The following is a 72,089-nucleotide window of genomic DNA, read 5'->3' on the forward strand; positions in this document are numbered from 1 at the left end:
AAAACCTGCTGCTAGTAAATGGCAGCGTAATATGGCGGTGGAAGCGAAACCGGTAAAACCACAGGTCCGCAATACCGCACTAAAGAGTGCAAGCAAGGAGTCAGCGAACACAACCCCAAGACACAGGATTGAAGTCCGATTAGACCACTTGCTGACACAACACCGCAACAGGGTGTGTTAGGCAACTCTTATAATTAGAGCACTGAAGTGCGAACTGTGCCGTGCTGGCAGGCACCACTAAGCACCCAGACGTGGGTCAGGAAGCGCACTACTGGCGCGTGGCGCCGCACTGGCGGTCACAGCAATAGACGCTGATACGTGTGTGACACGTTGAGTGATTAGTCGGGCGCTAGATAGCAGCCATACTCCATACGCGAACAGTCATACAATAGGGTAGGGGTATTTAATGAACGACTTGCACTCACAACAAACACACGTATTCAATTGTAAGACAATACTAGCGCATGGCCGTGCGGTCATGCGCAGTTTATATAGCAGCAGCACAGGAAGTGGCTACAGTACCTTTGCCCTTCCAAGACCTGCCAAAAGGACCAATGGAATGTGCTGCAGAGCCTGAGCACCTGACCCTCGATCTCCAACGGGAGATCTTACCCTGGACATGCTCAGTACGTGCAGACAAGGACTTAGTCCCAGAGAAGTCCGCTCGCTGCTGACCAGCACTGACTTTAATGGCAGAGGCTGGAGAAGCAGCAGCAACTCTCAGAACAGAGTGAGAATGAGCAAGACGCTGGGACCGACGTCTCCGCTGAGCAGACTCCACTGCGGCTGGACAAGAATGGGAGACCGCAGCGGAGGTGGCTCGAGATTCCCCCTGTGCAGAAGCGGGAACTCAACCCCTAACATTACCCCCCCTCCTAGGGCCCCCCCTTCTTGAGCCTCGCTACGTTCGAAGGCAGCAATGAGCTGCGGAGCCTGAATGTGCTCAGCAGGCTCCCAGGATCTATCCTCAGGACCGTAACCCCTCCAATCCACCAAATAAAATTTTTTGCCACGAACCACCTTGTACCCCAAGATAGCGTTCACCTCGTAATCGTCCGTAGATGAACCCGACGTCCCAGTAGATGACTCAGAAAACCGGGACATGTAGACGGGCTTAAGGAGGGACACGTGAAAGGTGTCGGTGATACCTAGGCGTGGAGGAAGGGCCAGACGGTAAACCACAGGATTAACCTGTTCGAGGACCTTAAAAGGACCTAAGTAGCGAGGTGCAAACTTGGTAGACTCAACTCGCAGCCTGATGTTACGGGCGGAGAGCCACACTAAGTCGCCAGGAGCAAAGGTTGGAGCGGGGCGCCGATGTGCGTCGGCGGAGGACTTCATTCTCTCCTTGGAAGCCTGAATGGCATCCTGAGTGCGATCCCAAATGTCCCGTGCCTCCACAGCCCAGTCTGCCACCCTGGAATCGGCGGAAGACACGGGCATGGGCACAGGTACCCGCGGATGCTGACCATAGTTAAGGAGGAATGGAGTCTGTCCAGTGGAATCAGCGACGGCATTGTTAAGAGCAAACTCCGCCCACGGTATCAAAGATGCCCAGTCATCCTGCTTAGCCGAAACAAAATGTCGCAGATATGTGACCAAGGTCTGGTTGGCTCTCTCTACCAACCCATTCGTCTCGGGATGATAAGCCGAAGAGAGATTCAACTCAATACTGAGAAGACGACAAAGCTCTCTCCAGAACCGAGACGCAAACTGGGGACCTTGGTCACTGACAATTTTGTCTGGCATACCGTGAAGACGAAAGATGTGTTTGACAAACAACGCTGCCAAGGCCCGTGCAGAAGGTAACCGGGGAAGCGGCACCAAATGCACCATTTTAGAAAAATGGTCGGTGATTACCCAAATAATGGTACAGCCACGAGACTTGGGCAGACCCACAACAAAATCCATCCCGACCATCTCCCAGGGCCTGTCTGCCACCGGCAGAGGGTATAACAAACCAGCTGGCTGTTGTCGGGAAGACTTATCCTTGGCACAAGAGACACATGCCTGAACGTAGTCTTCGACATCACGAACCATATGTGGCCACCAGTACGTCCTCGCCAGTAGCTCAGATGTCCTTTTTGCCCCAAAGTGTCCACCCACTCTGGATGAATGAGCCCAAGCGAGAACCTCCGGACGCAAATTGATGGGAACAAAAGTCTTGCCCGGGGGCACAGACTCCAGCGAAACCGGAGCTACAGTTCTCAGACTCTCCGAAGGGACAATGAGCCAAGGCTCGTCCTCCTCCTCCTCAGCTGACACGAAGGAGCGAGAGAGAGCGTCAGCACGAATGTTCTTCTCCCCGGCGAGATAATGTAGGGTAAAGTGGAACCGGGAGAAAAACAAGGACCATCTGGCGTGACGAGAATTCAGCCGCTGAGCTGTTTGTAAATAGACCAAATTCTTGTGATCCGTGAAAACTTGGAATGGGAACCGAGCACCCTCCAAGAGATGTCTCCACTCCGAAAAGGCCAACTTCATTGCCAGCAACTCTCTATCCCCGATGGAGTAATTTCTCTCCGCTGGTGTGAAGGTCTTTGAGAAAAAGAAGCATGGGTGCTTCCGACCCTGAGCATCCTTTTGATAGAGGACTGTTCCAGCACCAACGGATGAGGCATCCACTTCCAAAAGGAATGGCTTACCCACATCGGGACGATGTAAGATAGGAGCACTGGCAAAATGGGACTTTATAGAAGAGAAGGCCTTGGAGACCCCTTCGGACCACGATTTGGGATTCGCTCCCTTCTTGGTGAGGGATACCAAGGGAGCTACCAAAGTTGAGAAGTGGGGAATGAACTGGCGATAGTAATTTATGAACCCCATAAAGCGCTGCACCGCTTTAAGAGAATGGGGTTCCTGCCAGTCCATCACTGCTTGTAGTTTGGCAGGATCCATAGCCAATCCCTGGCCCGAGATGATATAGCCCAGGAAAGGCAAGGACTCCTGTTCAAACACACACTTCTCCAACTTTGCATATAAGGAATTCGCCCGTAAGAGTTTGAAGACTCTGCCAACATCTCTCCGGTGGGAGTCAATATCTGGAGAGAAGATGGGAATATCATCCAGATAGACTACAACCGAGGTGGAAAGCATATCCCGGAAGATATCGTTGACAAAGTCCTGAAAAACGGCTGGGGCATTACAGAGCCCGAAGGGCATCACCAGGTACTCATAGTGCCCATCCCTGGTATTGAAAGCCGTTTTCCATTCGTCCCCCTCACGGATGCGAATTAAGTTGTAGGCACCCCGCAGATCTAGTTTGGTGAATATCTTTGCTCCCCTTAGCCTGTCAAAGAGCTCCGATATCAGGGGCAACGGGTACTTATTTTTAATGGTGATAGCATTGAGACCCCTGTAATCAATGCAAGGACGTAATTCCCCGTTCTTCTTCTGTACGAAGAATCCCGCCCCTGCAGGAGACACTGACTTCCTAATGAATCCTCTTGCCAAATTCTCCTGGATGTATTGAGACATAGCCTCCGTCTCAGGGAGAGAGAGGGGATATACCCTTCCCCGAGGAGGTTCAGCTCCAGGCAAGAGGTCAATAGGACAGTCATAGGGGCGATGAGGCGGTAGAGTCTCTGCTGCCTTTTTAGAGAATACATCTGCATAGCACCAATAGTACCTTGGAAGAGATGAAAGGTCTGCGGGTACCTCGGTAGTAGAGACCTGTGCACACTCACTCACACACCTGCCCATACAAGACTTACTCCAACCCAATATTCTCCCAGAGGACCACTCAATATGTGGGGAGTGTTAACGGAGCCAGGGTATTCCCAGTAAAATCTCATCCATTCCCTCGGGTAGGACTAGAAGGGAAATAATCTCCTGGTGGGAAGGGGACATGGACAACGAGAATGGAACAATCTGGTGTGTGATTTGTTGTGGAAGTGTCGACCCATTCACAACTCTAACAGTTACAGGTTTGGCGAGCATAACAAGTGGTACAGCGTGGCGCAGAGCAAAAGCAGAGGACATGAAATTTCCCTCTGCTCCTGAATCCACACAAAGCTCGACTGGTAGAGTGGAGGAGTCAAACAGGATTGTCCAGGACAGTTTGGAGGAAAAAGCCGCTGTGTCTAGTGAACCTCCCCCTAAGGTTACTAGACGCGATCGTTTTCCCGACCGCCGTGGACATTTATTAGTGTAATGTCCTCGTTGGTGACAATTATTACAAACCATGGGTACTCGAGCGGCCTGAGACTTAGGTCCTGCTCGAGAAACCTCCATGGGCTCATGGGAGTCGGACGCCAAAACGGAAGATTCAAGAGGTCTGGCGAAGGTGGGAGCCAGTTTAAACCTCTGCCAACACTGGGTCTGCTCTAACCTTCGTTCGTGAAAACGGAGGTCGATGCGGGTAGATAGAGAAATAAGCTCCTCCAGTGTGGCGGGTATCTCCCTGGTGGCTAAGGCGTCCTTCACGTGGTCTGCCAGTCCCCTCCAGAACTCCGGAATTAGAACTTTATCCGACCACTCTTAACTCCGAGGCTAGAGTCCGGAACTGGATGGCAAACTGACTGACCACGGACGAACCCTGAGTGATTGTCAATAACTGGAGCGCAGTATCGTGTGTAATACGGGGTCCCAAAAAGACCTGCTTCAGAGCGTCCAGAAAGAGCGGAGCACTCTGTACCACACGGTCATCACGCTCCCAAAGTGGCGTTGCCCACTCCAACGCCCTGCCCGACAAGAGAGATAAAATAAATCCCACTTTCGCCCGTTCCGTAGGGAAAAGCGCCGCCAGGAGCTCAAGGTGTATGGAGCACTGGCTTACGAATCCGCGACATTGTTTACTGTCACCAGCAAACTTGTCAGGAAGCGGGAGACGGGATAAAGTCGGGGCAGAGGTGGCAGCGGACAAACTGGCTGCGGCTACACTTGCAGCCTGAACAGTGACAGCAGTGACATCCACAGCTGAGGTTGAACGCTCTAGAGCCGCCAACCTTCCCTCCAGCTGCTGGATGTACCGCTGTAAACGCTGATCGTCTGCCATTTACTAGCCAGACCCTGGCGCTAGTATTCTGTTAGGACTGGTGGAACGCACCAAGAAAGATGTAATAGATGCGTTCGCAGTCCGGGGTCCACCGTGCAGGTAAAAACCTGCTGCTAGTAAATGGCAGCGTAATATGGCGGTGGAAGCGAACCTGGTAAAACCACAGGTCCGCAATACCGCACTAAAGAGTGCAAGCAAGGAGTCAGCGAACACAACCCCAAGACACAGGATTGAAGTCCGATTAGACCACTTGCTGACACAACACCGCAACAGGGTGTGTTAGGCAACTCTTATAATTAGAGCACCGAAGTACGAACTGTGCCGTGCTGGCAGGCACCACTAAGCACCCAGACGTGGGTCAGGAAGCGCACTACTGGCGCGTGGCGCCGCACTGGCGGTCACAGCAATAGACGCTGATACGTGTGTGACACGTTGAGTGATTAGTCGGGCGCTAGATAGCAGCCATACTCCATACGCGAACAGTCATACAATAGGGTAGGGGTATTTAATGAACGACTTGCACTCACAACAAACACACGTATTCAATTGTAAGACAATACTTGCGCATGGCCGTGCGGTCATGCGCAGTTTATATAGCAGCAGCACAGGAAGTGGCTACAGTACCTTTGCCCTTCCAAGACCTGCCAAAAGGACCAATGGAATGTGCTGCAGAGCCTGAGCACCTGACCCTCGATCTCCAACGGGAGATCTTACCCTGGACATGCTCAGTACGTGCAGACAAGGACTTAGTCCCAGAGAAGTCCGCTCGCTGCTGACCAGCACTGACTTTAATGGCAGAGGCTGGAGAAGCAGCAGCAACTCTCAGAACAGAGTGAGAATGAGCAAGACACTGGGACCGACGTCTCCGCTGAGCAGACTCCACTGCGGCTGGACAAGAATGGGAGACCGCAGCGGAGGTGGCTCGAGATTCCCCCTGTGCAGAAGCGGGAACTCGACCCCTAACACATACTATATACAGTAGGAGATGACATACAGGTATATACTACATACAAAAGGAGATGACACACAGGTATATACTATATACAGGAGCAGATAACCTACAGGTATATACTATATACAGGAGGAGATGACATACAGGTATATGCTATATATAGGAGGAGATGACATACAGGTATATACTATATACAGGAGGAGATTACACACAGATATATACTATATACAGGGGAGATGACATACAGGTATATACAATATACAGGAGGAGATGACATACAGGTTTATACTAGATATAGGAGGAGATGACATACAGGTATATACTATATACAGGTATATACTATATACAGGGGAGACAACACACAGCAGGTGTATACTATATACAAGGGAGATGACATACAGGTATATACTATATACAGGAGATGACATACAGGTGTATACTATATATAAGGGAGATGACAAACATGTATATACTGAGGTGAAAATGAAAAGGTGTGAGTGCAAAATGAGAGGACTGAGGGAAAATGGAGTGGAGTGATCGGAAAATGACAGATGTGAGGTCGAAATGACAAGTGTTAGGGGGAATGAGCGGTGTGAGGGAGAAAATGAGAGATGTGAGGGGGAAAATGAAAGATGTGATAGGGAAAATGAGAGGCGTGATGGGAAAATAAGAGAAGTGAGGTGCTATAACTAAACACAGATATTTACTATGCCCAGGCAACGCCGGGCTCTTCAGGTAGTCTAATATATAAAGCTGAATGTGTGTGTGTGTGTGTGTGTATCTCCGGGATTGGGATTGGCATCTGCACCATCGCAGCTACAGCCACAAAATTTTGCACAGTCACACGTCTGGACCCCAAGAGCGTCATAGGCTATGGTGTGAGGCGAAATTTTAACCCCGCGCTTTCCAATTCACCAAACAATTTTGCCCCTATCTACATAATGGGGAAAAAGTGAAATGAAAAGTGTTGGAGGCGTCGCAGCTACAGTCACAAAATATTGCACAGTCACACGTCTGGACCCCGAGAGCGTCATAGGCTATGTTGTGAGGTGAAATTTTAACCCCGCGCTTTCCAATTCACCAAACAATTTTGCCCCTATCTACATAATGGGGAAAAAGGGAAAGGAAAAGTGTTGGAGGCAAATTGACAGCTGCCAGATGTGAACAAGGGGGACTTAAAGAATGAGAGCGATGGCGCCAAAGAGTATATACCGTACAGTTGCTAAGGTGGGGCCCCGACATGGGATACTCACCACACACAGGGATATGAACACACACACAAAATGCGCCACACACTTCCACGTGCTTTAACACATATCACCCTCAGCACACATTTCACCACACATACACCAACCTCGCCACATAAAAGTCAAAACACAAGTCACCGCTCAAAACTCGCCACGCGCAAAACTCACCACATGCAAAACTAGGCTCATGCAAAACTCGCCACACGTGCAAAACTCAGCTTATGGGAAAACTCGCCACACGCAGAACTTGCACCCGCGGAAAAATTGCCACGTGCACAAAAGTTGCAACACATGCTAAAGTTGCCTCACACAAAACTTGCACATACTCAAAAGGCACCACACATAAAACTTCCCACACGCAAAACTCGCCATGCGCAAAACTTGCTGCACACAACTTGCTACACTAACCTGTCACATGCATCTCGACACACAAAAAGTTGCTACACGCATGTCGCCACACAAAACTCATCTCACAAAAGTCACCACATGCATGTCGCCACACGCAACTCAACACACACAACTTGACAAACGAAACTCGCCCTAAAACACACACAAGTCTGGTATTATCCTTCAAAAATAAAAATCTGATTAATAAGCAGACAAACTACAAGAGCAACAAATGTACCATATAGGAAATCCGGCAGCTGTCAGTCACATGACCTGTCTATTATGTGTATGTGTGAGCTAATATATACTGCCAGGGGGAGGGCTTCCTGTTGGCTGGGGATTTATCAGGCTGCCATTTTAGCTTACAAATACTAAGGTAAAAATATTGACCAAATAACGTGTGAACGATGTCTAATACAGGAGGAAATGACATACAGATATATACTATGTACAGGGGAGATAACACACAGGTATATACTATATACAGGAGAGATGACACACATGTATATACTATATAGAGGTGGAGATGACATACAGGTACATACTATATACAGGAGGAGATGACATACAGGTATATACTATATACAGGAGGAGATGACACACAGATATATACTATATACAGGGGAGATGACACACAGGTATATACTATATACAGGAGGAGATGACATACAGGTATATGCTATATATAGAAGATGATATACAGGTATATACTATATACAGGAGGAGATTACACACAGATATATACTATATACAGGGGAGATGACACACAGGTATATACTATATACAGGAGGAGATGACATACAGGTATATTCTATATATAGAAGGAGATGACATACAGGTATATACTATATACAGGGGAGATGACACACAGCAGGTATATACTATATACAGGGGAAATTACATACAGGTATATACTATATACAGGAGATGACATACAGGTGTATACTATATATAAGGGAGATGACAAACATGTATATACTGAGGTGAAAATGAGAGGTGTGAGGTGAAAATGAAAAGGTGTGAGTGCAAAATGAGAGGAGTGAGGGAAAATAGTGGAGTGATCGGAAAATGACAGATGTGAGGTCGAAATGACAAGTGTTAGGGGGGAATGAGAGGAGTGAGGGAGAAAATGAGAGGTGTGAGGGAGAAAATGAGAGATGTGAGGGGGAAAATGAAAGATGTGATTGGGAAAATGAGAGGTGTGATGGGAAAATAAGAGAAGTGAGGTGCTATAACTAACCACAGATATTTACTATGCCCAGGCAACGCCGGGCTCTTCAGCTAGTACTATATATAGGAGGAGATGACATACAGGTATATACTATATACAGGGGAGATGACACACAGCATGTATATACTATATACAGGGGAGATGACATACAGGTATATACTATATACAGGAGATGACATACAGGTGTATACTATATGTAAGGGAGATGACAAACATGTATATACTGATGTGAAAATGAAAAGGTGTGAGTGCAAAATGAGAGGAGTGAGGGAAAATAGTGGAGTGATCGGAAAATGACAGATGTGAGGTCGAAATGACAAGTGTTAGGGGGGAATGAGAGGAGTGAGGGGGAAAATAAGAGAAGTGATGGGGAAAATGAGAGGTGTGAGGGAGAAAATGAGAGATGTGAGAGGGAAAATGAAAGATGTGATGGGGAAAATGAGAGGCGTGATGGGAAAATAAGAGAAGTGAGGTGCTATAACTAACCACAGATATTTACTATGGGCAACGTGGGCAACGCCGGGCTCTTCAGCTAGTATATACAGGCTCGGACTGGCCCACCGGGAGACCGGAGGATCCCCCGGTGGGCCCCTGACTCCGACAGTCTCTCTCTTCTCAGTATCCCTGCCCTGCACGCACGAGTTAAGCCCCGCCCCTCCCCGCTGAGCTCCCGGCAGGAGCCTCCTGCATTGCCTGGTGTAACAGGGTGAGAACAGTGTGCGAGCAGGATCTCTACCTTCTCTCTCCCTCCCCCAGTCTCTGGCTAGGATGGGGGGAGGGAGGCTCAGCACACACAGCCATTTCCCTGAGCTACACAACCTAAGATGCTGCTGGAGCAGCTCACAGCAGTAAGCCCCGCCCACCAGCACGGCCGGGTCAGGCTGCTGGAGCGCGGGGCCAGGAGAGCTGTGCAGCCACTGCTGAAGACAGTTCTTAATGACCTGAATAGAAGATGGCCTCTCTCAGAGCCCCATACTGCTGCAGCCTGTCAGACAAGCTCTAAGCTCTGCTGTCGGCACGGTCAGGAGGGGGAGGGGAGCTCCAGAGGAACAGTGCTGACCTGAAGTGAGTACTGGAGCTTCCTGTTTATGTCTCTATCCTGACCTTGTTCTGTCCTCCACCCCAACAAAAGCTGTTTGTCCTGTTTGCCCCAAACATCTGCGCTCTCCCTGCCCCCTCTACCCTTTCTGCTTTCTAGTTGCTGATATCACAATGTCTTCCCCACTGCTGTGCTGTGATGGTGACAGCAGATCCCCATCTTCTTCACAGCGCTTGCTGCCCGAGATCCATCTATATTATTTTTGTGTGTGTATAAGGCTCTGTGCACACATTGCTGATTTTGATGCGTTTCCGCAGCGTTTTTCGATGCGCGGAATTGCCTCAAATCCGCAGTGCGTTGTGCACACATTGAGGGTATGTGCACACGTTGCGGTTTTTGCTGCAGATCCGCAGCGGTTTTGACGCAGCAGATCCGCAGCTGTCTTCCATGCGGTGTACAGTACAATGTAAACCTTTGGAAAACAAAAACCGCTGTGCACATGCTGCGGAAAAAAACGCGCGGAAACGCTGTGCGGAATCCGCAGCGGTTTGGCACCTGCTCCATATTAAAAATCCGCAGGTGTCTAAAACCGCAATGGAAACCGCACAAAAAACCGCAATAAATCCGCAGTACTTTATGCACTGCGGATTTAATCAAATCCGCAGCGGAAAATTCCACAACGGAATCCGCAGCGTGTGCACATGGCCTGACACATTGCTAATCAATGGGAAATACAAAACCGCAGTGCACATGCTGTGGAAAAAACGTGCAGAATCGCTGCAGGTTTTTTTCCGCAGCATGTCAATTCTTTGTGCAGAAACGCAATGTTTCTGCACCCCTTGACTATACACTGAGTAAAGCAAATCCGCACATCAAAAAACGCATGACAATCCGCAACAAATCCGCATCAATTCCGCATGAAATTCGCAAGCATTTTGGCCTGCATTTTCTGCCAAGAGATGCAGATTCTGTGTGGAAAATTCCACAGGCCAATCCGCAACGTGTGCACATACCCTAAGGCTAGGTTCACACTTGCGTTGTGCAGTCCGTTCAACAAATCCATTAAACGGACTGCACTAACGCAAGTGCCGACTTTGGCACTGGGCTAGCGCAGATGGAGCATCTGCTAGCTCTATCTGCGCTAGCAGTGCGCTACTAGTGACGGACCCGGAAACGCTGCAGCCCGCGTCTAGGGTCCGTCACTCAATGACAGCACATCCCTAGCGCACGCCCATTATGGGCGTGCGCTAGCGATGCGTTCGCCATTGCAAGTAATGGTGGCGTTAACGGACTGGGCTACACCGCGTTATGCCGCGGTGTAACGTAGTCCGTTAAATGGGTTCACACAACGCAGTGTGAACCCAGCCTAAATGTATACACAAACGCACACCTATACACTATATAAATAAGTACAGTGTGCATGTCTGCAATGCATTTATGTAAGTGAATTACAAAACATTTGCCATTTTTAGTGATGGAGTCAAACATAAAAAAGCATATATGCTTTAGTTAAACGCGCCACAAAAAATGCTCATGAACCTTTAAAAAAACCTTGCACTTTTAAATGCAGAATGAATAATATATCTATAATGTTATTTATAGCAAAAATATAATAGTAAAAAAAAAATTTCCAGCTCCACATGCCCAAATTTGTTCATAAAAGTAGATAATTAAAAGGGTTGTTCCATATTAAAAATTACTTCATAATCTCCGGGGTATTAAAAAAAAAAAAAGGTCAAAAGCAACTGAATTTTAGGCTGTGTGCCCACGTTGCGTTCTTTATACGTTTTTGCCACAGCGTAAACACTTAAAAACACATTCCCATGCAATCCTATGGGATTCCGCAGTTGTACCCATGCTGCGGATTTTCTCACTCTGGAATCGCATAGCGGTAAAATAAGCAGCATGTTCATTATTTCTGCAGAATCGTGGCGATTCTGCCACCATAGGAATGCATTGAAACGCTCACTTTACGCATGTGGCTATGCCCACCATGCGTAAAGTGAGCACTTCATGTGCGGATGGTACACAGGGTGGAGGAGAGGAGACTCTCCTTCAGGCCCTTGGGAACCATATTCATGTAAAAAATATATATACGTATCTTCTGATGGCCCCCCGGAGTCCTCCCACCTCTCAGCGGTGCACGTGGCGGCTTCCTTTCCCAGGGATGCATTGTGCAAATCACCTGGGATGACATTGCGGTCATGTGACCGTGAGGTCACAATGGTCCTTTGCGCAAAGCATCCTTGGGAACGGAACGTGCAGGGAGCGCCGCTGAGGAGATCGGCGGCCTTTGGAAGGTGAGAATAACGATACCTGTATTGAGTCCTGGAGGTATGTCTTCTCCCCGGTGTCAACCGCCTCCTAAACGTCAATTATCCCCTCTTGCATCTGTGCGACGCCTCCTGTGTTCAAAATACATGCCCAGCGCCTGCGCTCTGCCAACATTACTCGCCTGATGTAAGTTCACGGGCAGCGTGCATGGTGCATGCCCGAGAAATGTTGGCAGAGCGCAGGCGCTGGGCATGTATTTTGAACACAGGAGGCGGCGCACAGACACAAGAGGGAGATGATTGACGTCTCAGAGGCGGTTGACACCGGGGTAGAAGACATACCTCCAGGACTCAATACAGGTATGGCGCGAAATTTATAAAAGTGATTATTTCAGCATTCCTAGGGATACTAGACATAAGCGCCACCTTCACAGAATGCAGCCTTGGTGCTGCTGAAGGTGGCTCTTTTATTTAAAAACGCCATGGGGGGGTGACAGGTTCCCTTTAAATTCAGTGATCAGGTCTTTGTTGTTTCCGTTAGTGTCTATCTTTTTAGCGGAAAAAAAAATGTGCAGCATGTTGTACCTGTTCTTCTAATGACTATAATGAAACTTACTACTGAGCCTCCTAACAAATACTACAAAACAAAGGTGTACCTAGCCTGAGCATTGAAATTTAGAGTGGGCCCCTGGAGTCAGTTCCATTGGTGGGCCCTAGGCACCCCAGTCCGACACTGAGTATATATATATATATATATAGAGAGAGAGAGAGCGAGATTGTGTATATGTTTTCACAAATATTTGAGCCCATGGATACATTATATGTCTATTTTGCAAGAAAGCGAGAAAATCTCGCCATACGGATGTCATATGGATGTCACACCGATGCTTACATGTGAGAAAATCGCATCTTTGCACTGCACACTGATGACAGGCGGATCACTGTTAAGGGAACATTTCTGCGATTCTCGTCCTTGTAAAATGGACCTTTTTTATACTCTGTGTGTGACTCCAGCCCAACACTCAGGTTGGGCATCTGGCAAAATTTGGTCTTATAATGTGGATCTAACAGAGTGGCATCCCAGTAGTCAGCAATATTTTGAATAATAACTATATGGGCATCATGTTGTAGATAGTTCAGCAAGAAGGTACTCATGTGTCAGGCTTTTCCATGAGATCCAAGCCCATGCTGTGTTAGTGGCTAGGTAACACTGATGCTTGCTTCCTCCATCCCCTCCCGCCAACCATGAACAATAGAGAGGGGAGGATTATCCTCATCATCTCCTGATAGTTGCTTGACCAATACCTCTTCCTCCTCCATTTGTTCGTTGTCTCTTGCACCTTCACTAAGGGTACCGTCACACTATAACATTTCGATCGCTACGACGGTACGATTCGTGACGTTCCAGCGATATCGTTACGATATCGCTGTGTCTGACACGCAGCAGCGATCAGGGATCCTGCTGAGAATCGTACGTCGTAGCAGATCGTTTAGAACTTTCTTTCATCGCTGGATCTCCCGCTGTCATCGCTAGATCGGTGTGTGTGACACCGATCTAGCGATCTAGCGATGCGATCCAGCGATGCGTTCGCTTGTAACCAGGGTAAACATCGGGTAACTAAGCGCAGGGCCGCGCTTAGTTACCCGATGTTTACCCTGGTTACAAGCGTTAAACTAAAAAAAAACAAACAGCACATACTTACATTCTGGTGTCCGTCAGGTCCCTTGCAGTCTGCTTCCAGCACTGTGACTGCCGGCCGTAAAGTGAAAGCAGAGCACAGCGGCTGTGCTTTCACTTTCACTTTACGGCCGGCAGTCACTGAGTGCGGGAAGCAGAGACTGCAAGGGACCTGACGGACACCAGAATGTAAGTATGTGTTGTTTGGTTTTTTTTAGTATAACGCTTGTAACCAGGGTAAACATCGGGTAACTAAGCGCGGTCCTGCGCTTAATTACCCGATGTTTACCCTGGTTACCCAGGGACCTCGGCATCTTGGTCGCTGGAGAGCGGTCTGTGTGACAGCTCCCCAGCGACCACACTACGATTTACCTACGATCACGGCCAGGTCATATCGCTGGTCGTGATCGTAGGTAAATCGTATAGTGTGACGGTACCCTAACAGTTTGTCTCATGTCCAATGGGTACTCAGGTGTTTGATATATGGTTAATTGACATGTATTGTGATTGGCTGTAGCCTTTTATTATGTGCCTTTATATACTGTATTGTGTTGCAATATATTTTTACCATGCTATGATTAAGGTCATTATTGTCTGAAACGCATCAGCTTGTTTTTATGATGCACTAATAAAGGACAAGATTTTTATTCTATTTTCATCTCCTCCATTCAAAATTTGCATGAGCTGGACAAGTGAGTGATTTGCATTTTCACCTGGGAGTCCGCCGGCAGGAACTTGGTGGTGATCCGTGCTCTGCACATGTCTACTGAGAAATGGACTTTAATACGTCTGGTTGGGTGAGCTGATGAAATCCTAGTATTTGCAAGTTTTGGAGATCCATGACTTGCTCATCTTGAGAAAAGTTAGGTGGTCTACATTTTCAGGGACAGCCGGCTGCACCTATCAGTCAGGATATCACCATCAGCACTGAAGACACGTTCTAAGAGAACGCTGGATGGCAAGCATGATAAAACCTCAAAGGTGTATGTGCCGTACTCAGGCCATTCAGCCATTTTGGAAGATCAAAATGTGAGAAGGTCCAAACCCTCCTTTGATGGCATTGATATTTAGTTCTAGATACTCCTGCACCATCCTCTCCATTCGTTCAACACGTGTAAGACTTAGACTCTGTTGTGCTGGTGCATGAGGTGGTCTAAAAATAGTGTCAAAGGACTCATGGAAATTGCTTCATCCACTTACACTGCTTCAGCTTCTGCTGCAGCTAATGTTTTGACATTGATAAACTGACGCGCTGGAGGTTGGAAGTCTGAGTTTCGATGCTGTCTTGGGGAAAAACCTCTCTTAAGGTTGTGTACGCGTATTTGGATACTCCAGCATTCCTCGCTCCCTTCAAGGGTGGGAAGTGAGTCACCTGCCAGGGCCGTGGGGTACTCGGTACTGGGTCCAGTACTTAAAGGGGATGTCACGGTGGCTGCAACCCAGTCCATGGCCCTAGTCGCCCAAGTAGAAGGGAAAAGTCTTTTAAAGGAGATGTAATACAGTTTGTGTTTGTTACTCCACCTGTGGTATTCGGTCAGTGGGGACCAACACTGCTTAAAGGGGTCCTCTGGGGTAATGTTATGGCAGCTAAGATGGTATAACTTCCCACAGGTGAAGTTGGGTCCCCAGGGCTCCCGGTGTGTAAGTGAAGATGGTGGGTGGTGCGGTAAGAAACGGAGGACACAGGTTTGCAGTCTCTTTACCTGGTTTACTGAAAGCTTGGATGTAGTCCCTTGCTGCGTGTGGCTTCTATCAAGGTCCTTACAGTACTCTCTCTGTCCTCCTTAAAGGTGGGACATAAACCTGTTTGACAGGTAACTCGAGCCATTTTATAGGGTCTCTATCATGACCCGGGCTCTATGCACCACTGTGCCTCCTGGGTATTAGGGTGGACAGGTGATGTGTAGTCCATCTGTCCTGCCTCTTAGAGTCCAACACAACCTTGGTCTTCCGGCTACCGGAATCTGTGCTCAGCAAGGAGATAGCCAAATCACAGCTGTCCTCCCCAGTTGTCACTCTCCTGTGCTTTACTCTCCTGCACGCTCTCTACAATATATTCTTCCCTCTCTGTCCAGGAGCTGCAGTACCTCTGGCTGCATGACCCCTCACGCATATCTGTGCCTCAGACTGCTCCAGTCTGATATCTGGCACCAACTAACTTACTCTCCAGATCAGAATTAGTATATATAGGGAAGTTCCCCTTAAACCAAGTTTAGAGCTCCCCCTTCTGGCCTGGAGTGTGAACATGTTATATGCTTGTGTTGCCTGATAGAAGAGATCTTCCCTTGCTTCCAAGCGTGACATCACTCTCCCCGTGAGGACAGGAATGCCACTGTAACAACCAGAACCCTGGGGTGTTACAAAAGCATCTGGCAAAATTTGGTCTTATAATGTGGATCTAACAGAGTGGCATCCCAGCAATATTTTGAATAATAACTATATGGGCATCATGTTGTAGATAGTTCAGCAAGAAGGTACTCATGTGTCAGGCTTTTCCATGAGATCCAAGCCCATGCTGTGTTAGTGGCTAGGTAACACTGATGCTTGCTTCCTCCATCCCCTCCCGCCAACCATGAACAATAGAGAGGGGAGGATTATCCTCATCATCTCCTGATAGTTGCTTGACCAATACCTCTTCCTCCTCCATTTGTTCGTTGTCTCTTGCACCTTCACTAACAGTTTGTCTGTAATCTCCAGCCCCTGACCTGAATAGTGATGCTGATGATGGCGTTGTCAGCGCTAACCATCTTAGTAGCCATTTCAAAACTCTGCAGAAGGGGGCAGAGGTACTTAATCTGTGCTCACTCCATATACGTGATATGTACCACATCCGTATTACTTTAGCCCAGGCTATACAGCATAACATACTGGGTCAGGACTCATTGCTGCTGCCACAGTCACTGCAACATGTGCAGAGTGGGATTCCACCGTGTCTGCAAATCGCATATCAACCTGTTACCTATGTATACATGCAGGTCGATGACCTGAGGGGTGCAAATGGCGGAAATGAGCACACAGCTTCTGTGCTTTCTGTTGCAGCTCACTCAGGCAAGGAGAGTGGCAGAGAAAACTCTGTACTACCAAATTGACGATGTGAGCCATGCAAGGCACATGTGTGAGCTTGTCTCACTGTAGCGCTGCCACCATGTGCGCACCCTTATCGGACACTGCCTTCTCTGTAAGTAGGTTCAGCGGAGACAGCCATTGCTCAAACTCGGCCTGGAGAGCTGTATACAACTCTTCTGCTGCATGGCTGTGATCTCCAAGGCATATCAGTTTTAACACTGCCTGATTGCGGTGAGCCCTGGCTGTGCAGTATGGAGGTGGTGGAAATTCGCTCTCCACTGTTGGAACGCATGTCTCATTAAGGCAGAGGTTGAAAGTGCAGGTGGAGGCCCTAGAGGAGGTGGAGGAGGCAGAAGCCATGGAGGAAGTGTGAAATATAGAGGTTTGTCCTGCAAGCCTTGAGGATTTCAAGACTTGTGAAGCATTACCTGCCCCCACAGCCACTAGAGTCACCCAGTGCCCAGTTAGCGAGATGTAATGCCCTTGGCCATGCTTACTCGTCCATGTGTCTGTGGTGAAATGCACCCCTGGCACTAATAAATTTAGTCAAGGAATGGGTGATGTTGTCTGTGACATTCTGATATAGCACAGGCGCAGCTTTCTTACAAAAGTAATGGCGTCTGGGCAACTGGTACTGGGGTACTGTGATGGCTATGACTTCCAGGTGGAAAGGCAGCATTTCAGTGGCAAGCAGATCAGAGATGGTGGAGTTCAACCTTTTAGCTTTGTCATGAGTAGGAGGAAACAATCTTTTATATAACCACAACTGTGGGACAGTGGGCTGGCTACAGTGCTGAGAGAGGGCGGAGTATGATGAACCAGACACACTGCTGGATTGAAGGGGAGGTGCAGATAGAGATGTGGATTGAGAAAGTTGTGCTGTGCTCATTCTCTGAGATTGATCAAAAACAGCAGGCAAGTCGACTTCCGTTACAGCTGATGGTAGGTTCACCGTCAGCGTGACTGGAGCGGGTAAAGAACCTATGTTTCTGTGTTTGGAAACCTGCGTCACAATATTTGGCACGGTAACAGAGGAGGAGGAAGAAGCAGGAGATTTGATTGATTGGCATCTGATGGTTGTTAAAGGGAACCTGTCACCCCCCCAGGAGTTTGTAACTAAAAGAGCCACCTTGTGCAGCACTAATGCTGCATTCTGACAAGGTGTCTCTTTTAGTTCTTGGTGCTGTAATTGCAGAAATTATCGATTTTGCAATTTGTCCAAAATACCTTGAAACAGTCATGGGGGCAGGTCTTTCCCCCCTAATGCAGACACAGCACCGCCATTACTAATGCCCTCTTGGCACCTGGCGCCGCCTCCTCCGCATTGTTTTCAACTGTCCCGGCACCTGCGCTGTTATCTTATGCCTTGGGCATGTGCAGTTAGTGCTGCCCATCTTTTGACATCATGTGATGTCTTGCTGACTGCGCCTGTGCGGCCGCGCTGGCCGAGATGCCGCCCTGCAGTGTGAATAAATCAGAAGACACTACGGGGCGGGATCTCTGCATTGTGTCCTGCTGTCTTTGTCTGTGGACCTCAGTAAAAAACAAAACAAAATATTGCTGGAAGTTCGATTTCACAGCCACACAAGTCACTACAAGCAGTCCCAGCATCAGGAGCAGTCTCTCTGTGCTATTACAGTGTAAAAATACCACTAAAACAAGATGTTTGCTCTTTATGTTGAGAGGGACATGTGATCTAAGCAGCCAATGACACACAAGCCATTGTGTCAGGATATTGTGGATGGGTCCTGCACCCTGATTGGCTAGTCGCAATGTGCACGCATAAAGTTAGGAAAATAAATATTTCAGTTTACAAGTACACCGCACCTCTGAGCTCTGCAAACCCCCTCGCCTCGTGAAAGACATGCTCCATGCTCATAATGCACCACCATTATTGTAGCCAAAGTGCTGAAAATACTTTAATGACAATGCAAATATTTTCCCGTGCTTTTTACCGATTTTATAAAATTTTGCTGGTTTTTTCAATCATGAATCCGAATGTGCCATATTTGTGCTAATTTTGTTTGGTGATCATTTTTTGAACAAATTCGCTCATCACTAGTGCTGAATACAACTCCCATCATTGTCACCTGGTCGCATTGATTTCAGAAAGACCCAGCGACAATGTTGAGAGCTGCATTCAGCAGCCAGAGCTTGGGATCAGCTCGAACTGTACCACTTCTTCCCAGGTGCCGGTATGTGTCACTCTGATGACAGATGGTTGTTATCTGTGTTATCTTTGTGTCATCCTTGTGCCACACACATTTTATCTGTGCTCTGCAAAAAAACTTGACATGTCTGCAGGTTTTTCACATAGACACACAATCCGTGTGAAAAACCTCACTTGTACGCACCACCATTGAATACAATTGGCGTGCATATGTCTATATTTGCGATCATTAAAAAATCGACAGCATACAGACATAAAAAACGGACACATGAAAGAGGCTTGAGACGGCTTTATTTTCATTTTATGTCCCGATTTTTCAGGTGGACTGTGATCTAAAAATCACCTGAAACAGTGCTAAATGAATGCTCAAAAGCAAGAACATATTTAATTCTATGTAAAATATCGTGCTGTTCAATTGTTCAGTTTTGTGCATACCTCTTAACTAGTGTTGAGCGATACCTTCCGATATCGGAAAGTATCGGTATCGGTTGGGATCGGCCGATATTCAAAAAATATCGGATATCGCCGATACCGATACCCGATCCCAATGCAAGTCAATGGGACCAAAATATCGGAATTAAAATAAACCCTTTCTTTCCTTGTAGTTTCATTCTACATCAAGGAAAACAACTAAGAATAATGTAGGATGTATTGTGGGAGGTGGCGGAGACATTAAAGGCAATGAGGTTTAGCCCAATCAAATAGAATAGCATGTTTTTTTTTTTTTTAAAGACGTTCGGAGTGAAAAAGATATTGAGTATGTAAATTTTTTTTTATTTTGTCAGATATTGATGTTTCACTATTCCACGCCCTTCCCCTTCTTTTTTTTCTTTTTTTTTTTTTACTTTTCCCACACTTTCATCTTCATCATCATCAGCATCTTTGACATCAACTTCTTCTTCACCTTATTCATCTTCTTCTTCATCTTCTACCTATTTTTTTTTTTTATTACATTCTTCATATTCATTTTATTCAACTATTATTATTCTTCCTATTCTACATATTCATTTTATTCCACTGTTATTATTCTTCCTATTCTACTTCTTCATCATATTCTCATTTGTGACAGGCATTCCCGTAGTTGTTATCTATAAAAGTTGGAAGATTACACCTTCCGTTCTGCCAGTCACAAAAGTTACATTTGTCCGCGTTCAGTTTGGCCTGCAGCATCAGGCTTTATCCAGGGGCACCACGAGGAGGAACGGACTCACCCCCATACACTGCTTAGTCTTCTTCTGCATATAATTTAGATAATATCTTTTGCTCTGATATTAAGTCTTATGCTTAATGTTCTTCTGCTCTTTGTTCTGCAGCCTCTTGTTCTTCTGCTTCTCGGTCTTCCATGTCGTCGTCTCCAGGGTCGTCGTCTCCAGTGTCGTCATCTCCGCCGTCGTCGTCTCAGCCGTCGTCGTCTCCGCCGTCGTCGTCTCCGCCGTCGTCATCGGGGTGGTCTTCCGGGTCGTCGTCGTCGTCATCGGGGTGGTCTTCCGGGTCGTCGTCATCGGGGTGGTCTTCCGGGTCGTCGACTTTAGGGTCTTAAACTTGGAAATGTAGCAAAAGGTACAAGAAGGCTGAGAAAATGCCAAGAACCAGCTGATGGAACTGGAACTCGGATGGCTACCCGAAGGTTCAAGAGCCTATGGAACTACCGAGGACCAGCTGACGTTACTGGAACCCGGTTACTAAGCAGGAGGTACCCGTGCTAAAAAGCACTACCAAGGACCGCCTGGCGTTGGCGGAACTCGGATACCCAGAAGGAGGCACCTAAGCCAAAGGCTCTGCCCGGAACCAGCTGACGTTACTGGAACCAGGATGGGGGCAGAAGGTACAAGAGCAAAAGACACTGCCGAGAACCAGCTGACGGTACTGGAACCCGGATGGGTAGCCGAAGGTCCAAGAGCCAATGGAACTACCGAGGACCAGCTGACGTTACTGGAACCCGGTTACTAAGCAGGAGGTACCCGTGCCTGAAAGCACTACCAAGGACCACCTGACGTTGGTGGAACTTGGATACCCAGAAGGAGGCACCTAAGCCAAAGGCTCTGCCCGGAACCAGCTGATGGTACTGGAACCAGGACGGGGAGCAGAAGGTACAAGAGCAAAAGACACTGCCGAGAACCAGCTGACGGTGCTGGAACCAGGTGGTGGACCCGAAGGCCCACAGGAGAGGAGAGAACAGCTAGGCCGCGAGGCAGCCGCAGTTACCGAACCCCAACAGTCCTACAGGGGGAGCTGGGCCTACTGGCACTACAGAACCAGCCTTGACTACCAGATCACGCAGCCCACATAGGAAGCTTCTAAACTGGAGGCACCCTGGAGTTGGCTAACCCGACTGCAACACGACGGGGCAAACATAGGCGTCTCAGCGAGTTTGACACACCCCGGAAACAGCTGACGGTGCTGAAACCAGGTTTGGCACGAGGGAGTACCTGTGACAAAAACACTGCCGAGAACCAGCTGGCGGTGCTGGAACCCAGATGCGTTGCCCCAGTGTGCAAGAGCCAATGGCACGACCGAGGACCAGCTGACGGTGCTGGAACCCGGTTACTAAGCTGTAGGTGCCCGCGCTTAAAAGCACTACCAAGGACCGCCTGACGTTGGCGGAACTCGGATACCCAGGAGGAGGCACCTAAGCCAAAGGCTCGGCCCGGAACCAGCTGACGGTGCTGGAACCAGGTGGTGGACCCCAAGGCCCACAGGAGAGGAGAGAACAGCTAGGCCGCGAGGCAGCCGCAGTTACCGAACCCCAACAGTCCTACAGGGGGAGCTGGGCCTACTGGCACTACAGAACCAGCCTTGACTACCAGTTCACGCAGCCCACATAGGAAGCTCCTAAACTGGAGGCACCCTGGAGTTGGCTAACCCGACCGCACCACGACGGGGCAAGCATAGGCGTCTCAGTGAGTTTGACACACCCCGGAAACAGCTGACGGTGCTGAAACCAGGTTTGGCACGAGGGAGTACCTGTGACAAAAACACTGCCGAGAACCAGCTGGCGGTGCTGGAACCCAGATGCGTTGCCCCAGTGTGCAAGAGCCAATGGCACGACCGAGGACCAGCTGACGGTGCTGGAACCCGGTTACTAAGCTGTAGGTGCCCGCGCTTAAAAGCACTACCAAGGACCGCCTGACGTTGGCGGAACTCGGATACCCAGGAGGAGGCACCTAAGCCAAAGGCTCGGCCCGGAACCAGCTGACGGTGCTGGAACCAGGTGGTGGACCCCAAGGCCCACAGGAGAGGAGAGAACAGCTAGGCCGCGAGGCAGCCGCAGTTACCGAACCCCAACAGTCCTACAGGGGGAGCTGGGCCTACTGACACTACAGAACCAGCCTTGACTACCAGTTCACGCAGCCCACATAGGAAGCTCCTAAACTGGAGGCACCCTGGAGTTGGCTAACCCGACCGCACCACGACGGGGCAAGCATAGGCGTCTCAGTGAGCTTGACACAACCCGGAAACAGCTGACGGTGCTGAAACCAGGCTTGGCACGAGGGAGTACCTGTGACAAGAACACTGCCGAGAACCAGCTGGCGGTGTTGGAACCCAGATGCGTTGCCCCAGTGTGCAAGAGCCAATGGCACGACCGAGGACCAGCTGGCGGTGCTGGAACCCGGTTACTAAGCTGTAGGTGCCCGCGCTTAAAAGCACTACCAAGGACCGCCTGACGTTGGCGGAACTCGGATACCCAGGAGGAGGCACCTAAGCCAAAGGCTCAGTCCGGAACCAGCTGACGGTGCTGGAACCAGGTGGTGGACCCCAAGGCCCACAGGAGAGGAGAGAACAGCTAGGCCGCGAGGCAGCCGCAGTTACCGAACCCCAACAGTCCTACAGGGGGAGCTGGGCCTACTGGCACTACAGAACCAGCCTTGACTACCAGTTCACGCAGCCCACATAGGAAGCTCCTAAACTGGAGGCACCCTGGAGTTGGCTAACCCGACCGCACCACGTCGGGGCAAGCATAGGCGTCTCAGTGAGCTTGACACAACCCGGAAACAGCTGACGGTGCTGAAACCAGGCTTGGCACGAGGGAGTACCTGTGACAAGAACACTGCCGAGAAACAGCTGGCGGTGCTGGAACCCAGATGCGTTGCCTATTAAAGATTGTCTTCCTAGAGCCCCAACTAGCGGTGTTGGAGCTAAGGGTAAGCAGGGGGAGCAGAGTGTAGGCCGAAGCCTGCACTGGAGGCAGCTTTGTGTCTGCGTTGTGTTTGCAGGACACTTTGCCGGCTACACAGTGGGGGAACAGCTGGCGTTGCTGAACCCCACTAACACATTGGCTGGTGTTTTTGGCTCACACACGTCCTTACACCTGCTTCAGACTGGGCGGCCTCTGCTGATCCCTTCTCGCATGCCGCGGCCATGAGGCTGCATAGTCTGAAGAAGGCGGAAGGAGATGAGTTAAGACAGGTGAAGATATGCACTGCTCGTGCCCATCAATCACACCCTCGCAGTCAAAATAAGACAACGAGGAGCATTGTTTCAGGCAGGGCGGACGCACAGGCGCAACAAGCCAACCAATGATGTCAGAAGACGGGAAGCGCTACCAAGGGGGATGCTGCGTATCATTAGAAAGGAAAGTCACACCTCAGGGACAGTGGAATGGTCTCAATGAGACACATTTTGTACGTTTTGAGTTCCACGTGGGCAAGGACAAAAAGTCAGGCACCTTGTACAAATGCAGCAGTACTGCTGTACAAGGTGGCTGTTATACATAGAAACACCTGGGGGTGGGGGGCAGGCTCCCTTCAATTTCAGTTCATGTGCCTGCGTGGCGTTTGCAGGACACGTTGCCAGCTACACAGCAGGGGAACAGCTGGCGGTGCTGAACCCCACTAACACATTGGCTGGTGTTTTTCTCTGTGCAGCTAGCATGTCCGGGCAGAAACTGGCGTTGTTTGAGCCCAGGGTCAGCAGGAGGAGGAGAGGAGCAAAGTGTAGGCCGAAGCCTGCACTGGTGGCAGCTTTTGGTCGGTTGTGCCAGCGTGGCTTGTGCTGGACACGTTGCCGACTACACAGCAGGGGAACAGCTGGCGGTGCTGAACCCCACTAACACATTGGCTGGTGTTTTTCTCTGTGCAGCTAGCATGTCCGGGCAGAAACAGGCGTTGTTTGAGCCCAGGGTCAGCAGGAGGAGGAGAGGAGCAAAGTGTAGGCCGAAGCCTGCACTGGTGGCAGCTTTTGTTCTGTTGTGCCAGCGTGGCTTGTGCTGGACACGTTGCCGACTACACAGCAGGGGAACAGCTGGCGTTGCTGAACCCCACTAACACATTGACTGGTGTTTTTCTCTGTGCAGCTAGCAGTTCCGGGCAAAAACTAGCGGTGTTTGAGCCCAGGGTCAGCAGGAGGAGGAGAGGAGCAGAGTGTAGGCCGAAGCCTAGTTGAACCAATTTCAAAGGTTACCTTTAACCCCCCCCTCAGGTGTTGCAAGGTACAAGAGCCACACCTTGAACAGCATTAATGATGCACAAGTCAAAGGTTGCTCTATTTAATTTTGCTCCTTGCACACGCTGAATTAAACACGTACACTATTTAGCCCATTATACTGTCAAACAGTAGTGGAGGCGTGACTACTAGTCTTTTTAAGGAGACGCAGCACAGGTGTACAAATTTACACCTAGGTGCTGGGCGCAGATTCCTTACCGTTATTTGCAGTACAGGAAACTGCGCTCTTGTGTTATCCCTTGGCAATACCCTGTTAGTGCAGGCCGTCTCATGACCTCATTTCATGTTGGCCGGTGCGGTTAACGATGGCCATAAATCCCAGGGATTCGTGGCCTTGTGCAGTAAATATGTTCGCCGCTCACACATGTCCTTACACCTGCTTCAGACTGGGCGGCCTCAGCTGATCCCTTCAATTTCAGTTCATGTGCCTGCGTGGCGTTTGCAGGACACGTTGCCAGCTACACAGCAGGGGAACAGCTGGCGGTGCTGAACCCCACTAACACATTGGCTGGTGTTTTTCTCTGTGCAGCTAGCATGTCCGGGCAGAAACTGGGGTTGTTTGAGCCCAGGTTCAGCAGGAGAAGGAGAGGAGCAAAGTGTAGGCCGAAGCCTGCACTGGTGGCAGCTTTTGATCAGTTGTGCCAGCGTGGCTTGTGCTGGACACGATGCCGACTACACAGCAGGGGAACAGCTGGCGGTGCTGAACCCCACTAACACATTGGCTGGTGTTTTTCTCTGTGCAGCTCGCATGTCCGGGCAAAAACTGGCGGTGTTAGAGCCCAGGGTCAGCAGGAGGAGGAGAGGAGCAATGTGTAGGCCGAAGCCTGCACTGGTGGCAGCTTTTGGTCAGTTGTGCCAGCGTGGCTTGTGCTGGACACGATGCCGGCTACACAGCGGGGGAACAGCTGGCGGTGCTGAACCCCACTAACACATTGGCTGGTGTTTTTCTCTGTGCAGCTAGCACTTCCAGGCAGAAACTGGCGGTGTTTGAGCCCAGGGTCAGCAGGAGAGGAGCAGAGTGTAGGCCGAAGCCTAGTTGAACCAATTTCAAAGGTTACCTTTAACCCCCCTCAGGTGTTGCAAGGTACAAGAGCCACACCTTGTGCAGCATTAATGCTGCACAAGTAAAAGGTTGCTCTATTTGGTTTGCTCCTTGCACATGCTGAATAAAACACGTACACTATTTAGCCCATTATACTGTCAAACAGTTGTGGAGGCGTGACTTGTCTTTTTAAGGAGACGCAGCACAGGTGTCAAAATTTGCACCTAGGTACTGGGCGCAGATTCCTGAGCGTTGTTATTTGCTGTACAGGAGTCTGCGCTATTGTGATCCCTTGGCCATGCGCTGTGAGCGCTTCCTGTCTTCTGACCTCATTTCATGTCGGCCGTTGCGGTTAGCGATGGACATGAATCCCAGACCCACAGTGTGTTTTCAAAAAATCACACTGCGTGGCTGGGATTCGTGGCCTTGTGCAGTAAATAGGTTTGCCGCTTACACATGTCCTTACACCTGCTCCAGACTGGGCGGCCTCAGCTGATCCCTTATCGCCTACCACGGCCAGGAGGCCGCACAGTCTGAAGAAGGCGGAAGGAGATGAGTTAAGACAGGCGAACATATGCACTGCTCGTGCCCATAAACCACACCCTCGCTGACAAAATAAATATGACAACGAGGGGCGTTGTTTCTAGCAGGGCGGATGCACAGGCGCAGCCAGCTAACCATGATGACAAAAGACGGGAAACGCTACCAAGGGGGGTGCTGCGTATCATTAGAAAGGAAAGTCACACCTCAGGGACAGTGGAATGGTCTCAATGAGACACATTTTGTACATGTTGAGTTCCACGTGGGCAAGGAGAAAAAGTCAGCCACCTTGTACAAATGCAGCAGTACTGCTGTACTAGGTGGCTGTTATACATAGAAACACCTGGGGGGGTGGGGCCAGGTTCCCTTTAATTTCAGTTCATGTGCCTGCGTGGCGTTTGCAGGTCACGTTGCCGGCTACACAGCAGGGGAACAGCTGGCGTTGCTGAACCCCACTAACACATTGGCTGGTGTTTTTCTCTGTGCAGCTAGCACTTCCGGGCAAAAACTAGCGGTGTTTGAGCCCAGGGTCAGCAGGAGGAGGAGAGGAGCAGAGTGTAGGCCGAAGCCTGCACTGGTGGCAGCTTTTGTTCTGTTGTGCCAGCGTGGCTTGTGCTGGACACGTTGCCGACTACACAGCAGGGGAACAGCTGGCGGTGCTGAACCCCACTGACACATCACCTAGTGTTTTTTCTGTGTAGACAACACTTCCAGGTGGCAACTGACAGTGTTGAAACCCAGGGAATCAAAGAGGAGCAGAGTGTAGGCCGAAGCCTGCAGTGGAGCAAGTTGAAAGGGAACCTTTAACCCCCCCCCCCCAGGCATTTGTTGCTGAAAGAGCCATCTTGTACAGCAGTAATACTGCACATGGAAAATGGTGGCTCCGAAAATTATGCTCCTTGCAAACGCTGAAGTACACACTCATATAATGTGTCCCCTCACACCGTCAAACCATCCCGGAAGTGGGACTTTCCTTTGTAATGTGACACAGCACAGCCGTCATTCCAACCCCCTTGGTGCCGGGCGCCACCTCCTCAACGTTGTTTGGTTCTGTCACGGAGCCCGCGCTGTAATGTTATCCCTTGGCCATGCACAGTTAGCGGTGCCCGTCTTCTGACATCATGTAGGTGTCAGGCTGGCAGTGCCTGTGCGTCCAAGCTGCCCGAGATCCAACCTTGCAGTGTCATCTAATGTAGTCCCACTGCGGGCCAGGGATCCATGGGCATGCGCAGTGCATATCATCGCCTCTCACTCACCTCCTTCCTGCTTCTTCAGACTGTGCGGCGTCACGGCCGTGGCATGCTATTAGGGATCAGCTGACGCCGCCTAGTCTGAAGAAGCATGAAGAAGGGGAGTGAGAGGCTAGTATATGCACTGCGCATGGCCATGGATACCAGGCCCACTGTGGGATCACATTAGACGACACTGTGAGGTGTGATTTCGGGCAGCGTGGACGCACAGGCGCAGCCAGGACGACAACAAATGATGTCAGAGGACGGGCAGCGCAAACTGTGCATGGCCAAGGGATAACATAACAGCGCAGGGTCCATGACGGAATCAAACAACGCTAAGGAGGCAGCGCACGGTGCCAAGGGGGTAGCAATGACGGCTGTGCTGCGTCACATTACAAAGGAAAGTCCCACCTCCGGGACGGTTGGACGGTGTGAGGGGACACATTACATAAGTGTGTAGTTCAGCGTTTGCAAGGAGCATAATTTCAAGAGCGACCTTTCCCTTGTGCAGTATTAGTGCTGCACATGGTGGCTCTTTCAGTAACAAACGCCTAGGGGGGGGGGGGGGACAGGTCCCCTTACATTTTAGTTGTGCCAGCGTGGTGGTCGCATGACACGTTGCCGGATACACAGCTGGGGATCAGCTGACGTTACTGAACCCCAATAACAGAGGAGCGACTGTTGACTGTGCACACAGCACTTCCAGGCACCAACTGGCGGTGTTAGAGCCCAGGGACAGCAGGAGGAGCAGATTGGAGGTATTGCCGCACACACAGCTGGGGATCAGCTGACGTTACTGAACCCCAATAACAGAGGAGCGACTGTTGACTGTGCACACAGCACTTCCAGGCACCAACTGGCGGTGTTAGAGCCCAGGGACAGCAGGAGGAGCAGAGGAACAAAGTGTAGGCCGAAGCCTGATTGGAGCAAGTTGAAAGGGAACCTTTAACCCCCCCCCCAAGACGTTTGTAGCTGAAAGAGCCATCTTGTGCAGCACTAAGGATGCAAAAGGAAAAGGTTGCTCTTTTAATTATGCTCCTTGCAAACACCGAAGTAAACACTAAAAATGTGTCCCTTTATACCGTTAAACCGTTCCGGAGGTGCGAATTTCCTTCGTAATGGGACACAGCACAGCTGTCATTCCTATCCCCTTGATGCCGTGCGCTGCCTCCTCAGCGTTGTTTTAAGCTGTCACGGAGCCTGCGCTGTTCTGTTAGCCCTTGGCCATGCCCAATTAGCGCTGCCTGTCTTCTGACATAATTTGGTGTCAGGCTGTCAGTGCCTGTGCGTCCACGCTGCTCCAGATCCCACCTCGCAGTCTCGTCTAACGTAATCCCACTGCGGGCCTTGGAACCATGGGCATGCACAGTGCATAACCTCGACTCTCACTCCCCTCCTTCCCTCTTCTTCAGACTGTGCGGTGTCACGGCCGTGGCATGCTAGGGATCAGCTGACGGCGCACAGTCTAAAGAAGGCGGAGGGAAATGAGCGAGAGCCCGAGGGGAAGATATGCACTGCGCATGCCCATGGATCCCAGGCCCGCAGTGTGACTCAATCAGAAGACACTGCGAGGCGGGATCTCGGGCAGCGCGGCCGCACAGGCGCAGCCAGCCTGACACCAAATTATGTCAGAAGACAGGCAGCGCAAATAGGGCATGCCCAAGGGATAACAGAACAGCGCAGGCTCTGTGACAGCTTAAAACAACGCTGAGGAGGCAGCGCATGGCACCAAGGGGGTAGGAATGACGGCTGTGCTGCGTCACATTACGAAGGAAAGTCCCAGCTCCGGGACGGTATAACGGTATCAGTGAACACATTTTATAAGTGTTAAGTTCTGCGTGTGCAAAGAGCTGAAAAAAAAGAGCTACCTTTTCCTTGTGCAGCATTACTGCTGCACAAGATGGCTCTTTCAGTAACAAACGACGGGGGGGGGGGGGACAGGTTCCCTTACATTCAGGTTGTTGTGCCAGCGTGGCGGTCGCAGGACACATTGCCGGCTACACAGCTGGGGATCAGCTGACGTTACTGAAACCCAATAACACTGGGTCGTATGTTTTTACTGTGCAGCCTGCACTTCTGAGCCGCAACTGGCGGTGTTGGAGCCCAGGAATAGCAGTTCAGGTGGTAGAAAGATGAACACAGCAGGAGACCTGGATGACACCCAATTACTTAATCAGGCAGAGGAGTAGCAAATTCCTGCGAGATCCAGGCCTGGTTCATTTTCAGGAAAGTAAGCCGGTCAACGTTATCGGAGGATAGTCGCAAGCGACGGTCTGTTAGTACACCACCTGCGGCACTAAAGACACGTTCCGATAAGACACTAGCCGCAGGGCAAGCCAGCACCTCCAATGCATACTGGCTTAGCTCTGGCCATGTATCCAGCTTAGAGACCCAAAACTTGAACGGGGAAGAGCCGTCTGGGAGTACAGTAAGAGGGCAAGCCATGTAGTCTGTCACCATCTGACGGAACCGTTGCCTCCTGCTGACTGGAGCCGCCGTTGATGGTGTAGACATTTGGGGCGGGCACACAAAAGTGTGCCAGAGTTGTGCCATACTGGGCTTGCCTTGGGCAGAGGCACTGCTTCTGCTCCCTCTTTGGGCAGAGCCTCCCCCACTGCCTCGACGCACTGAGCTGCTTTGTAAAGCACTAGCAGCACTCCTCTCAGTTGGACAGGAGAAGATGATGGAATTCACCAGTGTGTCGTGGTACTCCCGCAATTTACGCTCCCGGGTCAACGCAGGGATGAGGTTTTGGACGTTGTCCCAGTAGCGAGGATCGAGGAGGGTGAACACCCAATAATCAGGCATGTTGAGAATGTGGTCGATGCGGCGGTCGTTTCTCAGGCACTGCAGCATGAAATCCACCATGTGCTGCAGAGTGCCAACTGGCCCAGAAACGCTGTCCCCTGCTTGAGACATGATCTCTGCCCGCTCGTCATCACCCCACCCTCGCTGTACACACTGACCACTGGACAATTGTGTCGCTCCCTCCTCTGGACGGAGCTCTTCCTCCTCCATTGACTCCTCCTCATCCTCCTCACAAATTGGCCCCTGCGTACCCCTTTGTGAGGAACCACGTGGCGCTGACTCTCCAGAAGCTGATGGAAAAGGTGACTCCTCATCCTCCACCTCTTCCACCACATCATCCCTTAACCCTTGCAAAGTTTGCTGAAGCAGGCAGATAAGGGGGACAGTCATGCTGACTAGTGCATCATCTGCACTTGCCATCCGCGTGGAATAATCAAAAGGACGCAAAACCTGGCAGACGTCCTTCATAGTGGCCCACTCTGTGGTTGTGAAGTCTGATCGGCGCTGACTGCGACTTCTTTGCGCCTGATGCAGCTGGTACTCCATAACTGCTTGCTGCTGCTCACACAACCGCTCCAACATATGTAACGTGGAATTCCACCGGGTAGGTAGGTCACATATGATGCGGTGTTCCGGAAGGCGGAATCGGCGCTGCAGAGCAGCAATGCGGGATCTGGCCAAGCTGGAACGCCGCAAGTGAGCACACTCTAGGCGGACCTTGTGCAGCAGGGCATCAAGATCCGGATAGTCCCTCAGAAAACTCTGCACAACCAAATTGAGCACATGTGCCAGACATGGGATGTGAGTGAGGTTGCCAAGGGCCAAAGCTGCCACCAGATTTCGGCCATTGTCACACACTACCATGCCTGGCTGGAGATTCGCTGGCAGTAACCACACATCGCTCTCCTGCTTGATGGCATTCCAGAGCTCCTGCGCTGTGTGGCTTCGATGCCCCAATGAAACTAGTTTCAAGACGGCCTGCTGACGTTTGGCCACGGCTGTGCTCATGTCGGTCATAGGTAAACGTTCACGGGTCCATGTGGAGGTGGACTGTGACGGATCCTGCAGAGAGGAATCAGAGGAACTGGTGTAATAGGAGGAGTCGATGCGTACAGACTGGATTCCTGCAATCCTTGGAGTGGGCAGGACACGTCCTGCGCCACTTGCACGATCTGTACCTGGCTCAACAACATTAACCCAATGGGCAGTGAGGGAAACATATCGCCCCTGTCCATGCTGACTGGTCCACGCATCGGTGGTGAGGTGGACCTTGCTACTGATGGCGTTCAGTAGCGCATGTTTTATGTTTGCCTCAACATGCCTGTGCAGGGCAGGGACAGCCTGCCTGCTGAAGTAAAAGCGGCTGGGCACCTTGTACTGTGGGACTGCCAGTGCCATCAAGTCACGGAAGCTGTCAGTCTCCACCAGCCTGAACGAGAGCATTTCCAGGGACAACAGTTTGGCAATGCCTGCATTCAGAGCCTGTGCTCGGGGGTGGTTGGCCGAGAATGCCCGCCTTTTTTCCCATGCCTGGACTACCGATGGCTGTAGAGTAGACTGGGAGTGTGAGGATGACTGGGAAGGTGGTGCTGTGGGTGGAATTACACTAGGTCTCTGGACAACAGTGGAGGAAGAGGCAACATGAGATGAAGAGGTGGTAGCTGCCGCTGTTGGTTGGCCTACGTCTTCACTGTGTTTCTGTAACTCCACCGCGTGCCTGTTCCGCACATGTTTCCACATATTTGTGGTATTGAGGTTGCTGACACTTTTACCTCTTTTTACTTTCTGATGACACAGCTTGCATTTGACAAAACAAATGTCATCTGCAACTGTGTCAAAAAAGGACCAGGCACTGCAAGTCTTGGGAGCGCCCTTTTTGGCTTTGGAAAGAGACAGGCTCCTAACGGGTGCCAAAGTGGAGGCTACAGGCTCCGCAGTCTTCCCCCTCCCTCTCCCTCTTTGGCCCGTAAGGGGAAGCTCTTCCTCAGAGCTGCTCCCACCACCTTCCTGTTCCTCACGCCACGATGGGTCAAGGACCTCATCATCTCCACTACCCTCTGCCACCAACTGCTCCTCCTGGGTAGTCTCGGCAGCACAGTACGCATCAGAAAGCGGCACCTGAGTTTCATCATCAGATGCGTACTGCGCTGTGGTCACCGGAGGCACTGGCCCACCTGCCTCTTCAGAGTCAGAGAGATAAAGCTTTTGGGCATCACTGCACACTGCCTCTTCTTCCATTTCTCCAATGCTGCTTGGCTGGCCCCCTGTTTCCAAGCCAAGAGATTCAGAGAACAGAAGTAGAGACGGCTCCTGTCCTGGGCTCTCTGACTGCCTGGCCAATTTGGCAGGTGGTGAAGAGACAGATGGCTGCTCTCCAGTGCTCTGTGCCTGAGAGGATGTGGCACTAACTGAAGTCGATGCCGAGGCGTTAGCTGCCATCCACCCGACAACGGCTTCAATTTGGTCTTCACGTAGCAGCGGTGCACGGCGCTCTCCGACAAAGCTGCGCATGAAGGACTGTTCCCTGCTGAAACTGAGTGACGACGAGTCACCGGCGCCCGCAGCAGGCACAGAATCACCACGTCCTCTCCCTGCTCCTCTCCCTGCTCCGCGCCCACGCCCACGTGCCTTACTCCCTGCCCTCTTCATCTTGGTTGACAGATAAAGATAAGCAGAAAAGTACTAAGGCCTTAGTGTGCTTATTCCTGAAATGCTCCTCCTAACAGGTGTAAGAAACACTAATGTTGTAAATTGTGGACTAAACTTTATTATTTTTCAAATGTGGCCTACACAAGTGTTAAGTTGTGTTTGGTGAACTTAACTTTTTTTTTGGTGCAGATCGGGCTACAGAGCTAGTTTAAATCACACGGAGACCGTGCAGACAGCCGTAAACGGCGCTGCAAGGCCAAAAAACCCTCCTCTCGGTTATCCTATATAGTGTTTTTCCACTATTTAGCTGGATACGAGTGGAAAGACACTAATAGGAATTTTTTTTTTCAAATTTTAAACTGGCTGCACTATTTGAAAAAAAGGAAATTGTTTTTCAAGGTATGAGCCAGTAACGAACCCTGAGCTGAATCCAACCGGCTATGGCTGCACACAGACTACAGGGCGAGCTGGTCTCACACGGAGACCGTGCAGACAGCCGTAAACGGCGCTGCAAGGCCAAAAAAACCTCCTCTAGGTTATCCTATATAGTGTTTTTCCACTATTTAGCTGGATACGAGTAGAAAGACACTAATAGGAATTTTTTTTTTCAAATTTTAAACTGGCTGCACTATTTGAAAAAAAGGAAATTGTTTTTCAAGGTATGAGGCAGTAACGCACCCTGAGCTGAATCCAACCGGCTATGGCTGCACACAGACTACAGGGCAAGCTGCGCTCACACAGAGACCGTGCAGACAGCCGTAAACGGCGCTGCAAGGCCAAAAAACCCTCCTCTAGGTTATCCTATATAGTGTTTTTCCACTATTTAGCTGGATACGAGTGGAAAGACACTAATAGGAATTTTTGTTTTTCAAATTTTAAACAGGCTGCACTATTTGAAAAAAAGTAAAATTTTTCTCTAGGTATGAGCCAGTAACGAACCCTGAGCTGAATCCAACCGGCTATGGCTGCACACAGACTACAGGGCGAGCTGGGCTCACACGGAGACCGTGCAGACAGCCGTAAACGGCGCTGCAAGGCCAAAAAACCCTCCTCTAGGTTATCCTATATAGTGTTTTTCCACTATTTAGCTGGATACGAGTGGAAAGACACTAATAGGAATTTTTTTTTTCAAATTTTAAACAGGCTGCACTATTTGAAAAAAAGTAAAATTTTTCTCTAGGTATGAGCCAGTAACGAACCCTGAGCTGAATCCAACCGGCTATGGCTGCACACAGACTACAGGGCGAGCTGGGCTCACACGGAGACCGTGCAGACAGCCGTAAACGGCGCTGCAAGGCCCAAAAAACCCCCTCTAGGTTATCCTATGTAGTGTTTTTCCACAATAGAGCTGGAGACTGGTGGAAAAACACTAATAGGAAATTTGAGAAAAAATGTGCAGCAGGCTGCACTAAGAGCAAAAAAGGACAACTGTGTGAGGCAGTGTGAACCCCCCCTGAGCTGAATACAACCGGGTATATGGCTGCACACAGACTACAGAGTGAGCTGCACACACACACACACACAGAGACCTTGCAGAACGCTGTTAAAACAGCGCTGCAAGGCAAGAGCAAGGTGAACAGTGAAGAACACACAGCGTTTTGCTAAATTAGCCTTTGGAAAGGAAAATAAAGCAATTAGCTAGCTAGACTGGCCCTCAGTTAGAACACAGCGTCCTGTCCCTAACTGAAATCACAGCAGAGTGAGCGCAAAATGGCGGCAGCGTTTTTTATAGTGCAGAGTGACATCATTTCAGCAGCCAATCCAAGCCTTGCCAGTACTTACATGCCCACCATGCTAAACAGGATGTGCCCACACTTCCAATCATTCCTCATTGGCTGCTGCGTTCAGTTTGAATTCTGGGAACGTCCGATTCCGGTATCCGATACGCGGGAAGTATCGGAATTCGGTATCGGAATTCCGATACCGCAAATATCGGCCGATACCCGATACTTGCGGTATCGGAATGCTCAACACTACTCTTAACTCTTTCAGGTTTCTAAAGAGACCAATGAATTAAAAGTGAGCAAACTAATTTTGGGGGCTCTGAAGATGTTATATACTTTATAATAGAATTTGCTAAAAGGGCTCAAAACTTCTGGGCATTTTTCTGAGTATGTTGCCAGCTTTATTTTCTCGAATAACTTGTAGCATTTTCATTCATTGTTGAATGTAGTTAAAAAAAAAAAAAGATTAAAAAGCCAGTCAAAAAGACTACAGAAAAATGCTGGAATATCACAAAAAGGAAACAAAACATTGAAAAAGCACTCGGGAAATTACCCCAAAATACTAAAAAACACACTACTAAGGCACCTTACTCTGGAAAAAATCTGCAAATTTGTCAGCCTGAATAAGACATTGTGTACACATACCATAAGGATGGTTTCGCACGTCCTGATATTTCCGGTACCGAAAAAGTATTGGAGATATCAGTGTCCGTGTGTACGTGTTATGGTAGATCGGTTCATTCGTCTGGAAACAGACATAGAAACAGAACACTGTCTCTTTAAGAACATCCTTGGTTTATTAAGTGCAGCATAAGCTAAGCTGAAAAAATAAGCACAGCCCTCAGGGTAAAACAGTGAAACAAAACAAAGTCCTTCTTCTAGTGAGGATCAGCACGCTCAGGGTTAGCAAGGGCCACGGTCTTTAACACAGACACAAACACTTCTCTGGAGTTTTCTTCTCCAGACAATGAACCACTCCTTCCTCTAGAGGCCAGCTATGTAAGCCCCACCCTGGGTTGGATATAAGGTGGACAGCCTCCCACCCACCCCATGGTGGTCCACTAAAAACCCATCCCTTTTATTAAATTGGCTGCTACCTTCTTGCAACACTTAAGGTACCTTCACACATAACGATATTGTTAACGATATCGTTGCTATTTGTGACGTAGCAACGATATCGTTAATGAAATCGTTATGTGTGACAGCGACCAACGATCAGGCCCCTGCTGGGAGATCGTTGGTCGCTGAATAAAGTCCAGAACTTTATTTCGTCGCTGGACCCCTGCTGACATCGCTGGATCGGCGTGTGTGACACCGATCCAGCGATGTCTTCACTGGTAACCAGGGTAAACATCGGGTAACTAAGTGCAGGGCCGCGCTTAGTAACCCGATGTTTACCCTGGTTACCATGCTAAAAGTAAAAAAAAACAAACACTAGATACTTACCTACCGCTGTCTGTCCTCCAGCGCTGTGCTCTGCACTCCTCCTGTACTGGCTGTGAGCCGGAAAGCAGAGCGGTGACGTCACCGCTCTGCTTTCCGGCTCCCAGCCAGTACAGGAGGAGAGCAGAGAAGCAGAGCGCAGCGCTGGAGGACAGACAGCGGTAGGTAAGTATGTAGTGTTTGTTTTTTTTACTTTTAGCATGGTAACCAGGGTAAACATCGGGTTACTAAGCGCGGCCCTGCGCTTAGTTACCCGATGTTTACCCTGGTTACCGGCATCGTTGGTCGCTGGAGAGCGGTCTGTGTGACAGCTCTCCAGCGACCAAACAGTGACGCTGCAGCGATCCGGATCGTTGTCGGTATCGCTGCAGCGTCGCTTAATGTGAAGGGGCCTTTAGCGTGCTGGAGAAACAACTTCTGGGTTTCTAGATCACTTAAGCAATGAGCCTCAGCAAAACATATCTCCTCTCCAGCACCTTACCAGTGACTTTGTCACAGTGTGTGTCATACTTGTGGCAACCGTGTGCTGCCCGTGTCCCACATCATTACCACATGTGCCTGCGCCTGGGAAGCCTTTCTGGCACTTTGTCCAGCTCTTCCCACTTTCTCTGTGGTGGTGGCAACTGGGGTTGATGTCACCTTTGTACTGTCTGCTGACATCAAGCCCATGATTAGGAATGAAGAGGCCTCTAGAAGACACCTATCTATTAATAATCCTATAGTTATATGGTAAATAAACACAAAAAGTAAGTCTCTTTTATGTTAAATAAAACAAAACATAGTTTTACATTTTTACTTAAAAATAACAAACAGTTATATTCACGTTATGCCTAATTCCACTGAATCTCTCATCTCCTGTAATAAAACTAAAATAACAATAACAATATCCCTCACCTCTCCATTGTTATGTCCCACAACGTAATCCATGTCTCGGGGATAAATAGTTTTCAACCTGGACAGTGCCAAGATGCTACCATCCAGGCCATCCATAGACCAATGGTGGCATCATCGTGGTTACCGCCCGTCAGTGAGGCTACGTTCCCAGCCGGGCTGAACTGCCGTGACGTCAGCACCATGAGAAAAAGTTAGTGAGTTCACAGCAGTTGAGCTCAGTGAGTTCATCACAGATTAAAGATCTGCAGCGAACTCACTGAGCGGAACTACGGTGAACTGAGTGTCTTTTTCATCACAGATTTTGTTGCTGAAATATCTGAGACTGAAATCTATTTCCATTCATTGAAATGTGTCAATCACATGGACATTTTGCACGTCCAATTAAGATAAATGGGACAGTCAAAAATTTTATGGCAACACTTGTAGTGTGTGATTTCAGTCTTAAATGGGTGCATAAATGGTGCAGAAAATCTGCAACATCAAAAACTCACCAAATACTCATCATAGGAATGTAGTCTTAAAGAAGTTGTCCACTACTATAACTTTTTTTTCCATAAATATGCTATTATGCGCCACTGAAAACATCCACTGTGTTGATTTTAGCAATATTACCTTTTATCATGCTGTAGCAGCACATCTTCAGTGCTGGATCCAGTTCTCATGAGGTTAATCGCCAACTTCCTTTCTCCTGACTTATTGTGCTCTAAGGTCAGCGTCACACTAGATAATTTTACAGACATATGAGATGCGCAAAAACTACGCATTGCACACGGACCAATGATTCTCTATGGGGCAGCTTCTATCTGTCGTATATACGCATCCTTATTTTACGGCTGTAAAAAATCACAGCATGCTGCGTTTGTCAGCGTATTGCGCAAAAAATACGCCAATGAAAGTCTATGGGGGCGAGAAAAATACGGATTACACACGGACCAACAGTGTGACTTGCGTAAAATACGCAAGAGTACAGCAGGTGACAGGAAATGTCCCAAGCCCTCAATCAGGAAGCTCAGACATGCTAATTAGCTGAAAAACCCAGACAGACATCCCGGAAGTCTGCCGCACGCCTCCACGGAGTCTTCAGCATCATGACCAATATTATAAATGTGGAAATGCTGCTGGTCCTGGTGCAAGAGAGGCCCGAAATTTGGGATCAGAGAGATGCCCATTACTCCAACCGGGCCATAAGAGGCGGCATGGAGAAGCGTATGTGGGATCCTTTTCCCAGAATATGAGCAGCGGCCACATGAGGTCCAGAGGCAGATAAGTAAGTACACTCATGTTTCTCACAATCTGAATAATATTGCAAACTGCATTACCAACAGGAATATGGTCATAATGTTCTTTAAATTAAGATTAATCTAATTTATTTATATAGCACCATTAATTACATGGTTCTAGACATGAGAAAGGGGTTCCGTTCATATTTGTTTACATGTCTTTTACATTTTACAAATTTAAATTACATACTGCTACAGAGGGGAGAGGACCCTGTCCTTATGGGAGTAAAATCTATGTATTTTACATTATATCATATTGTGCTGTTGGAGGTTAAAATATTTATGTTGATGATCTTTTTTGAAAAATGCAGGTTACAAGGCCACATTAAAATCTGTAATATCACTGACACATTGTGGTACCACTGTGCACAATGGCTTTATACATTATTTTTTGCCCTTCCATTGCAGTGGAAGATGTTATGAGAAGATGGCGCAGCATACGCGACCAATATAGGTGCGAAAGACAGCAGTGGGCCAGGAGTGGGTCAGCAGCGCCTTCCAAAAAGAAAAAATATATATATTATGACAACTTTCCTTTTTGGACCCCAGTATGGATCTGAGACCGTAAGTAAAAACATCATAAAACATAACACATATCTTTAATAAAGGTAACATTGTAAATTTAACAAAAATGTTCATAAACTTTACAAACAGAACACAGTCCAACCTCACTGAGAGGGAGACCGGCTCAGACTCGGAGGCCCTGATAGATCCATTTAGGGAAGGAGAAGAGGTGGCTGGCCCATCTTCTCATCCTTCTAGTCACATCACTCCTGCATCAACTTCAGTTGCACCACAACATCCGACAACAATTGGCAAAGAAGCTGCTCCACCACCCACAGCAGAACCACATCCAGTAAGCCAAGAAGATCAAGGAAACAGTAGCAGCCCTACTGTTCCACTGGAGACATCCCCACAGCCTGCTGTCATTTCCCGCCGTGGCCACAGAAGGAGAGAGCTGCAAGACTATCGCGGGAATGTGGACATTGGGGTCCTTAATTATTTGGCATGGGCTGCTGGTGAGGAGGCCTATGCGAGGAGCCTGGCCCGGTACCTCCTTACCATACCCCAAGAGGTGAGGCTACCTGTGAGTGGGTGTTTTCAAATACTTATTGATGCATGTACCACACCAAATGAACCTTATGAATTTTTTGAGTTAATTGAGAGATGGCAGCTGTCAGCACGTAACGTCCTGCGCCTTCCATCATCTCAACAGGTGCATGTTCAACAAGTATTTGAAGCACCTCATCCATGTGTGCCTACACCTCCACCCCTTCCCACCCAAAACCCACCAAGGCCAGCACATTACCATATGCCATCATACCATCAACCTTCCCAATATGGCCACTTGTCCAGACCCAGTGCTGGAAGCTAATCCCAACCTGGTTTCGGACGACATGGCCATATTGGTGGGGGTTATGAGGCAAGGCCTTATTTACAACATCATGAGGGCCATAGTCAAAACCTTTATTATTCGAGCCAACACACAACTGCCCAATATGAGCAAGGGCATCATTTAGAGCAGGGTCATACATCATACTCCCAGGATGATGTACTATTGGCCCAACAAAGGCCACCTGACCAGGACCCTGAGCTTCCGCCATCACCTCCACCAACTTACAGAAATCTGTAATGTAAATTGGTTTCTGAGGTTTGGTTTTATATTTTAGTATAAAAAAATATTTTTATTTTATTCTGCTGTGATAGCACTTTGGTAAGTTTTTGTTTCCAAATGGTTTTTTGATGCTTAAATTTTTATTTAAAACCATATGATATGAATATGGTGTTTCACAAAAAGAAAAGGCTTTTGATATAAGTAAAAATATATATTCAAATGTCAATTTTATGTTGTTGGACCAATCATTACAACATCATACTCAATTACTCGTTTGATAACAATCAGGCAAATAAATCACAGAAACACACATAGTTAAAGGGAACCTGTCACCCCAAAAATCACGGGTGAGGTAAGCCCACCGGCATCAGGGGCTTATCCACAGCATTCTGTAATGCTGTAGATAAGCCCCCGATCTTACCTTCTGATCTTCAGCCGCAGCTCCGGCGCAGGCGTACTTTGTCTGCCCTGTTGAGGGCAGAACAAAGTACTGCAGTGCGCAGGCGCCGGATAGGTCAGAGAGGCCCGGCGCCTGCACACTGCAGTACTTTGCTCTGCCCTCAACAGGGCCGTGGCTGAAGATCAGAAGAGGACGTCTTGGAATGAAGATGGGAGGCGCCGCAGCGGACCAGAGACGCCCATCCGACCAGACCAGCAGCGGGACCGCGCCTGGGTGAGTATAATCTAATGTCTTTTTCTCCTCTTTCAGGTAACATCGGGGGCTTATCTACAGCATTACAGAATGCTGTAGATAAGCCCCTGATGCCGGTGGGCTTACCTCACCCGCGGTTATCGGGGTGACAGGTTCCCTTTAACTAATTTAAGAGTAATTTATGCATTATATATATATGAAAATATTACAGCAAAGAAACAGCATTATCTTGCCAGGGAGTAGCTCCATGAGGAGAAACAAAATAATTTGTAAAAATATCCCTAACTTTTAAGCCAGAAAGGGGTTAACGCGGAGGAAGGACTTGTGTTGTAGGCCTACCCACATTATCCAAAATGCCTTCAACACAGTCAGCTGAGGAACACTCACGAATTCTTGTGAAGTTGTGCAGAACAACACAAGCTTTATTTACTTAATCTACATTTTGCTCACTCAGCTGAATGGCAGACTGGAGAACATGCCATTTGGATGCCAGAATGCCAAAGGCGCACTCCACCAGTCGCCGTGCCCATGAAAGTCTGACATTAAATAAAAATAGAAAAACACTCTGTTCTCTGAGTCACCCCTAAGTGTCCCAAAGTGAGTCTTGAGCCTCACTAGACGGTAAAGTCGTTGCAGATCCCTCTCCAGCTGGAAGCTGTCCCAGTTGGGAGTAGGGCAGAAGGATAGTCCCTTTTGTAATAAGTTGAGTTCCGCAGGGGAAAGCGTATAACCTGAAATGTTAATGACTAGGTTAGGTATCTTACCTGTGACCGGGTTGTCATTTTTTCTCGATCTTCTAGTCGGTCGGTACGCTGGTATCCTCCCCTGCGGCCTTTCGGTAAAAAACGGGGTTTGTTTGAAGCGGTGGATGAGTCGCTTTCCGTGCTGAAGGAACCTGTTTTGCGCTGATATGGACGGCGCCAGGGATTGTTGCCTGCAGTATCGCTCCATTTATACACCCTGTTATGGGTATAGTCCTCGTTATCCCGTTGGAATTTCTGGCGCTTTCTTTCTTCTAGGAATTTCTGGTGGTCCGCAAGTACTTTATCGTTTTTTTCTCTCAAGTTAGTCCAGTCGTATGAGGCCAAGGTCGTAGATAATTGAGTTTCTATAGCTCTGATACTGTCTTTTGTGTCTGTGATAGCCTTTTGCAGGAATTCAATGGTCAAGATGATAATGTCCAGAGAACACTTATTCAGTATCCTCTTGAATTTGTCGCAGAAATCAGGGTTCTCAGAAAAAAGTGTTGGGCGTAGGTTACACCTCAGCCCCCTCGGAATCTTGCCTTGCTTATGGTATTCTGCCAAGGTAACACAATGTAGGTCATAAGATATTAGCTTTCGTCGCTCCTTTTCGTAGTCCCTCGTCCTTAGTTCGTGAAGAGGGGTTTTCAGGAACTCACTGGAGTTTGATACTTGGGATAGGCTATTCGAGCTGGTAGCGGCATCATATGCAAATACGTCCGACGTCATCTGGTGGATCGGTGCTACACCAAGAAAAAAGTCACATATATAGGGATAATGGTGTGCACTCAGGTCAGGGAGAAGCAGGTGCTGGTAAAACGGACCGTGTGGTCCAGTTAATCCAAATAGAAAAAAATTACTGCACACAATACTGGTATGATGCGAAAAAAGGTATATGCCAGGTTTTATTTAAACAAAGAATTTCAAAGTTGCCACAGATTTTTGTAGACAGAAATATATACAGACAGAGACCCAACGTTTTGACCCTCCTGGGTCTTATTCACCTCTCGTGTCTCCCCTTTTCCTCATAGTTTGTAAGCTTACGAGCAGGGCCCTCACTCCTCTTGGTATCTGTTTTGAACTGTATTTCTGTTATGCTGTAGTGTCTATTGTATGTACAAGTCCCCTCTATAATTTGTAAAGCGCTGCGGAATATGTTGGCGCTATATAAATAAAAATTATTATTATTATTATTATTATTATTCATGGGGTTTTACTGGGGAGACAAGGAGACAACATAAGTGGCTGTTTGTCATATAACATAATAATCATAAAAGAAAAAAACACACTGGATAAATAACTAATAAGTACTACCTAAAAAGAAAACAAACCAAAAAACATGCAAAGGAAACAATATATACAGTGGTACAACAAATTTAAAAGCCGCCAATAATGGTGGAGGGCTGGCGGTAAGGAGCAGCGTCCGCTACTATGATCACCTTAGGTAAGCAATGGCAAGGAAAACATAAGTATTTTACCTCTGATCCTATGATACAAATAGACAAGAGTGGCAATAGTAGAAGGTAGGCGACCAATTCCTCTAAAGCATAACCTGTCGTCATGATAAAGCATAAAATGTATAGGTAGCTGGACAGTATACAGTGAGGAGTAATACTACATTAGTATGTGGGAGAAGGGGGTCCGGAGATCCCTAACAAGTAACGTCAAACCCAGGGGATAAATATGAACAAGGTGGTATCTATAAATCTAATGGTAGAGTCCCCATACTAATGAATCTAGTGGTAAATGGAGGGATGCAAGTGAAGGTCCCAGAGCGGCCTCGTCCAGTGTGTTTTTTTCTTTTATGATTATTATGTTATATGACAAACAGCCACTTATGTTGTCTCCTTGTCTCCCCAGTAAAACCCCATGAATAAGACCCAGGAGGGTCGAAACGTTGGGTCTCTGTCTGTATATATTTCTGTCTACAAAAATCTGTGGCAACTTTGAAATTCTTTGTTTAAATAAAACCTGGCATATACCTTTTTTTGCATCATACCAGTATTGTGTGCGGTAATTTTTTTCTATTTGGATTAACTGGACCACACGGTCCGTTTTACCAGCACCTGCTTGTCCCTGACCTGAGTGCACACCATTATCCCTATATATGTGACTTTTTTCTTGGTGTAGCACCGGTCCACCAGATGACGTCGGACGTATTTGCATATGATGCCGCTACCAGCTCGAATATCCTATCCCAAGTATCAAACTCCAGTGAGTTCCTGAAAACCCCTCTTCACGAACTAAGGACGAGGGACTACGAAAAGGAGCGACGAAAGCTAATATCTTATGACCTACATTGTGTTACCTTGGCAGAATACCATAAGCAAGGCAAGATTCCGAGGGGGCTGAGGTGTAACCTACGCCCAACACTTTTTTCTGAGAACCCTGATTTCTGCGACAAATTCAAGAGGATACTGAATAAGTGTTCTCTGGACATTATCATCTTGACCATTGAATTCCTGCAAAAGGCTATCACAGACACAAAAGACAGTATCAGAGCTATAGAAACTCAATTATCTACGACCTTGGCCTCATCCGACTGGACTAACTTGAGAGAAAAAACCGATAAAGTACTTGCGGACCACCAGAAATTCCTAGAAGAAAGAAAACGCTAGAAATTCCAACGGGATAACGAGGACTATACCCATAACAGGGTGTATAAATGGAGAGATACTGCAGGCAACAATCCCTGGCGCCGTCCATATCAGCGCAAAACAGGTTCCTTCAGCACGGAAAGCGACTCATCCACCGGTTCAAACAAACCCCGTTTTTTACCGAAAGGCCGCAGGGGAGGATACCAGCGTACCGACCGACTAGAAGATCGAGAAAAAATGACAACCCGGTCACAGGTAAGATACCTAACCTAGTCATTAACATTTCAGGTTATACGCTCTCCCCTGCGGAACTCAACTTATTACAAAAGGGACTATCCTTCTGCCCTACTCCCAACTGGGACAGCTTCCAGCTGGAGAGGGATCTGCAACGACTTTACCGTCTAGTGAGGCTCAAGACTCACTTTGGGACACTTAGGGGTGACTCCGAGAACAGAGTGTCTCCCACTGGGGACGTCTCTGTTGCGGAGATTCCCCTCGCATCATTAGGACTGAGGAACCAGAGTTCCTTTAATCCACCACAGACTTTCCATGCGGTCGAAACTTTTATTTCATTTGTTGATAAGGATGTTAAAGATCTGTCACATCAACACCGCTTAGGTCTATTCCCCACACGCGCTAATTTGACACCAGCCGAGAAACAGGCACTTTTTTCACTACGGAACAACAAGTCCATTATTATCAAGCCAGCGGACAAGGGTGGGGCCATAGTAGTCGCATCATTGGCAGGCTTCTTATGATGATCCTACTGGGCTGTATCCACTGCGTCCGTAGTTCCGGTTTGTATCTTCAGGTGGAGCCACCTGAAGATACAAACCGGAACTACGGACGCAGTGGATACAGCCCAGTAGGATCATCATAAGAAGCCTGCCAATTCCTTTCAACACCACGGACGCAATGGATACAGTCTAGTAAGACCACCATAAGGAGCCGGTTAATTCTACTTACTACTCAAAGGTAACAATCTGTTACATTTACCTATTTGACAACTAAGGCGCTCCTGGTATTTTATGAAATAGGATATTTATCCACACTGCGGTTATGCTTTCGCTTTTCTGGTTCGGTAACCTGTAAAAATTCTCTTTTGGATAACATAGATTGTAGGGTACGGAGGATTTTTGTTACTCAGCGCAGGTATTACTTGATTTTTATTTCTCCATAGATTACGATACAAAAAGGTGGAATTGTATCATTACTTGCTGCCGAGTTTCCTAAGGGTAGAAGCGCTACTGGTCTTTTTATAGATCTACAATTATAAACCTGTCGTTACTGTCAACTACAGCTAACAGAACTACAGAGAAAAACTGCTTATAATTATAGAATTGGGTGCCTGAGTTCGGCGGCTTATGCACCCTGATATGTTTCCCATCCAGGGCTCCTATACAGTGTGGAAATTGACAACCATCAGAAAAACCACAGGCTATTTTCAGCCAATCCTCCATTTTGTGCTCAGGCATCACAAGTTCATGTACAGTACAGACCAAAAGTTTGGACACACCTTCTCATTTAAAGATTTTTCTGTATTTTCATGACTATGGAAATTGTACATTCACACTGAAGGCATCAAAACTATGAATTAACACATGTAGAATTATATACTTAACAAAAAAGTGTCAAACAACTGAAATGATATCTTATATTCTAGGTTCTTCAAAGTAGCCACCTTTTGCTTTGATGACTGCTTTGCACACTCTTGGCATTCTCTGAGTGTGATGCCAGCCTAATACTACAAGTTCCATGATGCTTCGCACAGGCCTCTAAGCCTGAACCTAGCACACCCACTCCAAAACACACCCAAATCCCTCCCTCCTCTCCCACCTCTATCTTCATTTCTGTTTGTCAGTACCTTCCACCCCTTCTCCAATTTAGTCCAATCAACCATTAGACACCATTGGAGTCTATTGCAAAAAAGTTACCCTACCATTCCGGAGTTTAAACTACCCTTTTTATCCTGTTTTCACAGGGCTAAGAACCTGCGGGATAGATTAGTCAAGGCGTAGGTGGGTTCCAAGATCTCTACATCCAGGCAAACATTTTTGCAGACACAAAAACAGGGCACTTTCCCTTGTCTCAGTTTTCTACAGTGCAACAATGTCCAAAAAGGTTCCAAAGTCTTTCACCCACATACGGGTCGTGGAATCCCGATCAAGGGTTTCTATACATGTGACTCTTCATACGTTGTATATATAATTAAGCACCCATGCGGTCTGGCCTACGTGGGGGAAACCACCCAGCCTATTAAAGACAGGGTGTCACAGCATAAGTCTACTATTTGCTGCAAAAAAAACCATCTGCCCCTTCCATATCACTTCCACGAAAAAAACCACAACATCTCGCAACTCAGGTTCCAGGTTCTGGAACAAATTGAACCCCATAGGAGAGGTCTTAACAGGATCAAAATGCTTAAAAAAAGGGAAGTGTTTTGGATTTTTACCCTCCAGACCCTTGAGCCAAAAGGTCTCAATAGGGACTACAATTTTTGTGAAAACAGTGGGCTATTGTCATTATGGTCTGCATTATACTGTATGTTTTTTTATGCATTGTTTTTGCTCATATGCTAATTCTCTTCTTTTTTCTTTTTAGAATCGTTAGAACTCACCACGTTCACCGCACGGGGCACCGTTAATAGTCCACGTGGTATGATATCATCACTCCATTTTATTTCTCCACTTATTTCTCCTTTTATTATGGTTCCTCTTTTTGTTCTCCCTCCCCTCCCCCTCTCCTCTATTCTTTATTCCCTCTATTACCCATTGTTACGTTTCACCTTTATTGTCCTCTTATCCCAGCCCATACATGTTATGAACAGGTGATTCAGAACCACAATGGACTTAGTGGTTAAGAGCACACAAAGTGACCTGATAGTTACTAACATAGGACGAGCTCTGAGACGTGGGAACTCTGCTGACCGCAACCCCTAATCCTATCATACCACACTAGAGGTAGCCGTGGATTGCGCCTAACGCTCCCTATGCAACTCGGCACAGCCTGAGAAACTAGCTAGCCCTGAAGATAGAAAAATAAGCCTACCTTGCCTCACAGAAATTCCCCAAAGGAAAAGGCAGCCCCCCACATATAATGACTGTGAGTTAAGATGAAAATACAAACACAGAGATGAAATAGACTTTAGCAAAGCGAGGCCCGACTTACTGAATAGACCGAGGATAGGAAAGATAGCTTTGCGGTCAACACAAAAACCTACAAACAACCACGCAGAGAGGCAAAAAGACCCTCCGCACCGACTAACGGTACGGAGGTGCTCCCTCTGCGTCTCAGAGCTTCCAGCAATCAAGAAAAACCAATATAGCAAGCTGGACAGAAAATATAGCAAACAAAAGTAACACAAGCAAAACTTAGCTTATGCAGGGCAGACAGGCCATAAGAACGATCCAGGAGAAAGCAAGACCAATACTGGAACATTGACTGGAGGCCAGGAACAAAGAACTAGGTGGAGTTAAATAGAGCAGCACCTAACGACTTAACCTCGTCACCTGAGGAAGGAAACTCAGAAGCCGCAGCCCCACTCACATCCACCAGAGGAAGCTCATAGACAGAACCAGCCGAAGTACCACTCATGACCACAAGAGGGAGCTTGACTACAGAATTCACAACAGTACCCCGCCTTTGAGGAGGGGTCACCGAACCCTCACCAGAGCCCCCAGGATGACCAGGATGAGCCAAATGAAAGGCACGAACCAGATCAGCAGCATGAACATCAGAGGCAAAGACCCAGGAAGTATTTTCCTGACCATAAACTTTCCACTTAACCAGGTACTGGAGTTTCCGTCTCGAAATACAAGAATCCAAAATCTTCTCCACTATATACTCCAACTCCCCCTCAACCAAAACCGGGGCAGGAGGATCAACGGATGGAACCACAGGTGCCACGTATCTCCGCAACAATGACCTATGGAATACGTTATGGATGGAAAAAGAAGCTGGAAGAGTCAAACGAAAAGACACAGGATTAAGAACCTCAGAAATCCTATATGGACCAATAAAACGAGGCTTAAACTTAGGAGAGGAAACTTTCATAGGAATATAACGAGATGACAACCAAACCAAATCCCCAACACGAAGTCGGGGACCCACACAGCGCCTGCGGTTAGCGAAATGTTGAGCCTTCTCCTGAGACAATGTCAAATTGTCCACCACATGAGTCCAAATCTGCTGCAACCTATCCACCACAGTATCCACACCAGGACAGTCAGAAGACTCAACCTGCCCTGAAGAGAAACGAGGATGGAAACCAGAATTGCAGAAAAACGGCGAAACCAAAGTAGCCGAGCTGGCCCGATTATTAAGGGCGAACTCGGCCAAAGGCAAAAAGGACACCCAATCATCCTGATCGGCAGAAACAAAACATCTCAGATATGTTCCCAAGGTCTGATTGGTTCGTTCAGTCTGGCCATTTGTCTGGGGATGGAAAGCCGAGGAAAAAGACAAATCAATGCCCATCCTAGCACAAAAGGCTCGCCAAAACCTCGAAACAAACTGGGAACCTCTGTCAGAAATGATGTTCTCCGGAATGCCATGTAAACGAACCACATGCTGGAAGAACAATGGCACCAAATCAGAGGAGGAAGGCAATTTAGACAAGGGTACCAGATGGACCATCTTAGAGAAGCGATCACAAACAACCCAAATGACCGACATTTTTTGAGAGACAGGGAGATCCGAAATAAAATCCATAGAGATATGTGTCCAGGGCCTCTTCGGGACCGGCAAGGGCAAAAGCAACCCACTGGCACGAGAACAGCAGGGCTTAGCCCGAGCACAAATCCCACAGGACTGCACAAACGAACGCACATCCTACGACAGAGACGGCCACCAAAAGGATCTAGCCACCAAATCTCTGGTACCAAAGATTCCAGGATGACCAGCCAACACCGAACAATGAACCTCAGAGATAACTCTACTCGTCCATTTATCAGGGACAAACAGTTTCTCCGCTGGGCAACGGTCAGGTCTATTAGCCTGAAATTTTTGCAGCACCCGCCGCAAATCAGGGGAGATGGCAGACAAAATTACCCTCTCTTTGAGAATACCCGCCGGCTCAGACAAACCCGGAGAGTCGGGCACAAAACTCCTAGACAGGGCATCCACCTTCACATTTTTAGAGCCCGGAAGGTACGAAACCACAAAGTCAAAACGGGAGAAAAACAGCGACCAACGAGCCTGTCTAGGATTCAACCGTTTGGCAGACTCGAGATAAGTCAAGTTCTTGTGATCAGTCAAGACCACCACGCGATGCTTAGCTCCTTCAAGCCAATGACGCCACTCCTCGAATGCCCACTTCATGGCCAGCAACTCTCGATTGCCAACATCATAATTACGCTCAGCAGGCGAAAACTTCCTGGAAAAGAAGGCGCATGGTTTCATCACCGAGCCATCAGAACTTCTTTGCGACAAAACAGCCCCTGCTCCAATCTCAGAAGCATCAACCTCGACCTGGAACGGGAGCGAAACATCTGGTTGGCACAACACAGGGGCAGAAGAAAAATGACGCTTCAACTCTTGAAAAGCTTCCACAGCAGCAGAAGACCAATTGACCATATCAGCACCCTTCTTGGTTAACTCAGTCAACGGTTTAGCAATACTAGAAAAATTATTGATGAAGCGACGATAAAAATTAGCAAAGCCCAGGAACTTTTGCAGACTCTTCAGAGATGTCGGCTGAGTCCAATCATAAATGGCCTGAACTTTAACAGGGTCCATCTCGATAGTAGAAGGGGAAACAATGAACCCCAAAAATGAAACCTTCTGAACACCAAAGAGACACTTTGACCCCTTCACAAACAAAGAATTCGCACGCAGAACCTGGAACACCATTCTGACCTGCTTCACGTGAGACTCCCAATCATCCGAGAAGACCAAAATATCATCCAAGTATACAATCAGGAATTTATCCAGGTACTCTCGGAAGATGTCATGCATAAAGGACTGAAACACTGATGGAGCATTAGAAAGCCCGAATGGCATAACCAGGTACTCAAAATGGCCTTCGGCCGTATTAAATGCTGTTTTCCATTCATCGCCCTGTTTAATACGCACAAGATTATACGCACCACGAAGATCTATCTTGGTGAACCAACTAGCCCCCTTAATCCGAGCAAACAAATCAGACAGCAGCGGCAAGGGGTACTGAAATTTGACCGTGATTTTATTTAGAAGGCGGTAATCAATACAAGGTCTCAGCGAACCATCCTTCTTGGCCACAAAACAGAACCCTGCTCCCAATGGCGACGATGACGGGCGAATATGATCCTTCTCCAAGGATTCCTTTACGTAACTCCGCATAGCGGCATTCTCAGGCACAGACAAATTAAACAAGCGACCTTTAGGAAACTTACTACCAGGAATCAAATCGATAGCACAATCACAATCCCTATGCGGAGGTAGGGCACTGGACTTGGGCTCATCAAATACATCCCGGTAATCCGACAAGAACTCTGGGACCTCAGAAGGGGTGGATGATGAAATAGACAGAAAAGGAACATCACCATGTACCCCCTGACAACCCCAGCTGGACACAGACATTGATTTCCAATCCAATACTGGGTTATGGACTTGTAGCCATGGCAACCCCAACACGACCACATCATGCAGATTATGCAACACCAAAAAGCGAATATCCTCCTGATGCGCAGGAGCCATGCACATGGTCAGCTGGGTCCAGTACTGAGGCTTATTCTTGGCCAAAGGCGTAGCATCAATTCCTCTCAATGGAATAGGATACTGCAAGGGCTCCAAGAAAAACCCACAGCGCCTAGCATACTCCAAGTCCATCAAATTCAGGGCAGCGCCTGAATCCACAAATGCCATGACAGAATAGGATGACAAAGAGCAGATCAAAGTAACAGACAAAAGAAATTTCGACTGTACCGTACCAATGGTGGCAGACCTAGCGAACCGCTTAGTGCGCTTAGGACAATCGGAGATAGCATGAGTGGAATCACCACAGTAAAAACACAGCCCATTCTGACGTCTGTGTTCTTGCCGTTCAGCTCTGATCAAAGTCCTATCGCACTGCATAGGCTCAGGTCCATGCTCAGATAATACCGCCAAATGGTGCACAGTTTTACGCTCACGCAAGCGTCGACCGATCTGAATGGCCAAAGACATAGACTCACTCAGACCAGCAGGCATAGGAAATCCCACCATGACATCCTTAAGGGCTTCAGAGAGACCTTTTCTGAAAATTGCTGCCAGCGCACATTCATTCCATTGAGTGAGCACAGACCACTTCCTAAACTTCTGACAATATATCTCTACCTCATCCTGACCCTGAGACAGAGCCAGCAAATTTTTCTCTGCCTGATCCACTGAATTAGGTTCATCATACAGCAATCCGAGTGCCAGAAAAAACGCATCAATATTACATAATGCAGGATCTCCTGGCGCAAGTGAAAATGCCCAGTCTTGAGGGTCGCCATGTAATAAAGAAATAATGATCTTAACTTGTTGAACTGGGTCACCAGAGGAGCGGGGTTTCAAAGCCAGAAACAGTTTACAATTATTCTTAAAACTCAGAAACTTAGCTCTATCTCCAGAAAACAAATCAGGAATAGGAATTCTTGGCTCTAACATAGAATTCTGAACCACAAAGTCTTGAATATTTTGTACTCTTGCAGTGAGATGATCCACACAAGAAGACAGATCTTTAATGTCCATCACTACACCTGTGTCCTGAACCACCCAAATGTCTAGGGGAAAAGAGAGACAAAACACAGTGCAAAGAAAAAAAATGGTCTCAGAACTTCTCTTTTCCCTCTATTGAGAAGCATTAGTACTTTGGGCCTCCAGTACTGTTATGAACAGGTGATTCAGAACCACAATGGACTTAGTGGTTAAGAGCACACAAAGTGACCTGATAGTTACTAACATAGGACGAGCTCTGAGACGTGGGAACTCTGCTGACCGCAACCCCTAATCCTATCATACCACACTAGAGGTAGCCGTGGATTGCGCCTAACGCTCCCTATGCAACTCGGCACAGCCTGAGAAACTAGCTAGCCCTGAAGATAGAAAAATAAGCCTACCTTGCCTCAGAGAAATTCCCCAAAGGAAAAGGCAGCCCCCCACATATAATGACTGTGAGTTAAGATGAAAATACAAACACAGAGATGAAATAGACTTTAGCAAAGCGAGGCCCAACTTACTGAATAGACTGAGGGTAGGAAAGATAGCTTTGCGGTCAACACAAAAACCTACAAACAACCACGCAGAGGGGCAAAAAGACCCTCCGCACCGACTAACGGTACAGAGGTGCTCCCTCTGCGTCTCAGAGCTTCCAGCAAGCAAGAAAAACCAATATAGCAAGCTGGACAGAAAATATAGCAAACAAAAGTAACACAAGCAAAACTTAGCTTATGCAGGGCAGACAGGCTATAAGAACGATCCAGGAGAAAGCAAGACCAATACTGGAACATTGACTGGAGGCCAGGAACAAAGAACTAGGTGGAGTTAAATAGAGCAGCACCTAATGACTTAACCTCGTCACCTGAGGAAGGAAACTCAGAAGCCGCAGCCCCACTCACATCCACCAGAGGAAGCTCATAGACAGAACCAGCCGAAGTACCACTCATGACCACAAGAGGGAGCTTGACCACAGAATTCACAACAATACAGCAATTTGTTATTTTTACATTTTTTTCTTTATTATGGCTCTTGCCTTTACGTCCGTCTATTCCCCCCTCTCTTTTCCCTCTTTTTCTTTAGTGCACACATCCAGCATCTCTTGCGGTCACATGACCGTAATTGCATCATCGCTTACTGGGATTCTAATCCTCCTTTCCTGTGCACGTATCTAGCGATCTCTGCGCATGCGCCACCTCCTGCGGTCACAAGACTGCTATTACGTCACCGCTCACCGGGATTTAAACCCAGAAGTGCTCCTTCTCACTCAGCGTCCTCCCTGCTGCACGGCGCTCTGTTCTGCTGCATCCGGCCCTCCAGGTATGCTGTCTTCCATCGCCGTCCTGCACTTCTTCTCACCCTCACTGTACCCAGCTACCTTTGACCTGCACATTTTTCTGATACAGCGCGGTACTCCTTGCAAGGCTCGTTTCCTTATTGTGGCACTCTTCCCAGTTGCAGTGTCCTCCATTTTTTCAGGTACAGGGTTACCGTTACCTTAGTTTCTATTTTTCCCCCTATTGCCGGGGCCCATTTAACCCTTATATTCTTTTTACTACTTGTTCTCTGTTTTAGCTTACACTGGCCGCAGCAGTTCCTCTCCCTTCTGACGCTTGTTTTACGCATTTTATTCTGCTTCTATATCCAGGTACCCTCTGCTGCATCGGCTTATCAGTATTATCCCCCTTTCTCTCCTTTCTTTGTCCTGACTTCTAGGAACCACATAGGTTACCTCTTTGTTTTATTTTCTAGGCACCATTAGGTTTATGTCCCTTATGGTACCTTCACCATGACTATGGTACCCCAAGTGTCTCTAGCCACTTACATGTGTATATCATCACTTATGTTTTATCATTTTTCAGGTCTTCTCTTTAGAATCACTACTAGCGACAGCCTAGGTCTTCACCTGAGACATCTATCAATTAAAATTGTTTGTGGCACTGCTTTTCTCTGCTGATCGGAAGATGTTTATAGACTATGTATTCTCCACTTTTTTGTCGTATCAGGCATGTGGCAGCCACTGTCTACACACTAAATGTTGCTCGTTTAGCCATATCACTATTATGACTTCCCTCATTCAGCAACTCAGCACAGACTATACCTCCACCACGCACGGAGCACCTTTTTCTTCTGGATAGATTCCTCTCTCCTGCACTTGTGTCTCTGAACATAGGGAGCATCACTAATGTTATGGTTTTGTATGATTCACCATTTTCTCGCATCATATGACATTTATCTCTGCGACATTTATCATGTGACATTGTATCTGTTTATGTATTCATAGTTCATGTTAAAGAAATGCTCTGATGAAGGTCCTATGTGGGGCCGAAAACCTTTAGCAGTTTTATTGTCTGGATGCACCAATAAATAAGAAGCTTTTTTGATTCGCATCGAGTGCCAAGTTTATTCATCTTGAAATAGTGGAACGTTCTATGAGAAATTCAAGATGTAGTCCCGCATAAGATAATCCAGTTGGACAGGAATCTGAAAGCACACACACAAAAAATATTAGCTAAGTAACAATGCTTTTCTAAAACCCTAGTAGACAAAAGTATTATGAGGAAAACAAAAGGCAGGAGACAGGTGTACCTTCCTAAATTTATAATGGATACTAACATTTACTACATATTTAGATATGATTTCTAAAAAAATTGAATGATATAATTTAAATCAGATGGTATGAAAATAAAAATAGTAACTAAAACTTCATCTACATACAGTGAGTATGTGTGAGTATGGTGAATGCATACCATAATGTAAGTAGAAGACGCTCCTCTGCAGATATGCATTTCTGCATCCTTGTATCCTGATATGTGATTCCAGGACGTACTGTCTCCAACAAGATATCAAATGTGGGTATTGTAATGCGACAGTACTGGAAGAATTTGTCCGGATGTGTCCGTAGAGCTGAATAGAGCCTGTGAAAATGGCCTTTAGTGAGGAGTTGCTACAAAAGTGGATGCACCCACATTTTTCTTATCCTCCTTCACGGATCAACTATCACGGGGTATGGGTGGCCAAAGCGGCGAGACAAGACCCAATTAAATAACACCCGCTGAGTTGGTATGAGTTGCAGGAGGTCACACATGTTGCCCAACTACCACCAAAACACCTACACAAGCACAGCAACAAAATGGCCATAGGGGAGGGTTCCACCTTTTGTAGAGGCCTTAAATAGGATTATGGTGATGATTTAAATTAATTTCAGGCCTCAAAACCGTTAAATGTCCATTTTGTATGGTTGCGTGAAAAAAACGCATTACGGATGCCATACGGATTACATATACGCAGGTTAACAACCGTAAAATATGCAGACACACCCTGCCTATGGCTGACATATGGATCACTGTTTTGGGATCATTTCTGCGTATTACGCATGTAAAATACCGACCGTATTTCCCTACGCTGAGTGTGATGCCAGCCTAATACTACAAGTTCCATGATGCTTCGCACAGGCCTCTAAGCCCGAACCTAGCACACCCACTCCCAAACACACCCAAACCCCTCCCTCCTCTCCCTCCTCTCTCTTCAAAAAGATTTGTGATGTCATTTCTGTCCAACTCCTCTTTTACATTTGTCCAACCCACACTCCATTACACACAGATAGATAGGTAGATAGATAGATAGATATGGGATGGATAGATAGATAGATACATACAGATGTCTACTATATAATTATCTAAGGGTCACTTCCGTCTGTCTGTCTGTATATCTGTCTGTCTTTCTGTCACAGATATTCATTGGTCGCGGCCTCTGTCTGTCATGAAAATCCAAGTCGCTGATTGGTCGTGGCAAAACAGCCACGACCAATCAGCGACCAGCACAGTCCGGCGGAAAAATGGCCGCTCCTTCCTCCCTGCAGTCAGTGCCCGCTCCGTACTCCCCTCCAGTCAGCACTCACACAGGGTTAAAGGCTGCATTACACCGCATTATGCCATGGTGTAACGCACTCCATTAACACTGCTATTAACCCTGTGTGACCAACTTTTTACTATTGATGCTGTGTATGCAGCATCAATAGTGAAAAGATCTAATGTTAAAAATAATAAAAAAAATAAAAAATCATTATTTACTCACCGTCCGTCAGCCCCTCGGATCCACAATAGGCCTTTCCCGCTGCTCGTGACATTCCGGTGACCGCTCCATGCATTGCAATCTCGCGAGATGATGACGTGGTGTGTGGGCGTGTGCTAGCGATGCATCTGCCATTGAAAGTAATGGCGGTGTTAACGGACTACGTTATACCGCGTTATGCCGTGGTGTAACGTAGTCCGTTAAACGGGTTTACGCAACGCAGTGTCAACCCAGCCTAACAGAAAATGTGAAAAAAATTCAAAGTGCGATGAAATTGCAAAAAAAGTGCAATCCTACACTTGTTTTTTGCTTGGCTTGGTTCACTAAATGCTAAGCCTGTGTGCACATGTTACAAACACCACAAGAAAAAAATCAGTGTAAAAATGTCCAGAGAATCGCATCAAGGTCAAATACAAAAGTTTATTAATTATACACAAAAAGACCTACAGACAGGACAAATGGTAAAAGAGTGACAGATCCTCCCACAAAACAGACAGGCGGTGAGGAAGTATGTGAAGCAACCTGGGAGACAACACATGATCATTAGTGTTGAGCGATACCTTCCGATATCGGAAAGTATCGGTATCGGTTTGGATCGGCCGATATTCAAAAAATATCGGATATCGCCGATACCGATACCCGATCCCAATGCAAGTCAATGGGACCAAAATATCGGAATTAAAATAAACCCTTTCTTTCCTTGTAGGTTCATTCTACATGAAGGAAAACAACTAAGAATAATGTAGGATGTATGGGGGAGGTGGCGGAGACATTAAAGGCAATGAGGATTAGTCCAATCAAATAGAATAGCATGATTTTTTTTTTTTTTAAAGACGTTCGGATTGAAAAAGATATTGACTATGTACATTTTTTTTATTTTGTCAGATATTGATGTTTCACTATTCCACGACCTTCCCCTTCTTTTTTTTCCTTTTCCCACACTTTCATCTTCATCATCATCAGCATCTTTGACATCAACTTCTTCACCTTATTCATCTTCTTCTTCATCTTCTACCTATATTTTTTTTTTATTACATTCTTCATATTCATTTTCTTCAACTATTATTATTCTTCCTATTCTACATATTCTTTTTATTCCACTGTTATTATTCTTCCTATTCTACTTCTTCATCATATTCTCATTTGTGACAGGCATTCCCGTAGTTGTTATCTATAAAAGTTGGAAGATTACACCTTCCGTTCTGCCAGTCACAAAAGTTACATTTGTCCGCGTTCAGTTTGGCCTGCAGCATCAGGCTTTATCCAGGGGCACCACGAGGAGGAACGGACTCACCGCCATACACTGCTTAGTCTTCTTCTGCATATAATTTAGATAATATCTTTTGCTCTGATATTAAGTCTTATGCTTAATGTTCTTCTGCTCTTTGTTCTGCAGCCTCTTGTTCTTCTGCTTCTCGGTCTTCCATGTTGTCGTCTCCAGGGTCGTCGTCTCCAGTGTCGTCATCTCCGCCGTCGTCGTCTCAGCCGTCGTCGTCTCCGCCGTCGTCGTCTCCGCCGTCGTCGTCATCGGGGTGGTCTTCCGGGTCGTCGTCATCGGGGTGGTCTTCCGGGTCGTCGACGTTAGGGTCTTCAACTTGGAAATGTAGCAGAAGGTACAAGAAGGCTGAGAAAATGCCAAGAACCAGCTGATGGAACTGGAACTCAGATGGCTACCCGAAGGTTCAAGAGCCTATGGAACTACCGAGGACCAGCTGACGTTACTGGAACCCGGTTACTAAGCAGGAGGTACCCGTGCTAAAAAGCACTACCAAGGACCGCCTGACGTTGGCGGAACTCGGATACCCAGAAGGAGGCACCTAAGCCAAAGGCTCTGCCCAGAACCAGCTGACGTTACTGGAACCAGGATGGGGAGCAGAAGGTACAAGAGCAAAAGACACTGCCGAGAACCAGCTGACGGTACTGGAACCCGGATGGGTAGCCGAAGGTCCAAGAGCCAATGGAACTACCAAGGACCAGCTGACGTTACTGGAACCCGGTTACTAAGCAGGAGGTACCCGTGCCTGAAAGCACTACCAAGGACCACCTGACGTTGGTGGAACTTGGATACCCAGAAGGAGGCACCTAAGCCAAAGGCTCTGCCCGGAACCAGCTGACGGTACTGGAACCAGAATGGGGAGCAGAAGGTACAAGAGCAAAAGACACTGCCGAGAACCAGCTGACGGTGCTGGAACCAGGTGGTGGACCCGAAGGCCCACAGGAGAGGAGAGAACAGCTAGGCCGCGAGGCAGCCGCAGTTACCGAACCCCAACAGTCCTACAGGGGGAGCTGGGCCTACTGGCACTACAGAACCAGCCTTGACTACCAGTTCACGCAGCCCACATAGGAAGCTCCTAAACTGGAGGCACCCTGGAGTTGGCTAACCCGACCGCACCACGACGAGGCAAGCATAGGTCTCTCAGTGAGCTTGACACAACCCGGAAACAGCTGACGGTGCTGAAACCAGGTTTGGCACGAGGGAGTACCTGTGACAAAAACACTGCCGAGAACCAGCTGGCGGTGCTGGAACCCGGATGCGTTGCCCCAGTGTGCAAGAGCCAATGGCACGACCGAGGACTAGCTGACGGTGCTGGAACCCGGTTACTAAGCTGTAGGTGCCCGCGCTTAAAAGCACTACCAAGGACCGCCTGGCGTTGGCGGAACTCGGATACCCAGGAGGAGGCACCTAAGCCAAAGGCTCATCCCAGAACCAGCTGACGGTGCTGGAACCAGGTGGTGGACCCCAAGGCCCACAGGAGAGGAGAGAACAGCTAGGCCGCGAGGCAGCCGCAGTTACCGAACCCCAACAGTCCTACAGGGGGAGCTGGGCCTACTGGCACTACAGAACCAGCCTTGACTACCAGTTCACACAGCCCACATAGGAAGCTCCTAAACTGGAGGCACCCTGGAGTTGGCTAACCCGACCGCACCACGACGAGGCAAGCATAGGTGTCTCAGTGAGCTTGACACAACCCGGAAACAGCTGACGGTGCTGAAACCAGGTTTGGCACGAGGGAGTACCTGTGACAAAAACACTGCCGAGAACCAGCTGGCGGTGCTGGAACCCGGATGCGTTGCCCCAGTGTGCAAGAGCCAATGGCACGACCGAGGACTAGCTGATGGTGCTGGAACCCGGTTACTAAGCTGTAGGTGCCCGCGCTTAAAAGCACTACCAAGGACCGCCTGGCGTTGGCGGAACTCGGATACCCAGGAGGAGGCACCTAAGCCAAAGGCTCGGCCCAGAACCAGCTGACGGTGCTGGAACCAGGTGGTGGACCCCAAGGCCCACAGGAGAGGAGAGAACAGCTAGGCCGCGAGGCAGCCGCAGTTACCGAACCCCAACAGTCCTACAGGGGGAGCTGGGCCTACTGGCACTACAGAACCAGCCTTGACTACCAGTTCACGCAGCCCACATAGGAAGCTCCTAAACTGGAGGCACCCTGGAGTTGGCTAACTCGACCGCACCACGACGAGGCAAGCATAGGCGTCTCAGTGAAGTTGACACAACCCGGAAACAGCTGACGGTGCTGAAACCAGGCTTGGCACGAGGGAGTACCTGTGACAAGAACACTGCCGAGAACCAGCTGGCGGTGCTGGAACCCAGATGCGTTGCCTTGCCTATTAAAGATTGTCTTCCTAGAGCCCCAACTAGCGGTGTTGGAGCAAAGGGTAAGCAGGGGGAGATGAGTGTAGGCCGAAGCCTGCACTGGAGGCAGCTTTGTGTCTGCGTTGCGTTTGCAGGACACTTTGCCGGCTACACACTGGGGGAACAGCTGGCGTTGCTGAACCCCACTAACACAATGGCGTGTGTTTTTCTCTGTGCAGCTAGCACTTGCGGGCAAAAACTAGCGATGTTAGAACCCGTGTTGAAGCAGGAGGAGGAGGAGAGGAGCAGAGTGTAGGCCGAAGCCTAGTTGAACCAATTTCAAAGGAAACCTTTAACCCCCCCCTCAGGTGTTACAAAGTACAAGAGACACACCTTGTGCAGTATTAATGCTGCACAAGTGAAAGGTTGCTCTATTAATTTGTCTACTTGCACACGCTGAATGAAAGACATACACAATTTACCCCATTCTACAGTCAAACTGTAGTGGATGCGTGACTTGGTTTTTTGATGAGACGCAGCACAGGTGTCCAAAATAACGCCTTGGTGCTTGGCGCAGCTTCCTGAGCGTTGTTATTTGCTGTACAGGAGTCTGCGCTATTGTGTTATCCCTTGGCAATGCCCTGTTAGCGCTGCCCATCTTATGACATCATTTCATGTTGGCCGGTGCGGTTAACGATGGCCATAAATCCCAGACCCACAGTGTCTTTTCATAAAGCCACACTGCGGTGCTGGGATTCGTGGCCTTGAGCAGTAAATATTTTGGCCGCTCACACACGTCCTTACACCTGCTTCAGACTGGGCGGCCTCTGCTGATCCCTTCTCGCATGCCGCGGCCATGAGGCCGCACAGTCTGAAGAAGGCGGAAGGAGATGAGTTAAGACAGGCGAAGATATGCACTGCTCGTGCCCATCAATCACACCCTCGCAGTCAAAATAATTAAGACAACGAGGAGCATTTTATTCAGGCAGGGCGGACGAACAGGCGCAAGTAGCCAACCAATGATGTCAGAAGACGGGAAGCGCTACCAAGGGGGGTGCTGCGTATCATTAGAAAGGAAAGTCACACCTCAGGGACAGTGGAATGGTCTCAAAGAGACACATTTTGTACGTGTTGAGTTCCACGTGGGCAAGGAGAAAACATCAGCCACCTTGTACAAATGCAGCAGTACTGCTGTACAAGGTGGCTGTTATACATAGAAACACCTGGGGGTGGGGGCCAGGCTCCCTTCAATTTCAGTTCATGTGCCTGCGTGGCGTTTGCAGGTCACGTTGCAAGCTGCACAGCAGGGGAACAGCTGGCGGTGCTGAACCCCACTAACACATTGGCTGGTGTTTTTCTCTGTGCAGCTAGCATTTCCGGGCAAAAACTAGCGGTGTTTGAGCCCAGGGTCAGCAGGAGGAGGAGGAGAGGAGCAAAGTGTAGGCCGAAGCCTGCACTGGTGGCAGCTTTTGGTCGGTTGTGCCAGCGTGGCTTGTGCTGGACACGATGCCGGCTACACAGCGGGGGAACAGCTGGCGGTGCTGAACCCCACTAACACATTGGCTGGTGTTTTTCTCTGTGCAGCTAGCATTTCCGGGCAAAAACTAGCGTTGTTAGAGCCCAGGGTCAGCAGGAGGAGGAGAGGAGCAGAGTGTAGGCCGAAGCCTAGTTGAACCAATTTCAAAGGTTACCTTTAACCCCCCCTCAGGTGTTACAAAGTACAAGAGCCACTCCTTCTGCAGCATTAATGCTGCACAAGTAAAAGGTTGCTCTATTAATTTGTCTACTTGCACAAGCTGAATGCAACACGTACACTATTTAGCCCATTATACTGTTAAACAGTAGTGGAGGCGTGACTTGTCTTTTTAAAGAAAAGCAGCACAGGTGTCGAAAACAACACCTTTTTGCATGGGCGAAGCATCCTGAGCGTTGTTAGTTGCTGTACAGGAGTCTGCGCTCTTGTGATCCTTTGGCCATGCGCTGTGAGCGCTTCCTGTCTTATGACCTCATTTCATGTTGGCCGTTGCGGTTAGCGATGGATATGAATCCCAGACCCACAGTGTGTTTTTAAAAAATCACACTGCGGTGCTGGGATTCGTGCCCTGGTGCACTAAATATGTTTGCCGCTCACACATGTCCTTACACCTGCTTCAGACTGGGCGGCCTCATCTGATCCCTTATCGCCTGCCGCGGCCATGAGGACACCCAGTCTGAAGAAGGCGGAAGGAGATGAGTGAACACAGGCAAACATATGCACTGCACATGCCCATCAATCACACCCTCGCTGTCCAAAAAAATAAGACACCGAGGGGCGTTGTTTCGAGCAGGGGAGATGCACAGGCGCAGCCAGCTAACCAATGATGTCAAAAGACGGGCAGCGCTAACAAGGGTGGTGCTGCGTGTCATTACAAAGGAAAGTCACACCTCAGGGACATTGTAATGGTCTCTAATGAGACACATTTTGTACGTGTTGAGTTCCACGTGGGCAAGGAGAAAAAGTCAGCCACCTTGTACAAATGCAGCAGTACTGCTGTACAAGGTGGCTGTTATACATAGAAACACCTGTGGGTGGGGGGCAGGCTCCCTTCAATTTCAGTTCATGTGCCTGCGTGGCGTTTGCAGGTCACGTTGCAAGCTACACAGCAGGGGAACAGCTGGCGTTGCTGAACCCCACTGACACATTGACTGGTGTTTTTCTCTGTGCAGATTGCATGTCCGGGCAAAAACTAGCGGTGTTAGAGCCCAGGGTCAGCAGGAGGAGGAGGAGAGGAGCAAAGTGTAGGCCGAAGCCTGCACTGGTGGCAGCTTTTGGTCGGTTGTGCCAGCGTGGCTTGTGCTGGACACGATGCCGGCTACACAGCGGGGGAACAGCTGGCGGTGCTGAACCCCACTAACACATTGGCTGGTGTTTTTCTCTGTGCAGCTAGCATTTCCGGGCAAAAACTAGCGGTGTTTGAGCCCAGGGTCAGCAGGAGGAGTAGAGGAGCAGAGTGTAGGCCGAAGCCTAGTTGAACCAATTTCAAAGGTTACCTTTAACCCCCCCCTCAGGTGTTGCAAGGTACAAGAGCCACACCTTGAACAGCATTAATGATGCACAAGTCAAAGGTTGCTCTATTTAATTTTGCTCCTTGCACACGCTGAATTAAACACGTACACTATTTAGCCCATTATACTGTCAAACAGTAGTGGAGGCGTGACTACTAGTCTTTTTAAGGTGACGCAGCACAGGTGTACAAATTTACACCTAGGTGCTGTGCGCAGATTCCTTACCGTTGTTATTTGCAGTACAGGAAACTGCGCTCTTGTGTTATCCCTTGGCAATACCCTGTTAGTGCAGGCCGTCTCATGACCTCATTTCATGTTGGCCGGTGCGGTTAACGATGGCCATAAATCCCAGACCCACAGTGGCTTTTCCTAAAGTCACACTGCGGTGCTGGGATTCGTGGCCTTGTGCAGTAAATATGTTCGCCGCTCACACATGTCCTTACACCTGCTTCAGACTGGGCGGCCTCAGCTGATCCCTTATCGCATGCCGCGACCATGAGGCCGCACAGTCAGAAGAAGGCGGAAGGAGGGGAGTGAAAACAGGGGAACATATGCACTGCTCGTGCCCATCAATCACACCCTTGCAGTCAAAATATATGAGACAACGGGGGGCGTTGTGTCGGGCAGGGGGGACGCACAGGCACAGCCAGCCAACCAATGATGTCAGGAGACGGGCAGCGCTAACAATGGGGGTGCTGCGTGTCATTAAAAAGGAAAGTCACACTTCAGGGACATTGTAATGGTCTGTAATGAGACACATTTTGTACTTGTTGAGTTCCACGTGTGCAAGGAGAAAAAGTCAGCCACCTTGTACAAATGCAGCAGTACTGCTGTACAAGGTGGCTGTTTTACATAGAAACACCTGGGGGGGTGGGGGGCAGGCTCCCTTCAATTTCAGTTCATGTGCCTACGTGGCGTTTGCAGGACACGTTGCCAGCTACACAGCAGGGGAACAGCTGGCGGTGCTGAACCCCACTAACAAATTTGGCTGGTGTTTTTCTCTGTGCAGCTAGCATTTCCGGGCAAAAACTAGCGGTGTTTGAGCCCAGGGTCAGCAGGAGGAGGAGGAGAGGAGCAAAGTGTAAGCCGAAGCCTGCACTGGTGGCAGCTTTTGGTCAGTTGTGCCAGCGTGGCTTGTGCTGGACACGATGCCGACTACACAGCAGAGGAACAGCTGGCGGTGCTGAACCCCACTAACACATTGGCTGGTGTTTTTCTCTGTGCAGCTAGCATGTCCGGGCAGAAACTGGCGTTGTTTGAGCCCAGGGTCAGCAGGAGGAGGAGAGGAGCAAAGTGTAGGCCGAAGCCTGCACTGGTGGCAGCTTTTGTTCTGTTGTGCCAGCGTGGCTTGTGCTGGACACGTTGCCGACTACACAGCAGGGGAACAGCTGGCGGTGCTGAACCCCACTAACACATTGGCTGGTGTTTTTCTCTGTGCAGCTAGCAGTTCCGGGCAAAAACTAGCGGTGTTTGAGCCCAGGGTCAGCAGGAGGAGTAGAGGAGCAGAGTGTAGGCCGAAGCCTAGTTGAACCAATTTCAAAGGTTACCTTTAACCCCCCTCAGGTGTTGCAAGGTACAAGAGCCACACCTTGTGCAGCATTAATGCTGCACAAGTAAAAGGTTGCTCTATTTGTTTTGCTCCTTGCACACGCTGACTAAAACACGTACACTATTTAGCCCATTATACTGTCAAACAGTTGTGGAGGCGTGACTTGTCTTTTTAACGAGACGCAGCACAGGTGTCAAAATTTGCACCTAGGTACTGGGCGCAGATTCCTGAGCGTTGTTATTTGCTGTACAGGAGTCTGCGCTATTGTGATCCCTTGGCCATGCGCTGTGAGCGCTTCCTGTCTTCTGACCTCATTTCATGTCGGCCGTTGCGGTTAGCGATGGACATGAATCCCAGACCCACAGTGTGTTTTCAAAAAATCACACTGCGTGGCTGGGATTCGTGGCCTTGTGCAGTAAATAGGTTTGCCGCTTACACATGTCCTTACACCTGCTCCAGACTGGGCGGCCTCAGCTGATCCCTTATCGCCTACCACGGCCAGGAGGCCGCACAGTCTGAAGAAGGCGGAAGGAGATGAGTTAAGACAGGCGAACATATGCACTGCTCGTGCCCATAAACCACACCCTCGCTGACAAAATAAATATGACAACGAGGGGCGTTGTTTCTAGCAGGGCGGATGCACAGGCGCAGCCAGCTAACCATGATGACAAAAGACGGGAAACGCTACCAAGGGGGGTGCTGCGTATCATTACAAAGGAAAGTCACACCTCAGGGACAGTGGAATGGTCTCAATGAGACACATTTTGTACGTGTTGAGTTCCACGTGGGCAAGGAGAAAAAGTCAGCCACCTTGTACAAATGCAGCAGTACTGCTGTACTAGGTGGCTGTTATACATAGAAACACCTGGGGGGGTGGGGCCAGGTTCCCTTTTAATTTCAGTTCCTGTGCCTGCATGGTGTTTGCAGGTCACGTTGCCGGCTACACAGCAGGGGAACAGCTGGCGTTGGGGGATCACATTAGACGACACTGCGAGGTGTGATTTCGGGCAGCGTGGACGCACAGGCGCAGCCAGGACGACAACAAATGATGTCAGAGGACGGGCAGCGCAAACTGTGCATGGCCAAGGGATAACATAACAGCGCAGGGTCCATGACGGAATCAAACAACGCTAAGGAGGCAGCGCACGGTGCCAAGGGGGTAGCAATGACGGCTGTGCTGCGTCACATTACAAAGGAAAGTCCCACCTCCGGGACAGTTGGACGGTGTGAGGGGACACATTACATGAGTGTGTAGTTCAGCGTTTGCAAGGAGCATAATTTCAAGAGCGACCTTTCCCTTGTGCAGTATTAGTGCTGCACATGGTGGCTCTTTCAGTAACAAACGCCTAGGGGGGGGGGGGACAGGTCCCCTTACATTTTAGTTGTGCCAGCGTGGCGGTCGCATGACACGTTGCCGGATACACAGCTGGGGATCAGCTGACGTTACTGAACCCCAATAACAGAGGAGCGACTGTTGACTGTGCACACAGCACGTCCAGGCACCAACTGGCGGTGTTAGAGCCCAGGGACAGCAGGAGGAGCAGATTGGAGGTATTGCCGCACACACAGCTGGGGATCAGCTGACGTTACTGAACCCCAATAACAGAGGAGCGACTGTTGACTGTGCACACAGCACTTCCAGGCACCAACTGGCGGTGTTAGAGCCCAGGGACAGCAGGAGGAGCAGATTGGAGGTATTGCCGCACACACAGCTGGGGATCAGCTGACGTTACTGAACCCCAATAACAGAGGAGCGACTGTTGACTGTGCACACAGCACTTCCAGGCACCAACTGGCGGTGTTAGAGCCCAGGGACAGCAGGAGGAGCAGAGGAACAGAGTGTAGGCCGAAGCCTGATTGGAGCAAGTTGAAAGGAAACCTTTAACCCCCCCCCCCCAAGACGTTTGTAGCTGAAAGAGCCATGTTGTGCAGCACTAAGGATGCAAAAGGAAAAGGTTGCTCTTTTAATTATGCTCCTTGCAAACACCGAAGTAAACACTAAAAATGTGTCCCTTTATACCGTTAAACCGTTCCGGAGGTGCGAATTTCCTTCGTAATGGGACACAGCACAGCTGTCATTCCTATCCCCTTGATGCCGTGCGCTGCCTCCTCAGCGTTGTTTTAAGCTGTCACGGAGCCTGCGCTGTTCTGTTAGCCCTTGGCCATGCCCAATTAGCGCTGCCTGTCTTCTGACATAATTTGGTGTCAGGCTGTCAGTGCCTGTGCGTCCACGCTGCTCCAGATCCCACCTCGCAGTCTCATCTAACGTAATCCCACTGCGGGCCTTGGAACCATGGGCATGCACAGTGCATAACCTCGACTCTCACTCCCCTCCTTCCCTCTTCTTCAGACTGTGCGGTGTCACGGCCGTGGCATGCTAGGGATCAGCTGACGGCGCACAGTCTAAAGAAGGCGGAGGGAAATGAGCGAGAGCCCGAGGGGAAGATATGCACTGCGCATGCCCATGGATCCCAGGCCCGCAGTGTGACTCAATCAGAAGACACTGCGAGGCGGGATCTCGGGCACCGCGGCCGCACAGGCGCAGCCAGCCTGACACCAAATTATGTCAGAAGACAGGCAGCGCAAATAGGGCATGCCCAAGGGATAACAGAACAGCGCAGGCTCCGTGACAGCTTAAAACAACGCTGAGGAGGCAGCGCATGGCACCAAGGGGGTAGGAATGACGGCTGTGCTGCGTCACATTACGAAGGAAAGTCCCAGCTCCGGGACGGTATAACGGTATCAGTGAACACATTTTATAAGTGTTAAGTTCTGCGTGTGCAAAGAGCTAAAAAAAAAAAGCTACCTTTTCCTTGTGCAGCATTACTGCTGCACAAGATGGCTCTTTCAGTAACAAACGACGGGGGGGGGGGGGACAGGTTCCCTAACATTTAGGTTGTTGTGCCAGCGTGGCGGTCGCAGGACACATTGCCGGCTACACAGCTGGGGATCAGCTGACGTTACTGAAACCCAATAACACTGGGTCGTATGTTTTTACTGTGCAGCCTGCACTTCTGAGCCGCAACTGGCGGTGTTGGAGCCCAGGAATAGCAGTTCAGGTGGTAGAAAGATGAACACAGCAGGAGACCTGGATGACACCCAATTACTTAATCAGGCAGAGGAGTGGCAAATTCCTGCGAGATCCAGGCCTGGTTCATTTTCAGGAAAGTAAGCCGGTCAACGTTATCGGAGGATAGTCGCATGCGACGGTCTGTTAGTACACCACCTGCGGCACTAAAGACACGTTCCGATAAGACACTAGCCGCAGGGCAAGCCAGCACCTCCAATGCATACTGGCTTAGCTCTGGCCATGTATCCAGCTTAGAGACCCAAAACTTGAACGGGGAAGAGCCGTCTGGGAGTACAGTAAGAGGGCAAGCCATGTAGTCTGTCACCATCTGACGGAACCGTTGCCTCCTGCTGACTGGAGCCGCCGGTGATGGTGTAGACATTTGGGGCGGGCACACAAAAGTGTGCCAGAGTTGTGCCATACTGGGCTTGCCTTGGGCAGAGGCACTGCTTCTGCTCCCTCTTTGGGCAGAGCCTCCCCCACTGCCTCGACGCACTGAGCTGCTTTGTAAAGCAGTAGCAGCACTCCTCTCAGTTGGACAGGAGAAGATGATGGAATTCACCAGTGTGTCGTGGTACTCCCGCAATTTACGCTCCCGGGTCAACGCAGGGATGAGGTTTTGGACGTTGTCCCGGTAGCGAGGATCGAGGAGGGTGAACACCCAATAATCAGGCATGTTGAGAATGTGGTCGATGCGGCGGTCGTTTCTCAGGCACTGCAGCATGAAATCCACCATGTGCTGCAGAGTGCCAACTGGCCCAGAAACGCTGTCCCCTGCTTGAGACATGATCTCTGCCCGCTCGTCATCACCCCACCCTCGCTGTACACACTGACCACTGGACAATTGTGTCACTCCCTCCTCTGGACGGAGCTCTTCCTCCTCCATTGACTCCTCCTCATCCTCCTCACAAATTGGCCCCTGCGTACCCCTTTGTGAGGAACCACGTGGCGCTGACTCTCCAGAAGCTGATGGAAAAGGTGACTCCTCATCCTCCACCTCTTCCACCACATCATCCCTTAACCCTTGCAAAGTTTGCTGAAGCAGGCAGATAAGGGGGACAGTCATGCTGACTAGTGCATCATCTGCACTTGCCATCCGCGTGGAATAATCAAAAGGACGCAAAACCTGGCAGACGTCCTTCATAGTGGCCCACTCTGTGGTTGTGAAGTCTGATCGGCGCTGACTGCGACTTCTTTGCGCCTGATGCAGCTGGTACTCCATAACTGCTTGCTGCTGCTCACACAACCGCTCCAACATATGTAACGTGGAATTCCACCGGGTAGGTAGGTCACATATGATGCGGTGTTCCGGAAGGCGGAATCGGCGCTGCAGAGCAGCAATGCGGGATCTGGCCAAGCTGGAACGCCGCAAGTGAGCACACTCTAGGCGGACCTTGTGCAGCAGGGCATCAAGATCCGGATAGTCCCTCAGAAAACTCTGCACAACCAAATTGAGCACATGTGCCAGACATGGGATGTGAGTGAGGTTGCCAAGGGCCAAAGCTGCCACCAGATTTCGGCCATTGTCACACACTACCATGCCTGGCTGGAGATTCGCTGGCAGTAACCACACATCGCTCTCCTGCTTTATGGCATTCCAGAGCTCCTGCGCTGTGTGGCTTCGATGCCCCAATGAAACTAGTTTCAAGACGGCCTGCTGACGTTTGGCCACGGCTGTGCTCATGTCGGTCATAGGTAAACGTTCACGGGTCCATGTGGGGGTGGACTGTGACGGATCCTGCAGAGAGGAATCAGAGGAACTGGTGTAAGAGGAGGAGTCGATGCGTACAGACTGGATTCCTGCAATCCTTGGAGTGGGCAGGACACGTCCTGCGCCACTCGCACGATCTGTACCTGGCTCAACAACATTAACCCAATGGGCAGTGAGGGAAACATATCGCCCCTGTCCATGCTGACTGGTCCACGCATCGGTGGTGAGGTGGACCTTGCTACTGACGGCGTTCAGTAGCGCATGTTTTATGTTTGCCTCAACATGCCTGTGCAGGGCAGGGACAGCCTGCCTGCTGAAGTAAAAGCGGCTGGGCACCTTGTACTGTGGGACTGCCAATGCCATCAAGTCACGGAAGCTGTCAGTCTCCACCAGCCTGAACGAGAGCATTTCCAGGGACAACAGTTTGGCAATGCCTGCATTCAGAGCCTGTGCTCGGGGGTGGTTGGCCGAGAATGCCCGCCTTTTCTCCCATGCCTGTACTACCGATGGCTGTAGAGTAGACTGGGAGTGTGAGGATGACTGGGAAGGTGGTGCTGTGGGTGGAATTACACAAGGTCTCTGGGAGGAAGCCAAACCAGCTGTGCGTGAGCTGGAGGAAGAGGCAACACGAGCTGAAGAGGTGGTAGCTGCCGCTGTTGGTTGGCCTACATCTTCAGTGTGTTTCTGTAACTCCACCGCGTGCCTGGTCCGCACATGTTTCCACATATTTGTGGTATTGAGGTTGCTGACATTTTTCCCTCTTTTTACTTTATGATGACACAGCTTGCATTTGACAAAACAAATGTCATCTGCAACTGTGTCAAAAAAGGACCAGGCACTGCAAGTTTTGGGAGCGCCCTTTTTGGCTTTGGAAAGAGACAGGCTCCTAACGGGTGCCAAAGTGGAGGCTACAGGCTCCGCAGTCTTCCCCCTCCCTCTCCCTCTTTGGCCCGTAAGAGGAAGCTCTTCCTCTGAGCTGCTCCCACCACCTTCCTGTTCCTCACGCCACGATGGGTCAAGGACCTCATCATCTCCACTACCCTCTGCCACCAACTGCTCCTCCTGGGTAGTCTCAGCAGCACAGTACGCACGAGAAAGCGGCACCTGAGTTTCATCATCAGATGCGTACTGCGCTGTGGTCACCGGAGGCACTGGCCCACCTGCCTCTTCAGAGTCAGAGAGAAAAAGGTGTTGGGCATCACTGCACACTGCCTCTTCTTCCATTTCTCCAATGCTGCTTGGCTGGCCCCCTGTTTCCAAGCCAAGAGATTCAGAGAACAGAAGTAGAGACGGCTCCTGTCCTGGGCTCTCTGACTGCCTGGCCAATTTGGCAGGTGGTGAAGAGACAGATGGCTGCTCTCCAGTGCTCTGTGCCTGAGAGGATGTGGCACTAACTGAAGTCGATGCCGAGGCGTTAGCTGCCATCCACCCGACAACGGCTTCAATTTGGTCTTCACGCAGCAGCGGTGCACGGCGCTCTCCGACAAAGCTGCGCATGAAGGACTGTTCCCTGCTGAAACTGAGTGACGACGAGTCACCGGCGCCCGCAGCAGGCACAGAATCACCACGTCCTCTCCCTGCTCCTCTCCCTGCTCCGCGCCCACGCCCACGTGCCTTACTCCCTGCCCTCTTCATCTTGGTTGACAGATAAAGATAAGCAGAAAAGTACTAAGGCCTTAGTGTGCTTATTCCTGTAATGCTCCTCCTAACAGGTGTAAGAAACACTAATGTTGTAAATTGTGGACTAAACTTTATTATTTTTCAAATGTGGCCTACACAAGTGTTAAGTTGTGTTTGGTGAACTTAACTTTTTTTTTGGTGCAGATCGGGCTACAGAGCTAGTTTAAATCACACGGAGACCGTGCAGACAGCCGTAAACGGCGCTGCAAGGCCAAAAAACCCTCCTCTAGGTTATCCTATATAGTGTTTTTCCACTATTTAGCTGGATACAAGTGGAAAGACACTAATAGGAATTTTTTTTTTCAAATTTTAAACTGGCTGCACTATTTGAAAAAAAGGAAATTGTTTTTCAAGGTATGAGGCAGTAACGCACCCTGAGCTGAATCCAACCGGCTATGGCTGCACACAGACTACAGGGCGAGCTGCGCTCACACAGAGACCGTGCAGACAGCCGTAAACGGCGCTGCAAGGCCCCAAAAAAACCCTCTAGGTTATCCTATGTAGTGTTTTTCCACAATTGAGCTGGAGACTGGTGGAAAGACACTAATAGGAATTTTTTTTTTTTCAAATTTTAAACAGGCTGCACTATTTCAAAAAAAGGAAAATTGTTCTCAAGGTATGAGCCAGTAACGAACCCTGAGCTGAATCCAACCGGCTATGGCTGCACACAGACTACAGGGCGAGCTGGGCTCACACGGAGACCGTGCAGACAGCCGTAAACGGCGCTGCAAGGCCAAAAAACCCTCCTCTAGGTTATCCTATATAGTGTTTTTCCACTATTTAGCTGGATACGAGTGGAAAGACACTTATAGGATTTTTTTTTGTCAAATTTTAAACAGGCTGCACTATTTGAAAAAAAAGGAAAATTTTTCGCAAGGTATGAGCCAGTAACGAACCCTGAGCTGAATCCAACCGGCTATGGCTGCACACAGACTACAGGGCGAGCTGGGCTCACACGGAGACCGTGCAGACAGCCGTAAACGGCGCTGCAAGGCCAAAAAACCCCCCTCTAGGTTATCCTATGTAGTGTTTTTCCACAATAGAGCTGGAGACTGGTGGAAAAACACTAATAGGAAATTTGAGAAAAAATGTGCAGCAGGCTGCACTAAGAGCAAAAAAGAACAACTGTGTGAGGCAGTGTGAACCCCCCCTGAGCTGAATACAACCGGGTATATGGCTGCACACAGACTACAGAGTGAGCTGCACACACACACACACACACACAGAGACCTTGCAGAACGCTGTTAAAACAGCGCTGCAAGGCAAGAGCAAGGTGAACAGTGAAGAACACACAGCGTTTTGCTAAATTAGCCTTTGGAAAGGAAAATAAAGCAATTAGCAAGCTCAACTGGCCCTCAGTTAGAACACAGCGTCCTGTCCCTAAATGAAATCACAGCAGAGTGAGCGCAAAATGGCGGCAGCGCTTTTTTATAGTGCAGAGTGACATCATTTCAGCAGCCAATCCCAGCCTTGCCAGTACTTACATGCCCACCATGCTAAACAGGATGTGCCCACACTTTCATTCATTCCTCATTGGCTGCTGCGTTCAATTTGAATTCTGGGAACTTCCGATTCCGGTATCCGATACGCGGGAAGTATCGGAATTCAGTATCGGAATTCCGATACCGCAAATATCGGCCGATACCCGATACTTGCGGTATCGGAATGCTCAACACTAATGATCATATATATATAAATAAATACAAGCCATAATGCACAGTGGCCGTGTCTCAAATAGCATACCTGTAAGTACAGCAGGGTCACACACTAACACTCCCGCCCTCACCGCCTGTCTGTTTTGTGGGAGGATCTGTCACTCTTTTACCATTTGTCCTGTCTGTAGGTCTTTTTGTGTATAATTAATAAACTTTTGTATTTGACCTTGATGCGATTCTCTGGACATTTGTACACTGATTTTTTCTTGTGGTGTTTGTTCTATGGACTTCAGTGTGTCCGCATACGTCCTATGACACACTATGGGCTATATATATATTTAAGATACGCTATACTAATATGGTGTC

General features: G+C 48.7%; 1 long non-coding RNA gene across 1 annotated transcript; it reads left to right on the forward strand.

The window, feature by feature from the left end:
• The first annotated feature begins 9,711 nt into the window (after positions 1-9,711).
• LOC138673959 (uncharacterized) lies at positions 9,712-53,696 on the forward strand. The gene is made up of 3 exons (XR_011320392.1): positions 9,712-9,878; positions 46,302-46,355; positions 53,219-53,696. It is a non-coding gene; the product is annotated as an uncharacterized lncRNA (long non-coding RNA).
• Positions 53,697-72,089: the final 18,393 nt, after the last annotated feature.

The sequence above is a fragment of the Ranitomeya imitator genome, chromosome 4 (genome assembly GCF_032444005.1).
Source record: "Ranitomeya imitator isolate aRanImi1 chromosome 4, aRanImi1.pri, whole genome shotgun sequence".
In the NCBI taxonomy this organism is placed as follows: Eukaryota; Metazoa; Chordata; class Amphibia; order Anura; family Dendrobatidae; genus Ranitomeya; species Ranitomeya imitator.